This window comes from Cataglyphis hispanica, chromosome 9 (assembly GCF_021464435.1).
Source record: "Cataglyphis hispanica isolate Lineage 1 chromosome 9, ULB_Chis1_1.0, whole genome shotgun sequence".
Classification (NCBI taxonomy): domain Eukaryota; kingdom Metazoa; phylum Arthropoda; class Insecta; order Hymenoptera; family Formicidae; genus Cataglyphis; species Cataglyphis hispanica.
The window spans coordinates 1,917,292-1,989,380 of NC_065962.1; the positions used below are offsets into that span (position 1 = coordinate 1,917,292).

General features: G+C 35.3%; 8 protein-coding genes and 1 long non-coding RNA gene across 10 annotated transcripts; 4 read left to right on the forward strand and 5 right to left on the reverse strand.

The window, feature by feature from the left end:
- The first annotated feature begins 447 nt into the window (after positions 1-447).
- Positions 448-1,610, forward strand: LOC126852029 (ribosomal RNA processing protein 1 homolog). 2 transcript variants are annotated; one of them, XM_050596497.1, is made up of 3 exons: positions 448-699; positions 888-1,159; positions 1,256-1,610. In XM_050596497.1, exons 1-3 carry the CDS (start codon positions 673-675, stop codon positions 1,539-1,541), a joined length of 585 nt encoding a protein of 194 aa, XP_050452454.1. In that variant the 5' UTR covers positions 448-672; the 3' UTR covers positions 1,542-1,610. The 2 variants fall into 2 exon arrangements, with proteins under 2 accessions (XP_050452454.1, XP_050452455.1); XM_050596498.1 differs by lacking the exon at positions 448-699 and having other exon boundaries at positions 818-1,159.
- A 7,135-nt stretch (positions 1,611-8,745) lies between these two features.
- Positions 8,746-10,335, forward strand: LOC126852059 (14 kDa phosphohistidine phosphatase-like). The gene is made up of 3 exons (XM_050596542.1): positions 8,746-8,827; positions 9,029-9,199; positions 9,812-10,335. Exons 1-3 carry the CDS (start codon positions 8,791-8,793, stop codon positions 9,838-9,840), a joined length of 237 nt encoding a protein of 78 aa, XP_050452499.1. The 5' UTR covers positions 8,746-8,790; the 3' UTR covers positions 9,841-10,335.
- A 3,148-nt stretch (positions 10,336-13,483) lies between these two features.
- On the reverse strand, positions 13,484-42,508 carry LOC126851862 (phosrestin-2-like). Its single transcript, XM_050596202.1, has 6 exons — positions 42,473-42,508; positions 42,202-42,283; positions 24,517-24,717; positions 23,994-24,157; positions 16,145-16,426; positions 13,484-15,101 (listed from the first exon to the last, which is right to left on the reverse strand). Exons 1-6 carry the CDS (start codon positions 42,506-42,508, stop codon positions 14,814-14,816), a joined length of 1,053 nt encoding a protein of 350 aa, XP_050452159.1. The 3' UTR covers positions 13,484-14,813.
- Positions 42,509-45,184: 2,676 nt separating this feature from the next.
- Positions 45,185-46,169, reverse strand: LOC126852055 (uncharacterized). Its single transcript, XM_050596538.1, has 3 exons — positions 45,775-46,169; positions 45,452-45,697; positions 45,185-45,372 (listed from the first exon to the last, which is right to left on the reverse strand). The coding sequence occupies exons 1-3, from the start codon at positions 45,820-45,822 to the stop codon at positions 45,355-45,357; spliced, it is 312 nt and encodes a 103-aa protein (XP_050452495.1). The 5' UTR covers positions 45,823-46,169; the 3' UTR covers positions 45,185-45,354.
- Positions 46,170-48,494: 2,325 nt separating this feature from the next.
- Positions 48,495-49,885, forward strand: LOC126852072 (uncharacterized). Its single transcript, XR_007687774.1, has 2 exons — positions 48,495-49,497; positions 49,583-49,885. It is a non-coding gene; the product is annotated as an uncharacterized LOC126852072 (long non-coding RNA).
- A 3,629-nt stretch (positions 49,886-53,514) lies between these two features.
- On the reverse strand, positions 53,515-54,354 carry LOC126851863 (uncharacterized). The gene has a single exon (XM_050596203.1). It carries the CDS (start codon positions 54,352-54,354, stop codon positions 53,515-53,517), a length of 840 nt encoding a protein of 279 aa, XP_050452160.1.
- Positions 54,355-55,285: 931 nt separating this feature from the next.
- Positions 55,286-56,588, reverse strand: LOC126851864 (uncharacterized). The gene is made up of 2 exons (XM_050596204.1): positions 56,264-56,588; positions 55,286-56,217 (listed from the first exon to the last, which is right to left on the reverse strand). Exons 1-2 carry the CDS (start codon positions 56,586-56,588, stop codon positions 55,286-55,288), a joined length of 1,257 nt encoding a protein of 418 aa, XP_050452161.1.
- A 5,026-nt stretch (positions 56,589-61,614) lies between these two features.
- Positions 61,615-62,161, reverse strand: LOC126851865 (uncharacterized). Its single transcript, XM_050596205.1, has 2 exons — positions 61,912-62,161; positions 61,615-61,865 (listed from the first exon to the last, which is right to left on the reverse strand). The coding sequence occupies exons 1-2, from the start codon at positions 62,159-62,161 to the stop codon at positions 61,615-61,617; spliced, it is 501 nt and encodes a 166-aa protein (XP_050452162.1).
- Positions 62,162-62,946: 785 nt separating this feature from the next.
- On the forward strand, positions 62,947-68,798 carry LOC126851866 (uncharacterized). The gene is made up of 8 exons (XM_050596206.1): positions 62,947-63,229; positions 64,050-64,516; positions 64,630-64,647; positions 64,738-64,884; positions 65,031-65,119; positions 67,584-67,985; positions 68,169-68,369; positions 68,463-68,798. The coding sequence occupies exons 2-7, from the start codon at positions 64,050-64,052 to the stop codon at positions 68,366-68,368; spliced, it is 1,323 nt and encodes a 440-aa protein (XP_050452163.1). The 5' UTR covers positions 62,947-63,229; the 3' UTR covers position 68,369; positions 68,463-68,798.
- The last annotated feature ends 3,291 nt before the right edge of the window (positions 68,799-72,089 follow it).

Consider the following 72,089-nt stretch of genomic DNA (forward strand, 5'->3'; position numbering starts at 1 on the left):
AATAGATTATGGAATTTACGTACAAATAGATTTAAATAAAAATATTTTATATACATTTTGAAACTTAATATTATTTTATAATACTATGCTATATTGTAACCTTTACAGCTTTTACAAAAACAGACTTTATGAGCTTGTGGAAAGGTCTGTTTTATTGTATGTGGATGTCTGACAAAATGTTGATTCAAGAAGAGTTAGCTGAGTCACTTAGTAAACTTGTACATTGTTTCAATTCAAAATATAACATTTTTCTCTAATACAATGTTTCAAACTATACAATGATCGGAATGGAAAATTTGGAATATTTTAATTCAGTAATTTACAGTAATTATAGTATTTAAATTGAAAGCCATTAAAATTTATGAATTACATTTCTAATATTTTGCATATTTAAATATGGCAAAAAATAGTTAATAATGCTAAGAGTTTTAATCTAATCCATACAAGTTATTATGAACTTGTGTTCATTAGATCAAATTATTATAGAAATAAAATTTTTAGTAAAGAATTTTTTTGTTTATATACAATACATTTATACAATGTATATAAATAATTTTAACATGATTTTTATTTTAGAATGTTCCAAGAAATTTATCATTAAAAAGATATCTAGTAGTTTTTTAAGATATATTATATATTGTATATATATGGTGTGTGTGTATATGTATATATATGGTGTGCGTGCGTGCGTGCGCGTGCGTGCGTGCGTGCTCGTGCGTGCGTGCGTGTGTGCGTGCTCGCGTGCGTGCGTGCGTGCGTGCGTGCGTGCGTGCGTGCTCGCGTGCGTGCGTGCGATGCGTGCGTGCGTGCGGTGTGTGTGTGTGTGTGTGTATATATATATATATATATATATATATATATATATATATATATATATATGTAAATAGGCTGGTTTTCCTTGCACCCATGTGGATAGTATGCAAAAAATTGAGATAGAAGACACAGAAAAAAATGTTGATAATGAAAATAGTCAATTTTTGGAAAATGAAATACAACATAAAAGTGAAAAACCTTTAGACCCAAGAGCAGGTAAAGTGGATGTGGAACTACCACAAATACCTTTTAATGCTGCAAAAATTGTTAACATGCTTTCAACATATCATTTTCATCCATCATCAAAGGCAAAATCACGAAGACAACTTTCAAGACTTATTGAAGAGTATGTATATTGTGCTATTTTGTCTTAATAGTCTATCAAGTTTTTTTTATATGTACTCTAAATTATACTTGCATTGTGCAAAAATTACACTTTCAGATTTAAGGAATTATCAGAGGGAAGAATGCCCCTTGGAATAAAGAAAATTAAAAACTCAAATTTAGAGAGACGAGACTCAAGGAAAGAATCGAGAAAGGCTACATTACGCCTCATTCAATTTGAGAAAGAATTATTTTCTGACAATATTAATAAAAAACAAAAAAGGAAAAGAAATGGAGAAGCCGTTGCTAGTGATATATCTTCTTATGATAGCCTAAAAAATAAAAATCATTTAGAGTTCAATTACGCTGTAAATGATTTCGCTACATTTTCAATGGCTTTATAACTCTTATTTCTGATTAATAACTGTAAATGGAATTAATAAAAATTTTAATATGGTTGTAAAAATAAAAAATATTATTTTAATATTTTCTACACAAACACACACACACATTCTGCCAATTACTATATTATTTTCAAGTAATAAATTTTCCTTTTTTCTCTCTTTTTCTCTTTGTTCCTGCTTTTATCCTCGAGTTTTCTCTCTTTAAAAAAAGCTTTTTTTTTTTACTGTAATATTTAAAATTTTCTCATTTTTAATATTTAATATAATTCTATAATTAAGAAAACCAAAATTTAATAAAGTAAAATTTATATATTTAAAATTATTTAAAAAACAATTTTTTCATTGATAATCTCACTTTATATTTAATTTACCAGAAACTTTTTATTTATTTATTACTCTATATAATTGTTAAGTAATATTAAAATATATAACAGAGTTATATTAATTAAGAAAAAATTGTTTTTATAAATTGACCAAAGAATCTATTGTAAGAAAGAAAAAGCATCAAAATAATTTGTGTAATGGATATACCTTTAAAAAACTTTGCATCTGCTGTTACACATGGTCCAGTTTCCATATAACAGTTATAATATTGCTCCCGCAGTTTATCATTATTGAGGATATCATTTATATTGATGTAATCGTATTGATCGGAATAAAGCGGGGAGCACACACTTTTGCATAAGCGCATAACCATAAGTATAAGGAAATTGATTGGTTCATTTCGTTAGGCATATGTTTGTGGACCAATCAATTTCCTTATACTTATGGTTATGCGCTTATGCAAAAGTGTGTGCTCCCCGCTTAACAATGCAGTTTAATCGAATCATTTTCCTTTACGCTATCTCGAGAAAAAGATACTGAATGATCAAATCGAATGTTCATCTTATTTATACGTTTTGATGGAAATAAGAATTAATTATATGCCAGACAATGATAATGCATAAATAAGCCAATTAAATCATTTGCCAATTGAGTCATGCATGTTTAAAGTGTAAATATTAGAAAAAAAAACTTAATAGTCATCTAATCATTCTATATCCTTCAGAGTTCATTTATTGAAATACAAATGACAGACTACTTAAAGAAATAATGTAAAAAACAATTTCATAAGTCTACACTTGTAATTTATTCTTATTTTTGCATTACACAAATATGCATAATGTTTCCATATAAATGGTTAAAATTTTTTATAATCGGTTCTCGCATATAAGTAGAGACGATCAATCTTATAAATATCATATAAAACATCATATATATATAAAAAAAAAAATCTTATAAAAGATTAGAAATAAAATATTTTTTAAATTCAAGTTTAAATTGATATATACATGTGATAATATCTTATTTTTTCTATAATATTATGTAAGTTTTAATTCATGACTTCTTTTGTGAATAATAAAAATCTATAATGTCAAAAATGGATATTTACTTTCTTGGAAACGTGCGAATAGCATAATATCTTGAAAATTTTGACTTTGACTTATCTCTGTGTAATTATTTTTTTTTTAAATTCCTATATAATTTTTATTATATTTATTATAAATGCGTCAGATCACTGCACGCGCTTAGCGCCCATCATGTTTGCTTTCTTGTTATTAATATAATGTATTAATAATTAATATTAGTTAATATTAGTAATAATTAATATTAGTAATTAATATAATATAAATAAATAATATACATTATCGCATATAAATTTTATACAATTGTAAAGTTAAAAATTTATACATTGTGTGATTTCTATTAATTACAATATTATATAATATTACATAAGTAAACTTATCAATATTATAATTCACATCTATTGCTATTATCACAAATTCTTAAATTCTTCTTAAGGCAAATTTAGTATTTTTTGTAGAAATTAAATTAACATTCTTATTTTAAGTTTGAATCAATATATTTTCGTCAAAACTAAGTTATTATTAATCTTTCTCTAAGTTATATATTATTATCCTTCTCTAAAAAAAAAATGTTATTAACATATTCCCATTAAGCAAGAAACATTTGGTCAACATTTTAAAATGTTGATTTTATATAAATTTTCTAAACGTTATGATGTAATATTTTATAAATATATTTAAAATATTTTAATAAATGTATTAATAACTTTTGAAAAAATATTTTAATTTATGTTTTATAAATATTCTAAAAATATTATTTAATAACATCCCTCTCAAAATATTAATAAAATATTCTAGAAACATTAGTCAAAATGTTTCTTAAATGTTATTAATACATTTATTAGAATATTTTTAAAATATTATAATAAACATATTAATAACATTTTTAAAATATTTTAATTTATGCTTTATAAATATTTTTAAAATTTTATTTAATATTATCCCTCTTAAAATATTAATAAAATATTTTAGAAACATTAGCCAAAATGTTTGCGTATGCGTGATTTATTCTTTCGGAACACCCGTGTCAGCTTTCAGCGTGCCACATGAGATCGTGTAAGAACACGATCTAGCATAATAAATGAGTTACAGTTTTTGCGAGTTATAGTGCTGCACGAAAGAAGAGGAAAGTGTTTCTTTTAGTGTGTTATATTAATATCTTGAAGGTAAAATTAAGATATTTGTCGATATTTTAATTAAACCGAAGGACGAATTATAGATTAAGTTGTATTACTATTCTATATGCATTTTTAATAAAATCTGTGAAGCATTAAGTTGTCTTACTATTCTGTATGAATTTTTAATAAAAATACGCAAAACTTAACCTGATTTTATAATAGATTTTTTTTTAATTATATGAAAATAAAAAAATATTTTCTTGTACTTTATATGTGTATATATTTGTATTATTATTCCTTATTAAACAATAAAAATAATATTTAAAAATACAAAAATACAATTTATATTTAGACATTCTATTAATATTAAAAAATTGTTGAAAACATGTTATATATAATATTTATAAAATAATAAAAATCAATCAAATTAATGTTAGAATTAATATTAATGTTATTAATATATGTTATAATATTAATGATATTAATATTAAGTTATGTAGATGTTGATACTAATGTTATTTTATTATTGATTTAATTTTATGAGAAACATTATTAGAATCTTAAAACAACATTAATGCAATATTACTTGTAATGAAATAGAAAGTGTTATTTCAACATTACCAAAACCTCTAAATCAGTGTCAAAGTTTGTTCATAATGATGTTGCATACAACGTTAAAAACTACATAATGGATAACATCACTATGTTAGTGAATATTGTTTAATAATAATAATGTTTAATTTTAATAACGTTATTATATAACGTTGTAGTAATGATTTTTGCTTACTGGGTTATTATCTCTTTTCCGCGATGCTGATTGGTTCTCTGTTCTCTCGCTGTGCTTACTTTATGATTATTATAGCTATCATCGTGGAGATATAATTCATTTACATTTGAATCCAAAGTTATTATGTAAATAATTTATATGTATGTGTCATATAATAAATCCGCAATATGCAATGTACTTGATAACATCTGGGAAAATTTACGCTGGTTTCTTTTATTTATATATAGAGGATATTTTAATTAAATGTTGATTAGATTAAATTTATTTTATAATACGATTTTATAATAACATTAAAATTGAATCAATAAATTAAACAAAACACTTATAAAACTTTATTCAATCTGTACAAATTGTTCAAATCTAAAATTCAAACATTTCTATTTACAATAGTTCAAAAATCTGTATCTGGGCTTTTTTTTTAGTTTTGGGTAAAATATGTAAATATTATATAAAAATACTTTTCTATATTCTTAGACCATTAATTAGATTATATCAATATAATCATTTTTATTTGTTATTGGGTAATGCTCCGATATAAAAATTATTAAGTTAATTTTTTATCGGAAAAATGTGATATACTTGTTTTTACTTAGTTTTCTGCCCTTGATGTCTTAACTTATATTTTGAACAACATTTAAAGGTATAGAATATTGAGAAGCGATAATTATTGCAATATTTCATGGTGAGGCGATAAGATTTCAAGTCACGATCTCTTGATCAGAAGTATATACATTGGGTTACGTAAGTTATTATTAGATATATACGCTATAACATAAAATTGTTTATTAGTTTTTTATAGAAAGAGATAATTATTTTATGAATTATAGATCAGATAATATGAAAATATCAATTATTGTTAATACATATGTACTTATAATATTGCATTGTACATCATGCAATAATAAGATATCATTGATAATAAGCGAGTAAGATATAAACACTGTCATTTCAAGATATGAAACAAAACATAGCATATAATTTGTATTAATTGGTAAGTTAAAATAATTTCCTGGAAATATATAAAAAAATAATATTCTCATTTTTGAAAATTATATATTATTCTTATTATATTATCCTTATTAGCCTGATTTTTTTAAATCATCTTTATTTTTTATAGTCGCACAAAAATAAATACATTTATACTATAAATATTCTTTTATTTTTATACAAAATATTATATTACTATGTAAGTAGTTTTTTAAAGCAATATATATTTTAAAGGTTGGCAGAAATAACGAATCTGTATAGGATCTGTATATAATTTTAATATATTCTATGCAACTATATTTTTATTACAATTTAATATATACATGTATATAAAGAAAAAAAAAGAATGAAGTTTCCTGATCTGGTAGGCCCTGTTTAATTCAATGCGTAAAACTTACAACATTTTTATATACAATACTTTTGCTCTGACCAATAAACTCTTGCAACCCAACATTACGAAAGATCAGCCGGAGCTTCCTTTTCTTCAATTCGTGATGATGGTGAAGGAATAAAATATTGCTTAAGTTATGGCACTTTCTGCCACGAGTCCAGGGGCCTGAAAAGCTGCTGAAAAGAATCACTGAAAGACTCGATTAGCACCGTAGTTATAAAATTATATTTTATAACATCATGTTTGGTGCATAAAAAATTTTTGTTTAGTAAACTAAAATTTTTTTTCGTGTAACATAAATTATCCAAAAATATAAAAAAATTTATAATTTGTTTAATTTACAAAATGATTGAAAACAGAAAATTTTTAAATTTGTATTATATTATATAAGAATTATATCGTTAAAAATATTTTATGTTGATGTATCTCAAAGAATTACAAAATTTGTAAACTGGACATATTATACCTCTTACTTTGTTTTATGTTTTAAAAAATACTTAACAATATTAAGGATGCTCTGGATGTACAATAGTAGCAAAAAATTGACAAAATTAAAAAGAAAATATATTATTTCTTACGTTTAAACATTTTGAAAAATTAAAAAAATAAATTCGGGTTATGGAAAAAATTAAGTATCACAAAATAATATGGATTTTGACGTCTTCGTAAAAGAAAATAGTTATAATTAATATTTTTCCTAATTTATAGCAAAAACTTTTGATTGTGAATATTCTCTAAAATCAACTGCAAAAAACAATGAAAAAGTAATTTGCAGAAAGAGAAAAAGAGACAGATAATATTTCTTTACAATTTTTAGTAAATAACTTTTAAACGAATTAGTAGATCTAAATGAAGTTTTGCACAAATATTTATTAGAAATTATTATTATATGTAAAAATTTTTATTTTATTGGTAATATTTTTTTTGTCAAATTTATCAATAAATGCTACAGTAGGCGGATTTTCCATAAGAATCAATAGTAACTTTAAATTCAAATAACTTCCAAACCGTTAAGAGAATTTTTGCACAAATATTCAGAAGAATAATCTATGAAATTTTAATGCTTTTATTAGTATTTCGATATATATGTCACATACATTCTTAATAAATACGTGTAAGTTAAAATTGTTAAATGTTGAAATAAACATATGTTACATCTTAACAATTGTTAAATATTACATTGTAATGTGATATTTTTGTAATTTACTTACCCATTTTGAGATATTGAGATCCAATTCCAGAAAATATAAAGCAAATCGGTCTTTTTGTACATGCGACCCATTTTGATTATTGTGCTATCAGATATATTGAATCTAGCAATTATATTTCCTCTACAAGAATGATCTTTTATATTGTCACTATGAATATGATGTAGCAGAGAGATATATTCTACATCGACTGATATCTGTACCTACAGAAATATCGTTATTAATCATAAGTGTGTAAATTATCTTATATCTTAATAATAGACTATTCTTATAATTAATTTTCTTTAAATTAAAATTTTATCTTTTAATAAAAAAAGTTTTTGCTGAAGATTTCTATAAGAAGGTTTTATAATAAGGTTTTATAATAAAAATCTCACACAATTATTAAATAATATATAAATAATTAAATTTAATATTTATAAGTTTTGCATAATATTTTTTTTTGTTTATATAATAACACGCAGCCTCTTTTCTAATAAAAAGTGAAGTTATATCACATTTAATACCACGCATATCAAATTTGAATAAAATATACGTATTAAAATAAACATTTAAATAAACGTTTTCCAGAGTTTCGAAATTTTCATTTTCTTTGCACAACTTTGATAACCTGTATTTTGAGAACAAAGTAGTTTTATAAGATTTTTTCTTCTTAAAATAAGCCAAGGAATATCCCTTTCAAATTTGTTATACTTAAGAAACATACAAGCCTAAAGCAAATTAATATCGTTCAAAAACAAAAACTATTACTATTCGTCTTAAAGGAAAATTATACAAATTGAAATAAAATGTAAACACTAAAAAATTACTTAAATTAACAAATAAAAAATAATGCACATACAGGTACATTTTATTGCTTATTTTATTTCTGAATCTATTTTAATTTTTATATTATAATTTGCCTAACCCATCTTGACTCTTTCTTTTCTTTTTAAATTTGATTTGTATTGTATTATTTTTTTTTTTGAATGATATTAGTCAAGACCTGATAAATAACGTATTCTTTTATATCCTTAATTTTTAATCTCTTTCCTATAGAACATTCCTATATAAATTAAACAATTTTTTTTGACTTTGACTGCAAAATACGTTATTAGATAAAATATAAAAGCAATAAAAAAAATTATTATAAAATTACAAATAATATTTATTACACGTGAAACTGAGTTTTATTGGCGTAGTATGCGTATTGAAATAATATTTATTTTATTTGAATTACCGCCGGAAAATGGATGAATAAAAGGCCAAGATCTGATTGGCTGCAATGCAAAATATGCGCAAAAGCATATCTATTTTCATCATGCCTATCTAACCTAACACTGCTCCGAGTTTCGAACTCCGATAAATAGCAGATGAACGCCCGGCTCATTATTTTGAAAGAATTTAATAGTAATTACGATCAATAATACTATATAGTATACATTGAAATAGAAATATTTGATATATATATATTAATCTTTGTGTTTTAGTTTGTGGTTTTAGTTAGTTATCAAAAATATATTATAAATGCAATACGCAATATATAGATATAAATAGAAATAATGGATTTGTTAGGTTATAACTATATCTCTTTATTTATGTTTTTTACAGGTGTGATCAATATACAACGATTTATTACAATGTCCCATTTATTGGACAAAGTGTTAGATATTGATATTGATGGTCATGGAAGATTTAAATATATCTTAATCAACGTAGAAGATGATGTTAACAAAACTAGTAAACAAATCGTTAGAGGATATGCAAGAGCACAGTGGCATGGTAAGTTTGATAGACACAATTATATTTTTTTATATTAATATATTAAAATATATATGTGTATAATAAATTTATATACTAAAATAATTTAATATTATTGTAAAATATTATAAAAGCTATTTTGAAATCAAATTCAATTAACTTAATTGGCGATTAATTTATGAAATAATATATATTTTGTTAATATGATTTTAATAATATAAATAAAATTATTAAATTTTTGTTGTTTAATGCATTGGAAAAAATGAATGCAAAAAAAAAATAAATTATATATCATTAATTTGTATATGTAATTAGAAATTTTCATGAAGACAATTCTATACCTATATAGTAGAATTAATTGCCAATTAAGTAATTAGAATTTGTACAAGTGATTTTTATTATATATAAGTGACTTTTATCATATATTGGCAATAATATTTTTATAAATTGAAATAAATTGCATTTATAAAATTGTTATTTTTACATTTAGACAAGTTTATAATTTAATATTAAAATAACATTAATACTTACTAAAATCATTACATAAATTATTCGGCATAGATTTTTGTTACTAATAATTTACTATGTTTGCATAACTTTAAAAATATATATATAAAACATATTCCATTGCAGATAATATACAGCATGGACCAAAAGTCTAAAAAGCATATACCATGATGATTTTAGAACGGATAGAGGTAGATTCACTAAGGAAAGTGCACGCAATATATCAGTCAAGATTGGTTATAGATTTACTCAGAAGTTGCTAGCAAATTGGCATTAATATATCTGCATTAAGCTTATGATTTGCTGGCAAAGTCTGCTTACAGAATCTATAGATAGCAGATTGGCTGCAAAAATTAAGTAGGATCTGCTAATATAACTTGATATCAGATTGTCGGCAAACACTGAGCAAGATGTGCAACTTTTAATCATTTATATAAAATTGTGCATTTAAAGAGTCGACCTTAAGTAGTAAAATGACGTTATAATGAAACTTAGCCACAAAATGACCAATTAGATGTGCTAAGTTAGATCTGATGAGACCCTTTGGGAAATGACGTTGATATTCTCGGGATGTCATTTTTTGATGTTTATTTGATGGTAAAAATAAGATCACTTACAGTATTAATATATAATAACACATATTAATGTAATGATACACACTATATATATATATATATATATATATATATATATATATATATATATATGATTTTGAATATATATATATATATATTCCAAAAATCAGTACATCTGAATTTCCTGTATGGGAATCATATCAGAAATTAAATTAATAGAAATAGATATTACAATGTTATTAACACTATTATTTATAAAATTTATTACGCTCATAACAAAAACTTGAATACGAGTATAGATAATGAATAGTGGTAAATGAATTATACTGTTTCAAATAATAGTTAATTTTGTAATATTTCGTAATAAGCTGCACATTTTGCTCGGTTTCTGCCGACAATTTTATGTCAAGTCATGTTAGCAAATCCTGCTCAATTTTTGGCACAAATATCGATTTAATCGATAATAACAATTTTTGTACTAAATTTGTAATTTTTTTGCTGTCACGACAGCAAACAGCAAACAAAGTTGACAGCAAACACTTAGTATAATTTGCTTTCAATATACTTGGCTTTCTGGAAAAGGTTAAAATTTTGAGGGATTTTATGGGATCATAAAAGCTATCTTTTGACCACAGTTATGTTATCTTTAACTTATGAAATAAAGAGATGTGGATATTAAGTTTTTGATTCTCTTATCTAATGCAAATTACGAAAACACTTCAATATCAACAATTGTGCCTGTTTGCTGTATTGTCTAGCATAAATATGGCTTTGTATGAAAAAATATTCTTATTTATAAATTCGAAATGATTATGAATTTTCTGATGATGCCATAAAATTTTATTCCATGATCGAAATTATCTGCAGTATTTTTTTCCAAACAAAATTAATTTTGTATTGGTAAAATTTGATCTGACCACACAAATATATACATACAAGATTTGATATCCATTACGTTTTTGCCATAGATTCTAACAGGTAATGCAAAGAACAATAATGTTTATTCACATCACTATAACTTTGGATTGAAAAGCGAACTTTTTCAAAGGTCAATTTTTTCATCGTTAAAAATACTTTTAAATAAGTACCTACTTAATCTTTTATGCTATTTAAGATTTTCACGCCACTTTTACTTTTCTGTTCGATACAGATTGAGAGTTGGCATCATTTTGGTTAAAAGATAATTTTTATGATCTTATAAAATGTTCCAAAATTTTAACTCCCTCTATATGTTCTAAAGTTATCGAATGTGTTCTAATATTATCGAAGTTTATTTAGTCTTTCGGCTCATCCTGTATATGTGAGATTTATATTATATAATACATTTTTATATTATAATACTCACTACTTTTCATCAGTATATTTATGAATAATATTTATAATTAATATTTACAATTTTAAAGATACATAATTTATTTATCTTTATATATTTTATTGTAAATGAAGAAACAACAGAAATAATATTTTTAAAGATATTAATACGATTTTATTTTGAAAATAATTTTCTTGAAGGATTTTTAATTACAATAATTTTATTAGTTACAATAATTTATTATTTTTCATAAGATTGGTTAATACAATATTTTCTTGAAAAATAAGAAAATATAAAACTATATGGGACATTTCATCATCATTGAATGAAATATTAATGATAAAATATATTCAAAATTTATATATTAATAAATTGTGTATATATTTTTATAATTTTATAAGTTATAGACGCAATATAAATAGTCAAAGTTTTGATGTCTGGTTATAATTAAGTTAAATTTTAGTTAATAACAATATTAAAATAATTGTACATTATTATAAGAGTCAATTTAGCCAAAATCTAATTAATTTAATCGATGATTAATCTATCAATAACATGCATTTATTATTTTGATAGTTAAATTATAGTTAAAAAATACAAATTTTATTTAATTTGTCAAAACCATTTATATTATTGCCAAAACATTTAATGTTAATTAAGATTGCTAAACTAAAATAGCATTTTTTTACAATTCTTGCTTAAGATTTATGATTTGTCATTGTAACGATGTTAAAAGATGAATGGTGATAAGACCCCAAATCGGCTTCAAAATACCGCTTTTTTAAAAATATGAAATCGATTTTCTTTTATATCTTGATAAATAGAGAAGATGAGTTTTTAGAAATACAAGAATATTTTTTTTTATTCTAACGACCCATTAATTTAAAATTAAAATATATTTTGGACTTAGATCTGACAGTAAAAAATTTCGAAAAATCATATTTTTTAGCATTCTATTCCAATTTTTACATATATGACTATATAAGACACAACATATGTAAAATTGATATTAATACTGCAATGCGCGGGTAGTAAAAAATAAATTTAAAGAAAGTCTATCCCACACTTATAGTACAAAATACGGTCTATTTTATATTTTATGTGAAGAGTTTATTTATTTTTTTTATTGATGTATCAACAATATTCCATTAGTTTTATTTAAATAATTATTGAAAGACAGAAAATGTCTTGATCCAAATCATGCTTTTCTTACTGTAAATAAAAAAAAACTATTTTAACACAAATTATATATTTATTAATATTACTAATAATTATCAATTTATAACAAAAATAATTGAAGCTGATTGAAACTTTTATCGCCACTCACCCTTTGAATATGAAAATATATACTATTTTCCACATCAAAATAAATTTTTTTTGCATATTAATTTGTAAAATATATCATAAAATTTTTTTTTGTATAATTTTTTGATAAATAAACATATAATTTAATCGATATATGAATCTTATATATTTTTTCAATCAAAATTTTTTTTATAACAGTTAATCCAGATTACAAATAATTATTACTGCACAAAAGATTTATTGATACATTTGTGATTTAGTCTATAAAAATAATTATATGTAAATAATTATATGTAAAAGAAATGTAAAAGAAATTTATTTTGATGTATACAAGGAAAAAATTTATGATCTTTTCTGACATAATTGATGAAATAATATGGCTGCAATTAAGAGCAGGAGTTTTAAAAAAAGTCAAATATACAATTATTAAAAAAGATATTAAATTAAAAATTTTTATTTAATTGGATATATAATCTATATATTGATTATTATAATATAAAATGTATATTTATACTTATTTTTTGAAAAAATATAATTGATATTTTTAATTTGGTATTTTATATTTTATATAAATGATTTTATTTTATTTAGATAAGATCATACATTTTTTTTTATTTATGTAAGAGTGTATGCTTTGCTCATTTTTTTAGATTTCTGAAATAATGAACATAAAACCTGATTATAAAATTAAGATGGCAGTAAAAGATCTTTCATATAATAGATGTAGAAAGATATAGACACAAAAAATTTAAAACAATATACATTCACGAGATTTTACGTAATTAGCAATATACAGAGTGTCCCGAAACTTTTGACACACCCGAAGTGTGAAGGTAGATTGGGCCAAACTGAGTCGAAAAGTCCTGTACCATTTTTTTGAATAACGTTTAATAAAAGATATATTATTGAGTAAAGTCTGGCCAATCATCGCCGATCTTTAGACAAGCGCTGATGAGCCGCGCGCCTGATAGTGTGCGTCAGCTGTCACAGCGGCGCACCACTATCAGGCGCACAGCTCACTGACGTGTATCCGGCTAAAGATCGGCGCTGATGGGGACACCCAGTATATAATTTTAATAGATTATAAGAATATATTACGTATAATATATTACATGAATATTATTCAGTGGGGTATTTAAATATATAGAAATATATCTCTTGAGAGATCTTTCCTTCTTGTAGTAAAAATTTTGAAGTATTTTTGTCTCTCATTAGTACATATTTTCAATAAAATTTATGTTCTTACTTCAAATGTGATACTTATATTCTTACTTCTGTATGATACTCTAATAATTTGCAATTTCACACACTTAATTAAACAGCAATAACATTTATACTTAAATAGTCTTTCTTTTTTCGAGAACAATCAAATTTTATCACAATGTGCGTAATAATACGAAATCAACCAATACATGGAGTACAATTTTTTGTGCATACTCAACAGTTCAAAAAATATGATCATTTAATTGTAATCGCGCTTCTATAAAATTCTTTTCATGAAAAGTTCCAAGAAGCTTTTTACTGTTTTTAAAATTAATCTGATAACTTCTGAATCTGTATTTTTTGTCATCTTTAAAACATACAAAACTCACATTTATTTTGCAGCCATCAATTGTGAGAATTTACAAGATCTGCTACGCATTTGTTTTTCTATCTGTGCAATTTTTACAAGATATATTTTCCCCCGAAAAAATAGAAGGAATTACAATGATGATGTAAATAGACATAATCACTCATATGTTATCATCATTCATATGAGACTCTGAGATTTTGACTCGTTCGTTTACTAAGAGGCTCTTCTGAAGCAGCACCAAGCTCTCTGAATGGTAACGCTGAGTCTGCATGTCTTATGATTCGAATTTTTCGTGGTCTTCGTGTCGCTGCTTTTCTTAACAGATGACGGCTGCGACATCGCGTCGTCTCGTTGCGCCCGCTCTCAGATGTCATTTTCCTCACAGTGTTCTATCAGATCCACGTCAGTCATTCTCGACTCCTTCTCCTGCTCCTTAATAGCCTCTAGCTTATTTTCCTTATTCCTGTGATTATTGCTATCCTGTTTGCTTGATCTTTCCGTAATTTCGTTTATGCTCTTTTCAAATTGTTTTGACGCTTCTCGGATAGGAGATGGGAATCCTACGAGATCCGGATCTGTGTTACTATGCATGAGCGCGAACGGTAACTTCAAAGAAACTTCTCCGCCCATCGCCGAGATCAACAGTTTGACCTTAAAAGAAATATCAAGTTGGGATTTGTCGTGAAATTTTATTTTAATGTCACTTGACTTATAATATAATGTGATAGATTATAAAAAAATGAATTGACTTTTCTGAATTAAATGAATATAAAACAAAAGAAAATTAATTAATTTTTTAAATAAATTAAAGACCTGATACTGTTCTAATGTGAAAACTACAATTTAAATTCTCTGGAGTCAAGAACCAAATGCGATGTAAAGCATATTTTATTAGAAAATAAATTTTTCTTGAAACTAAATTTTACATAGGACACACACTTTTTTGGTATTAGCCAAATAACTTTATTTTGAAATTTATTTTTAATAGATTCCTCTCGTGAAACATAAATTAGAAAAATGCGCCATTGCGTCTTAATATTTTTCTAGTTTATATTTATTTAGGAAGTCATAGAGGATTTATTAAAAATGAATTTCTCAATACGATTACTTTAACCCCTTAACCTACAACTACGGGCATAGCCCGTAGTAGGTGATCGGGCCAATCGTAAATATTACGGGCATAGCCCGTAGTAGATGATCGGGCCAAACGTGAATATTACGGGCATAGCCCGTAATAGATGATCGGGCCAAACGCGAATATTACGGGCATAGCCCGTAGTAGATGACCCATAATATTGACGATTGGCCCGATCATCGTACGGAACAAGTCGTGCGAATGGCACGAAGGTTGCGCGAGCTTGTATACGTTTTCGGCCCGAAATGTTCGAGTCGAAGTCGTAGGTTAAGGGGTTAATCACTTATTGATATTGCGCCAAAACATTTTGTTTCTAATGCACATATTCATTCTTTATTTTTTAAGTTTTTATTTTATTTCAAGAGAAAGTAATTTTCCATGAAATTTACGCATTATTATAGCGTTTATCTTTTATTGGCGGGAAATTTAAATTGTGATACATTTTTATCACATGTTTTTTTTTGCAATAATTCAAATTATTGGACTTTTAATGTTAAAATAAATAGATTTGATGAGATTTTTATTACATTTCTTATTTTTTTATATTTGAAACAATTACCTTTACATAATAAGATACGTAAATCGCAAAGACATTTCTATCATCGGTTCCATTTCCAGGACAAATGACCGTTGATGCTAAAGTTGCTCCAGTTTTTGTGTAGCTATCTTCTAAGGCGATCCAATTTTTGGTTGAACCTTTAATAGGTTTGAGAGTGTAAGATTTTTTCAAAGTACTACCTGGACTCACAGGACAGCCTTCTTGCGAAGATACAAGGGCCACAACATTCTTGAATTTGCCATTGCTGAACATACAAACATCCACATGTTGTACGACAAATACCTGAAAAGAGACAGTTTGTTGTATAAGACAGATATATACACACACATACACACAATATACATATATATGTATGTATGTATGTACAGAGTGTCAATCTGTATCGAAGTCAATCAGCATCACTCATCGTGTGCAAATAGAACAGGTAAAACCAAGAAAAAAAGTTCTTTACCATTTTGTGATTTTCATAATAATTATTGAGAAATTAATTTAAAAAAAATCGACCAATTCGCATGAGTATAAGTGCGCAGTAAAAAGGGATAACTCACTGATGTGTGGTTGCTAAAATAAGGGTAATCCATCATTATAATATATTATTGTTCGTACGTTACCGTTGTCATTTGTAGAATGCTTTTTCCAAAATATCTGTATGCTTAGCGACCGCAAACTGTTAAGTTGGGCCATTTTTTCTTGTGTGCTTACGCGAATTGGTCGATTTTTTAAATTAATTTTTCAATAATTATTATGGAAATTGTAAAATAGTAAAGGACGGACTATTCTTTTTAATTTCATGTTCTATCTGCACGTCGACAAGTAGTGCGATTGACTCTGCACACTCTGTATATATATATATATATATATATATATATATATATATATATATATATATATATATAATAGCCCGCTTATTATTATTATTTTAAATTTATTAATTATTAAGAAAAACAAATATAAGAATGGCTCGTGTACTATACTACAAAAAGAAATTCAGTGATCTGGACCAACTAAACGAGCAAAAAGGAGTGTCAATTAAGAGAAATTCATAAGTAATGTTCTCTTTAATTGGATGTAAAGTAATTTAGATATAAATTTGTAAGTAATTCTCTTTAATTGGATGTAAAGTAATTTAGATATAAACGTATCGACTGTACTTCTTCTTCAATGTAAGAAAAAATGATAAGAAATGAATGCCTAACTAATAGAACATAAGGATATGTTATTATGGTATATAATATCAATATGCGAATCTTGTTAATTTAATGTCATGCAAATAAGAATACTAAAAATTAAAAGTTTTAGATCGAGAGTGAACAAGACTCATTTCTGAAATGACTCCTCTAAAAGAACAAAAACATGGAATCAATTCTAAGACGGACACCGAATTGCTGGATATTGCACATTTTGATATTCTCGATGAATTATCGAACACATAATATTACATATAATATTATAACGTTTTACATTGTTTTCAATATATATGTTATTTACTATTTATACTGATATTTAACATCTCACGGACACATTTTGACATTCGCGATCTAAACTCAACAACAAGATGCCTAAAGCAATATTTTAACACATCTATTTTGATACAGGTGTTTAGCTTAATGTTATATATTTTTATGTGCTATATTTAATTTCAATGCATTTGATTCAGTGAATTTAAGAAATGCGATGTTGTTGGAATTGACTCGAAATAAATATTTGTGGAGGAGAGAAGGAGGGTAAATATTTATTAATGTTTTAAGAAGGAAGTAATTTTTATACATTTTATTATAAATAAGATATTAAATTATAATATATTGTATAAAAAACGTTCAAGTTTATTACAAATTAATTTCAATCGTTATATACATACAATATTTATAAAATTTATATATATACACATATATATATATATATATATATATATATATATATATATATATCATATAAGTAACAACTCTTATTAAGATGATGAGATAAGGCAAGCTCATTGAGATGAAGTGTACCCAAGAGATATTAACGTTTTAACGAGCTTATTAAATTTATGGAAATAATCAACATGAAAACTGGATGACTAGCACGAATAAAACATTCTTGGAATAATTAATAGATGAGGCTATTCGATGAAAATAATAAAATTAAAAATTGTCTATCTTATTAATTCTTGACTAATGTAATTACTTAAAAAAATGATATTTACTTGGCAATCAAAAGACTCGGATTTGATTTCCGATTTCATCTGATTCAATGACTCCTTTGTTCCCATATTTTTCTCGCTTATGTTCTTTCAAGGAGATAAGGGGTGAGCGGGAATATAAATAAATCTGAAGTATAAAGATTAATTATATTGTTATGTATAATCTGTGTTTTATGCATAATCATCTAGTTTCAGAAAAACTAAAACTTTTTTCTGAAACTTTCGCACTTTTATCCGACGTGGCTTTTATTAGCTTGGAGAATTTAAATGGTATTTTTTAAGAACCTTAGCAATTTTTTGCTTAATACACAAATTTACATTTGAATTAATATTAGAAATATTAGAAAATTTGGATTAAAATAGTGTACTTAAAATTATTTTTATGAAAGGATTTAAAAAAAGAATGATAAAACAAAGCTATGTATATTAATTCTGTAAATAGTTTCGAATTTCAAATATTTTACTTGTAGTATTTTTTTAATGTGCTTCAATCAAAACTTGTAGTGAAATGTCTCACGATATGTATAAAATGATTTTAATTATAAAAAGTTTGATTTGTTCGAGATGTTTTGATGCGGATTATTTTTACCGTTTTTTTTTTGGGTTTTTACATTTTTCAAATAAATTTTAGACGAATGGGGAATCTCTACTCTCTGGAAAAACATGAGAAATCAGGAAATTTCAGGGATTTCTTGTACTTGAAAAAATCAGAGAATTCTCAATTTTATTGGGATTGAGGGAATTTTTTAAAAAATTACTTTTTTTATTTTATATAATTTTGCTTTTATATTGTAAGCAATAGACATTTGCCGATAAACCAAGTTGTGAAAATTACATGTTTAAAATATATTATAAATATATAATTGTCTCTGTTTATATATTTAATGTTTTAACAGAATATAGGATATGCAGTTTACATACTTCATACTATAATTTTTAATGACAAAAAAATAAAAATGCTACGTAAGTGAAAAATGTTTATTTCATGAAAGCTATTCAATTTTTTAGTACATTTGCAAATTTAGCATTTGAAACTTAAGTAGTTCTATTTTTCCTTTGTATGAGTGAAAAAGCATTAAAAAAAAGCATACAATGAAAAAAATTTATTTTAGAAAATTGCAGCAAAAAATCTTCAAAACTTTTTTTTATCTGGAATTGTCAACAAAAAGGAAAATCAAGGAATTTTTAGGGAATTTTTTTACAAAATTTGAATAGATACTCTGATTATATAATTTAGAAGCAGTAAAAAGATGGCGTTACGATTGTTTTATAATTTTTTTGAAACTTTTCTTACAATTAATAGCCAAGCAAATGCATAGAAAATCCAATCAAATGATCCTTTGTGGATCATTATCATTTATCCTTCTATGGACGATTAAGTTTGTTTTCCTATAGTTTTGTTACGAAACATTATCAATTTTACGAGCGCTTTTATTGCATTTTGGCAGCAGACACTGTATGTACGGAAAGTCGGGAAAAAAGTAAATAGAAAAATAAATGAACGTGAAACGTATATATTTAATAGAACAAGAGACCCAATAGACGCCACAAGTCATCAATATTGAAGTATTTAAATTTTTGAAGAACGTAAAAAAAAGCAATTGAGATTAAAATCTGAAGAGATACTCTTCGAAATATCGAATGCCATGCTAATCCCACAATAATCGTTAAATTGCGAGCATTACATTTTAAGCAGATCCTATAATCTTATCTCAAATATAACTACAATATTTATTTCAAATATAATTACAATTTATTACTTTGGAATGGAAAAAAATTAATTGTTTGAAAATGATGAGATCAGGTTGCTAATGAAGTCTTTTGCATGATTGAGAATGTATAAATGATTTATAAAAAAAGATATATATATACTACGTTATGTTTATTCATTATTACTTGAATTTCTAAGAAAACAAATATTGCACAAAAATAATTTTTGTCTTATATACATCAATATTGTTACACAACAATATTATTCTGATTTAAAAGAAATAGTTTTTTTCTGTAGATAAAAAAATATAAAACAATTTAACACATATTTTAAACAGCAAAAAAAAATTATTTTTTGCTGTCCTTGTAGTATTATACTTCTGCACTTGTGTATAATTAAATATTAACCAGATTACTCACTAATTTTATTATCTAATTTTTAAAAATTTATAGATTATAATATGTTTATTAAGAGACAGTATCTGATCGCGTTTAATCACGCGCAACAAGTAATAATAGTAAAATCGACCGATGTAGCTATACGTGAGCTGTTCAATTAACTGATATCTTAAAATTATCCGATCTTATTAAACAGACTATATTAAAACAGGCAGGTTGATCAAGTTTTTAATAGACTTAATCAATAACTTTTACATAATAAAATGTCTTTACATAAAATTTTTTTATTTTTATTATTTTGGTCTATGTATTCTATAAACGCAGATATTACGATGCAAAGTGTCAATATGGAGATATCCGTTTTAAGAAACATCGTTATAATCATTGTCATAGTCAATTATCTGGCACCATTTCTTCTTTTTAAATTTCTTCACTACTATTATAATTCCAATATAAAATAATAACGATTGCAAATGAGAGATACGAGGTATGTAATTATGTGAGTGAGGAGAAGAACGTTTAGAAGAGAAGAATATTAAAAAAAAATAAAGCGCGCGCGAATCTTAAATATTGAAAATGAAATACAAAAAAGACTGTTGTAAATGATTTTAAAATAAATCTATGCCACATTAACACAGACTTTGCAGAAGCAATCTGCTTACGAGGCACTCAGAATGCGAGAAGAGTCCTTGCTGCCTCCCTTTCCCTCAAAGTTATTCTTTGAAGCTCAACCTTCCTTCATGCAACTCCCTTGCTGCGAACTCCTTCACCCTTTTTTCCTCCTATCACTTACGAGTCTCTATCCTCTTTGCATTCAATTTCTCCCGCTCACCCGAATTTGAATTATTCCGAGATATCTTTTATCCTCAACATCCTTGAGGATTATTTTTCTCATTCTTTACAATAGCCCGTTTGCGCAAACGAAAATTCGAACTCATTGGATTTTTGATCTCGGAAGTCTCTTGGATTTTTCGATCACTTTATCGGGCTCTGTCAACCTCAAACATCTCAAAGCTGTTCTCAATCAGACTTCTCTGAAAACAATCAGTCCTTTGGTCCATTTCGAGTAGCCATCTCTATCCAGAATTGTTAGCAATTCTATCTTCCTTCCTCTCTAAATTGAGAGGAAATGAAGAACTCTCATAACACAATTTCCTCCTCGTCTAAGTTCACTCACATTATTCACGTAAGTTCATTTGCACGAAAACTGTTTCACAATTGAAGCCACGTACTCAATCTCAACATGACGCAAATTTATTTATACACTTTTTGTCACTTTATATTATTTGTATTTTCTAAATTTTTTTGAACATTATACATATATATGTGCGGACGTGTGTGTGTGTGTGTGTAATAAACGTCATATTTTCGATTATAAAAAAATTTATTTAATTAACCCTTTTACCGTTCTTCATAATATCGAAATTGATTCTTGTATTTGATATCAAATAATAAGAATTAGATTTCTTTATTTAAAAGCCGACCGAATGTTTGAAATAAAACAATGATCTTAGTCTTGATCTGTTTTCAGATTTGCCAGTTCACTTGATTTGAAACGCATTTAACGCTTTAAAAACATCTATTCGTCAGCAAATATAAGTTACGACATTCCTTTGACTATCTCTTTTGGTCTGGACATAACACATGCGTGAGATTGTTATAAGAGAAATTAAGTGACAATTTGTATTTTATATTTAAGTATGCATAAAACGATAAAATATAATTTTTTATATAATACTTTGTTACGTTCTGTAGACTCCACAATTCTTCTCTTTTGCTCAATGCTTATATGCTTATACCTAACCTAACCTCGACATTATAAAATCCGTAATTTTTAAGGAACAAAGAGAAATCTGACAGTCTAGTTACAATCATTTTAAAACATTAACTTCCACGAAAAAGAGAATATATCAGTTTTAATTAATAAATATTCGTAAATGCGTTAAGCTGGAGGACAACGGAATCATAAGAACATTGGTTTTTTGAAAATTAAAATTATTACGCATTTCAGTACAAAACTCAAGGAAGATAAAATGAATCCAGATGATGATCATCCGGTGAAAAGGCCATTAATATTCAGATTCTAAACTCTTAAGTCGACTGCGCTTGACAGGTACTTTTAGGGAAATTAAACTCTAAATAGAAACTGATATTTTCCGAGCAAAATTGTCACAGAGATCAAATAGTAATAAATTAGAGAAACAATTATGCCAGTCAATAGAAAATAAACGCCAACTTGATTCTACGTGCACTGACAGACTTTATACGATATCTGTGACAAAATTCAAGTGGGTAATAAAAACGTCAACCCGATTGTAAGTCTTGATTGATTAAAATCTACTTTTTAAAACAAAAATTCCTACCAATACCGAGATCTTCAAGAGACCTTTCATTCTCAAACACACCTCTTGCCATTAAATTTTGCTATGTATCCAATGGAAGAGAGTAATGAATAAAATTTATGGAAAAGTATGCTTCTGAAACAGTTTATAGAAAATGAACAGTCGAGATACAGACAACAGTCATAGTTGACTACTCATCATCATCATTACTGTACTTCTGAGTCTTCTGCGATCTGATTTAAAAATATTACCTCGGGAGGTTATATATTTTTTCTCGCGTAACGCAATTGTGTTATTAATCCAAAATTTGTCTTTTAATGAAAATGTTTTCAAAACATAATTATGCATTGCGAGTTTGACTTATTCCAAATCCGATTATTCTATATATAGGATGTCCCAAAATTAGACCAACAAACTTCAAATGATTATAAAGGACACCAAAACAAGCCAATTTTGTCAATAAATTCGTGTCCGTAAATGAGCCATTTTGGCACTAGAAAATCACAGACTAAGGAAACCTCACCAACCTGGAAATTCTGAACCTCACCAACCTGGATTTTCATGAAACTTTATTACACATATGTAAGAGGGAGGGGGTAGGTAAAACGATGAATTTAGAAATTTCCAGTTGCAGCCCAAAAACGATTCCAAGAGTTGAAATCACCTCTCATATAGCGCTTTTTGCTTTTCTCGATGTATCTAAAAAATTTTTCGAGATATCAAAAAATATTTTTATACAAAAGTTTTATGATAATTTTAATCATATTAATATAATTTTGAAAAAATGATTTTTTTTTAAATTTTTGCTTTTGTTAGCCTTTAATTCTCTAGTGCCAAATAGTTCACTTGCGGACACGAATTAATTGACAAAATTGATTTGTTTTTATGTTCTTTGTAAACCTAAAGTTTATCGGTATAATTTTGAGACACTCTATATTCTGTACATATATTCTATCATATGTTATATCAATTAAAGTTAAAAACTTATACATATGTTTGTCATCTTTTGAAAAAACTCCAAAACGTATATATATATGTCTGTTGCTCTCAAAGCGTTAAATAAACAAAATATAAATTTTTATATTTTATCTCACTAATCAAAAAAACTTAGAGCATATATACATTTTATCAAATCATTTAATTCTTGTTACTTAGAACAGTTCTATTTGGTTTAAATAAAAATAAATGTAACTACGTTAAAATGTGAATTTTCTACCTTTATTCTTCTTACGGATTTGCTGCTTTTGTTGTTGACATTGATGTGGACAGTGATTGAGTCTCCATGAGCATAAATCGCACGATCTAGTCTTGCTTCCAATCCAATGCGACCGTCACTTAATAAAAATGGCTTTTCCACCGCTGCATGCGGTCCTACATTTTCTGCACAAATAGAAGTAAAATTGCGGCTTATTCATTCTGATTCATTTTTCGCATTTATGACAGATGCAAATATATAGGTTTATCAATAAAAATTTATTGGATAATATCAGCAGATTTTTATCAAATTAATAATATATATTATTTGAAAAGTTTGCAGTCAAGCTCTGTTTTGTAAAATTCCAGATATAATACAGAGTGTTGCAATTAAATACAATATTACATTACATTAAAGACTTGTCACACAGATTTTATTAAGACAAATAAGAGACGAGATAAATAATACGTATAGATAATGAATAAACTAAAAATAAATGAATTTGAAATCTATATAATATCTATTTTATTAAATGCTAACAAACCGTCATCTTCGATGATTTCATTTTCTGCGAACTCCACTCTTGTTTTGCATCCTTGGGTTCTCGAACCGATCGATGGTACTTGAGACGGAGGCACACTGTATATAGTTGTTGAAGGTAATGGTGGTTTTGCGGTTCGCTGGATCACCCGAATGCCCATTTTGACTGTGGTTTTACGGTGCAATCTCTCATCTGCCCGCTCCGCTAAAATCCACCACATGAAATATTAACGATACGTGGGATGCAATAAGGGTGAAAGCCGGTGCTAAATGGAAGTCAAGCCACAAAATTTATCGTTACAAATAATTGAGCAAATCTTTCCGGAAAAATATCTCGCTCTCGAATCTATGTCACAAATGAAAATCTTTCTAAATTTATCAGCCATTTTCTTTTTTATGAAAACTGATGATCCTTTTTTATATAAATTAAGGATTATATAATTGATTAATAAGATAAAAATTGGCAAAAAGTGATCTCTGCTTACTTTTGACAGGAAAGACATTGAACAGACATGAACTAAAAAATGTGAAAAAGAGCTTTTAAAAACTAATGATAAGATAAGAGTTATTTAAGCTGGCTTTCTAATACTTTAATTTATGGTTTTCTAAAGCTTTTATGAAAAAATTATTGAAAAATGATTAATTTTTTTACCTCAATTTTTACGAGTATAACACAGAGATGAGCAGAACATTATTAAAAATTTAAATAGATTATTGATCTCATAAACGAGCCGTCAAATCACATAGGAAATGATGATATTTAAAAATAAACTGTGTTAGTTGATCGAGTGCAGCGAACAAATATTCCAATCGGCACAATTTTGAAAAACGTCATCATCACGAGTTACAGATCATTCGCGGACGTAATGCTGCTTTGTGGATCCTTGAGTATGGGGGCTCACCTCTCTAGTTATTTGCCATATCCACTGACTAGGGATAAAGATAATGAAGATAATGTATGAATAAATGCTAAATAAGTTGTGACACCACGTTAAATTAGCAAAATTAGCGAAATTAGTATTATAATTAGCGCATGAAGCCGTCTTCGTCTGTATCGGGGACCTGATTGGCCGGTGGAATGCGCTTGTGCGTCATCTTGATGGGTTAAAAGCTAACTTATTGTAGCATTAATTTTGTGATCATAGATAGTAAATACTGAGTAGCATAACAGCTCTTTGATGGCTGCTAGATGGAGGCATTGACCAAGCGGGCCATGCTATCGGTTATTCTTTAAAGCGGTACGCAAAATCTGTACTAACATTATCGAGCGAGACAGCTTATCGCTAAACATGTAGTTGTTTAGTGAAAAACTGTATAATGTGTCATACCTGATCAGACGTAAACTTAATGTAAGGATATTAATATACTATGGCAGGACAAAACTGTAAACTAAACGTACTAACACAGGGATTTTCGGAGCTTCCAGTGTTCGGCGGGGGAGGACCTCTGGTCCCTTGCCCCCCCCCTCCATCGTCATCCGGCGAAGGGCTATCGGACCGAGACGTTGTCTCAGCTAGTATGGTGTGTGAAAATTCCCTAGAAACCCGTAAGTTTAGCACAAAGCAGGATTTTGATCGGGTTGTTGAAACTTTATTAGCACTGTTCAAGGAAGCTTCCGAAGAGCTCGAATCCAGATTGCATTATGCAATCAACACAGCCATTGACTTTGTTGAGGATCTTCACGATAGAACGGTCAACATTGAGTTGATCCGGATATATACTGTACATAAAATCAATCTACAGGATATAATAATTCAGGATCTGCATCGGAAGATTGATCTTCTACAAGAGTTTTTCACCAGCATGGGGCCCCTTGATGACTGTGCCAATGATAAATTCGGGAACGTCACGGAGACTAGTCCCTATTTGGGGGATTCTAGTAATTTTTCCGAATCAACATGGATTATGCACCACAGTAACACGGATCCTCGGGAATATTTTCCGGATGAAACTCTGGACTTACCTGGGATGTTGATCACTCGGGTTAATGGATCGCTGGCACTGGCGTCACACACCACTATGACGAACTCTGCAAGCTCTAGGGTAACTAAGAACGGATTTTTGATTGGACCTTCGCATAATAGATGGGCGGGACGGGCTCATAGGCGTGGTGAAGCTAGCCGTCCTAGGGGAAGGATACCCCGAATAAGAAACCACTACATACACGAAATGGACTTGAACAAGGATTTGGAAAATATGTAACCATCGCAGGAGGATCGGAACTCCAGCAACAGGCGCGTAGGTCTTACAGTCCCTGGGACCCACCCGTCTTCATCGAGTATAGGGCTTACTCCCCTGTTGGCAGCGGGCGGGGAGGATAAATCTGCTATCGCTGACCTGGATTTGGGGGACCCACTGGAGTTGGAGTTTGCTGACTGTTCTGGACATTTGGAGGTGGACAGTTCGGCTATACCTGGACCGAGCAAAGTACCGACCTCGTCAATAATTCAGGAGGCTCCGAAGATTAAAAGAAAGGCAAGTGAATCTCCTGGTGTCAATTCATCCAGTGATGAAGATGAGCCGAGAGGTGCTGTCACTCGAAAACTGGCTTCGGTGTCTCCTAAGCAATTCAGACCTAGGAAAAAGAAACCACAGCTAGGGGCGGACAACAGCAGGATATCTTCGTCTGGAGGCTCCCAGGACAATATGTCCACTGACGGCTCTGGTCCTGAAACCAGCAGCAGTAAGAGAACTTATAAAACAAAGAGAATCAGTCTTATTTCCTCGGATGAAGAGGAAACGGACAAGGATTTTGCTTCTCAAGAATTGAGGATCATGGGTGCCATTAATGTTGGAGCCATGGGCTTAGATAACCTTGCTAGGGTTGAGAGCATGCGCGCCAAGTGTAAAAATATTCAGGGTAGCATTAGCGGCAAGTTGCGGAAGGAGATTGAAAAAGCTAAAGAAGTAATGAACACCCTTATTTATAAATCGGAGGCTATTGGTGATCCACCGTTCCTAAAATTGAAAAATAAGGAATTAACCTCACAAATCCAAAGCTTTAAGCTCAAGGAAGTTCTTAAGGAGAAAGAAATTGAAAAGCTGCAAAATTTAGTTGAGGATCTAAGGAAAGAGGTGGACGAGCTCAGAAGTAGATTAGATGACGCGGAAGAAGGAGAAAAAAGCGCCGTCAACGTTAAAAGAATTATTGAATGGAAATTGAGGAAACTAAAAAACAAGGAAGGTAACCAGGAGGTTTCCTGCGATACGGTGGACATTGGAACGGGCACGGACGACCTACCTGCGAACTTACCTGAGTGCATGGAACCTCGCGTAGTTGATTCGGCAACTGAACATTTTAAAAGACCTATAGACTGGACTGCGACCCACAAACCTAAAAATAAGAATAAAAATAAAAAAGGATTAGAAAACAAAATAATTAGTGAGATCAATATTAATCGGCAAATTAGTGAACTAATTAAGAAAAAAGCGGAAATTAGGAAAATTAGGGAATCGACTAGCGATCCAGCTTCTAGGCGTGACAGCGGAATTGAGATTACAGTTTCCTCCCTTCCTCAGCGAACTCCTAGAAACAGACCTCGAATAATTTCTGACATTAGAATTGTCCCTCCTAGGGTCCCTATAGCTAATGTAGAAAACCCTGGGAACAACGGTAATGACACTGATAACAAGGGCACAGATGGGCTCACGGATGAGGGGGGATGAAGTGAGGTGACATCCCGAAGGAAAACAGGCCAAGTTAAAAGGTAGATAGAAATGAGGCGGCAAACCGGGCTGGAGAAATTTAGCCGGAACAAAATAAATAAATTGTTAGATGGTAAATTCAGGAACTTACGCAGACCATCGAAAACTGCGGCGATACTTGTTACCAGTTAAAGAGAGGATCTTACCTACGCCAAAATGCTTAAGAAGGCCAGAGCAAATATATCACTAGATGAGTTACAAATAAAAGCCACTAAGATCAGGAGAGCAGCTAATGGCGGCATGCTCATAGAAGTCATTGGTCCTGATGGTCAAGATCGCGCTAAAGTACTAGAAACTAAACTTAAAGAAATACTCAAGGACCAAGCCAAAGTAAGACCAACGATTAAAGGAGAAATTCGTCTTATTGGTTTAGATGATTCGGTTACACCTGAAGAAGTTCTCTTTGTTGTCGCTTAGAATGGTGAGTGCAGCGAAGACGAAATCAGGACGGGTCCAATTCGGCAGATGAATAATATGCATATTATTTTTATCAAAAGAAAATTCTTATAACATTTCGTTTTTAACCAATTTATTAATTTTACAATTATATTGGAATGTACACATGAACACATTATTTTTTAGAGAAAACTTGTATCAATATAATTATATTTGTAATAATTATACTATACTTGTGTAACGATACGACCATCGTTACGCGGCCGTCCACCCGCCGGACGCCGCAAACCGACCGCCGTCCCACGCCCATCAGTCAAGGGACCATTTGAGCGAAGGCGCTACGCGCCCTATTATAGTTTAAAGCGGTGAGCGAAAACAAATATATGATAATTTGTTTACTGTTTATAAACGGGTCGGCACACCGTACCGGAGCTCGGCTCGCGCGCTCGGGAAACCGCTCCGACCGTTTCCGAAACTTCCCGAGCCGCGGTCGGGCTCAACCGAATTGTTGGAAAACAATTATCGCGCCGATGCGATACCGCCGACGCCGGGTATAAAAAGACGCTCCACCGGCTAAAAGAGAGAATCTCATCCGTGCTCTGAAGTCGGCAAGACGCTCAGAGCAATCCGCATACCTAGACGCTTACGAGCAAGATCGAGGTTGGGAGTACTCCGCCTCTGCTGGGCTTTCCCAGCATCTCGCCAAAAGTAAGCGCTCCTACCAAACTACCGATCGTCCGGCAACTACTCAAGCGGTGGGAAATTACCCGCCACCGACGGATATTCCCGTCTGCCGAACGCTCCTGATCCGCTGCAAACCCATCCTTGCAAATCCGGAACAAATATCGCGAAGTATTTCGCGCGCCGGCATAAAGCCGCCCGAGACTCGCCATTAATACGGCAACGAAATCCGCGCGCGTAGGGCCGTGAGACCGTCCTACGCCCCGAATTTGGCAATACGCGATTCGCCAAGACGTGAGGCTCCCGCCCCTCGCGTAGGCATTACCGCGCGCCATTACAATTACCCGGCCGATAGGTGCTACCACCCATCGACGCCGGGTATCGATAATCGCACACGACCGTTCGATTTCCCGCGTCCGATCGCGCCGCTCACGAGTGCCCTACCGCGTGCACTCGAGCGCATCACGCACCGAAATCGCACCACCGCCGTGCATCCGCCGTTCCGCCTGACCGACGGACACGCACTCGCGCGTCACTCCCGGTCATCCGTAATATACACACGTTACACATATTCGATACACATCCGACACACATTGTATACACTCACAACCATACGTCCTCTACGCGCACATTCATAGATAGATATATTACATACACACATACGACACACGCCGTATACACTCGCAGCCATACGTCATTTATACGCTCATTCATACGCGATACCGCGCACACGCATCCGACGCTCATTCCATACTTACGCACTTATATATATATACACACTCACTCACCCATTGTACATATTTTCATACATAAATAAACACATTTATTTATTGTACACCCGGCTACGATACTTGCTATACCCTTCCGAGCCTTGATCCCGGCCGAGTTATCCAGCACCAGCGCTCGGGAAAAACCGACCGTTACACTTGAATGTTTACATCTATGTATTGACTCACATAATGCATATACATGTATTGAAATTATTAGAAATATTAGAAAATTTTATATTTTGTTTATATGTATGTATATCGGTATAATTTGTATTGTACACTATCCATAAACAATGAAGAATTGTACCTTATCTGTATTCTTTTACATTTAACATGTCACAGCATCATAAGATTTTAAGTGCAAAAGAATATGGAATTCTTCATTGATCATATGAAATATATTGATATATAAATATATAAATATATTTATTCTAATATTTCTAATAAATCAATATTTTAACGTATGTATATGCATTATGTGAGACAGTACATATATGTATATGTAGTTATGTAGGTATGTATACATATATGTAGTTATTACAAACATGATTCTCATATTGATACAAGATTATTTCTCTGAAAAATAATAATGTTAACTGCAATGTAATTGTTAAGTTGATAAATTTGTTACAAACAAAATGTTATAAGATTTTTCTTTGTGATACACATAATATACATAATATATATATATATATATATATATATATATATATATATATATATAATATATAATATAATATGGCTCATTTGGGTATGATAAATCAAAGCACTGTCTTCACAGATGTATTTGTTAATTACATAGTAATACATATATTTACTCAATCTTCTAATATGTCAATAGTACGAAATCATTATTGTTTCAACAGACACTGCACATTGAGAGAATGAACGTTGATCATTCCATCCAAATCACAAGATTCTATTAGCGGAGACTATAATATTGAACTCTCGATTAAAAGATTCTTGTGCTTTGTAAGTAGATTCCCTCCAGACAGTCGACGCAAGCTGGATCTCTGATTTGCAAATTAATTCGGATCTATTACTTTTGCCTACTTAAAATGAAAATAAACATGATATAATGTTATATTAATATTAAATAGGCAGCGTGACATTAAGATCTTCATTCATACAGCAATCTTACCAATATAATTGTCATCATCAACTCAGTCTTTCTTTAGGTTGAATGAGCAGTCAGAAAATACAATACTTAAAAACATTATCTCATACTGTAATTGCACAATAGTCATGCGTATGTAGACCCAAAAATGCATTATTTATAGCATACAGATCCCATTGTAAAAAAAGAGATTGATTAATGACTTGAAAATTATTAGGCTTGTTACATATACATACTCTTATTATAAAATATGAAAATATAACAGAAATATTCACTTCTAATTATAATATATTTTATTATTATATACATCCGAGAACTTGTTCTCCATCTAAATACTCACGCTCTTTCATGTAAGCAGACTTACTTAAGGGGATAGAATACTTACTTAAGGGGATCCTTAAGAGATTGGTGAACTCCGATGGGTTAGCGCCCTCATCTAAACGTAACTAAATTTGCCGATAATACCGGCATTTGTAGTTCCGCTATTATCGATAGTATTAAATTAATTTAAACATGCATAATAGAAGATGCAATTTTTGCATTGTGTTCCATATATTCAAATGAGAATATTACAATATATTTTTACTGCTTTATTTATCGTCTAGCATATGTATCCAAACATATCTAAGCGTTTGATATTAAAATATATATGCGTGTCTTTATTGCATTGAACACAATTTGAATATTGCTTACATAATAACGTGTACTCTTTTATATATTTTTTAAGAGACATACCATTTGGACACTTGTGTCCACATTTTTATATATACATATTTATGTATACATATATATAATATATTATACACGTATATATATATATATATATATATATATATATATATATATATATATATATATATATATATATGTAAATGTTTATGTATTTGTAGTATAAATTTGCAAACATTTGCAATACATTTATCTCAATCGCGATAAAATAATGAATTTAAAATATTTTGAATATTGAATATTCGAATATCTTGAATATTGTAAATAAAGAGTAGACTCCTCTATCGCCTATTCTTGTGAGACACAACCATATATTCTTTTTGTCTCTGCAATAAAGATAATCTTTGCATTGAGATTTTTTCTTAATATTTTTTTTGCATATTATAATAAGCTTTATGAATACGATAATAAATATTTATCATCGTTAGTATATCGATATAACTGATATGATCGAGAGCTCAGTATTATAAACTTTTTCACCACATAAATGTGAATGTTTACATATTAGAAGGACATAAGTACACATATTTTGAGATTTTTCCAAAATATTTTCTCCAGCTCACGAATTGATCGCCTCTGGCATTTATTTTTTAACACACATACAAATTGCATCTTGTGTGAAATAACCAGCACACGAATTGATCGCCTCTGGCATATATTTTACACACATGCAAATTGCATCTTGTGTGAAATAACCAGCACACGAATTGATCGTCTCTGGCATTTATTGTTTAACCAAAGCGCACATGCAAAACGCATTTGATATGAAAAAACAACCAACTCACGAATTGATCGCCTCTGGCATATATTTTACACACATGCAAATTGCATCTTGTGTGAAATAACCAGCACACAAATTGAACGCATATATTTTTTAACCAAAGCGCTGCGACGACTTTTCCCTTCGCAGGCTCGGAGCGCGTCCGCCGTCGCGATCTCTTCGTCGCGCGGATGTTTCGTTGCGCCGGCGAACGGGAGTACGATTCGCCGGTCGGGAGATACGGGAAAAGGTCGATCGTCGTCAAAAACACAAGGAAATCGAGAAATGGTTACACGCCAGGAAGGAACGGGATGGAAGGTGTTCCGCGCGTGCCGTGACGAAGTTCTAATACTCGCGAGAATTGCAATTGGGCGCCAGATACGGTCTTGCACGTATCAATTTTCGTCGAATACGCGAGATAAGCGCGAAAAAGACGCGAAGAAAGAAGTCGATTTCGTCACGGGCGGACTAGCTCACCTAACGGTAGAGGGGCAGGGTGGATGTTGAACTTACGCGATATGGAAGCAAGGGGTGACACAGATAGAGCGACAAACATGTGAAAAAGAAATTAAATTCGTCCAGCGTAACAAAAAGAAACAACAGCTTTATTAATTTAGAAACGGTGCGTCCGAATGATAAACCGCGATAACTGTGTTAGGCCCGGTGTCGATAAATTCGCGGAAGCGAGACTGAGTGTTAGAAACGGCGTAGCGCCATAGAGAATAAGACGCCTTTAAATCCTAGTCGAACGGGCCTGGATCCGAGCGCATTTATACCAGGTTGATTATCGGACCCCTCCGAGATCGATAGTATTTCGCTCGCTATTCCGACATGCCGTACGAGTACCTCATGCATCCAGTGTCCTTAACATGCACCGCGGAGATATCGCTCGAAACGCTCCATACACTATTACGCATTAATCGCGAATTCACTCGATCGTTAATCCACTTCGAACGATGCATTCGACACACATAAACCGAATTATTTTCACGCGAAACACACTCACACTCAACGACATACAGGATCGCGAAACACACTCACACGGCACGACAGACTACTCACATCTACCGGACTTAAACGCTAGACGGGCGACAGATTTCGCGACTATCAGATTACGCCGTATTATCGAGCCGCGATCTCCAGAGAGACGACTTACGCTGACTCTAACGCACGGTGATAAATCGAATCCGCGAAACCAATGATCCAGACGCTTCGAGGCTCGCTTCGCTTGCCGACGTGGCCGTGTCACAATCGCAATTACGCTAATGCCAACGCGATAAACACCAATAATTTCGAGCCGAGCTCGAACGCACAAATAACGCGAAATCGCGGCCACGACGGCAGAACGAAGGATTCCGATCGCGATCGCGCGTGGCTACTTTATAGCGGGATAACCTCACCGGCAACGATGCTCTTCCCTCGGGAATCTGGGGGCTCGGCAGCTTCCTCCCGTTCGGCCTCTCGAGATCCAGCCGCAATCCTTCGCAACCTCTGTGCTCTCAGCCGGGATCCCTCCTCGCTCTCGCTCACGCTATTCGCACCCGCTCTCGAATTTTTCTCGCCACGATACGTCTATCGCTTTTTCACGCTCGCGCCAGTCTGACCCGGGAGCACCGCGATCTAGAATCGGTAACGCCGGGCCAGCCGGGGATGCGCAACCGGGGTGCGTGTTATCACGGCCAATCACGCGATAACACGCGAGGCAGCCGCTTGGCGGCACGCTCATGATCGTACCGGGGGCTCGCGCACCCCCGAGATCGCGATCAATATATTTTCCACGGGGCCCTTCGGAGAGGGCCTTGGCGAGTTCCGCCGGGATCTCGGAAACGAGGAACGCAACGGTGTCCCTCGCCGACCTCCTCTTTTTCCCGCCGTGTCTCGCGGCGGTGAAGCTCCTTCGGGATCCTTCGGGATACGTCTCCGCACGGTCCTGCGTCGAGGCGCGAGGATCCCCCTCGTCCTCTCGCGCTTCTCGCCACGCTGCTGAATTCGGTGGTTGATAATTCCTTTGCTGTTTTTCTTTCGTCCTCCCGAAGGTCCTCTTCCAAGTTGTTGTTATCTTTGTTTTTGCTGCGGCCGTGTTCGCTTCTCCGGTAAGGCTCCCGTGTCGTATCGAAATAAGGAAATAATATCATAATTAAAAAATGAAATAAATCCGACAAATAACGCCCCTCTGGAGATTTCGGTACGGCTCTAATGTTTTGAGACTGGCGCGGATGCGTTTTCCGCGCTCAGCGATCGGAGAGGGATCCGACGGACGTGCGCGGGACGGCAACGTCACAGCGCACATGCAAAACGTTAAATTTACATAATTTTCAATATGTTTGATATATACTGATAATGTACAATAATTAAGTAATACTATAAAATAATAACTTAGTAATTCTGTAATGTGTGAAACATCTCAAAACATTTGGGAATATGTAGAGGAACTAAACATGTTTTACATTGCCAAGTTGTTTCACTTCTTATATTATGTTTTGTGCACACATGACTGAAACAGTTAAAGAATCTAATAATATACTGCGCGGTAACAATATACTTTCGCCGAAGACAGTTTTTGACGTCTCGAAGACGTCAAGTCTACAATGGCACATAAAATGAATGACGTCTCTCAGACGTCATTGTATGACAAGGGATTAATTCCTTATTTTTATCCTAACATTCTTATCCTTATTTTATAATATTGTCACCAAAATTATATATCATTTTTCTCTTATTTGTTTATACGTTAGTCATGCTGCTTTCTCTCTCTCTCTCTCTCTGTCTCTCTCTTTGTTCTCCTTCTCTTTCTCTTTCTTTCTCTCTTTTTTTCTCTGCTTATTCTTTATTGTATTCATTGCCATTACTATATTCTTTTATTTGTTTTATTTTTATTGTTTGTATTCTTCTTTCCTACATGATAATAAATTAATTTATTCATCTTTATTTTATAGAGCATAAATGAAACATTGTATACTTGTAAATAAAAGTATTATATATGTGTGTGTTTTTGTAACATAAACATTTGTTGTATTTAACTGTAATAAAATAAAAAAAGAAAATAACTTGTATTGTATATTTCATTTATGTTGTATAAAATAAAAATACATAAATTTATTTATTTATTTATTTACGTGTAGAAAGATAGAAGAATAAATATTGAACTAATATAAAAATATAATAATAGGAATGAAAGAATAATAAATGAACAAAAGAAGAGAAAGAGAGAGAGAGAGAGAGAGAGAGAGAGAAGCGTAAGTGAATGTATAAGTGAATATGCGAGAAGCATAAAACGATACGTAGTACATAGTGAGCGAGCGATTAGAAAAAGACAGAGTGTATGATTGAAAAAAAGATAGAGAAACTGCAATAATGTTAGTGTATGCGTACTTTGCATACGTGCATTTGCTCTACACACATGAAAGAGACGAAGATAGTACGAATATGTCTGTCTTTGTCATGTAAGATTGCAGCTCTGTCTATCGCGACATCACGCAACTAATCTACTGAGCGGTTTTACTCTTGAGCCTCGATCTCGCACACACACATATGCACAAAAATTTTAGATTGCATTATCTTTTTTTTACAATGCTTCTAAACTCATTTCTCTAAGTTCACTGGTACTCTTTGATGAAATGCCAAGTCGGATTGTTACTGATTAGGCACGTGCAGATTACAAATTTTTTGTATTAAATAAATGTTGACGGCAGAAGCCGATAACTAAACTGTAATTTTGTAATTTTTTTCACTTTTTATATGAAATCATATCTACCCGAGTACGTTATTATATATACTTTAATTATGGAAAAGGGTTTATCGATATTTATAATAAACAAAAAGATTATGCACATTAACTTAATATTCGCGTTTTGATCGATAAAACAGACCTTATAGATCCCCTTAATGTCACTTCGTATAAAAAGCAAAAACTTACAAATATATATGTATACACATATATATGTTTGATACTAATACAAATACGATAATGAGATATTAAGATAGTGAAATGGGAGGTTAGGATATCTGACACATACGTGCATAAACATCATCAAAGTTAGCCCCCTCACTTTGACTATTATTAATTTTTTTTCCAATTCTTTGGTAGTTCATTAGTAGTGTTTGGTATCGCATTTAAAATATTTAGTAGTTTCCTGTTTTTTTAGAAAAACAAATAAATTTTTAATCTTTTTTTAGCCCCCTCACTTTGACTGTCATGGGTTTTTTTTACCAATCATTTGGTCGTTGATTGCTAATGTTTGGTACCGCATTCAAAATGTTTAGTAATTGCCCGTTTTCTTAAAAAAAATTGTTAACAAATTTTTAATCTTTTTTTAGCCTTCGAATTGCAAATCATTGACTATCCAATTAGAGCAAAGTATCCAAGTAGCTACTTCATTCCGATTGGATGATAGACAATTTGCAGTACATAATCCGAATCCAATACGGGGCTGCAAAGCGTAGTGTGGAAATAAGTTTAAGCTGCTTTGCTCTAATTGGTCACTTTGCACCAATGGAGAAGAGGCAAAAAGAGATTGAGAGATTGAGAGGCTAAAAAAAATCCATGACAGTCAAAGAGGAAAAAGCTAATAAAAGATTAAAAATTTGGTAATATTTTTATAAAAAAACAGGAAACTACTAAATGTTTTGAATGCGGTACCAAATACTACCAACAAAACGAAAAACTACTGAACGATTGGTAAAAAAAAAAATTCATAATAGTCAAAGTGGGAGGGCTTTGGTGAAGTGTGCAAGTAAGTAATGTCAGATACGAGATATCATTAAAGATCTTATGGGATTTAGTGTGACTGGAAAAAAAATTTGCTGTTATTTTAATCCATCCAGTTATTATCAAAAATGTATAAATTTTTTATGTAACTGCTTCAAGAACAACAAAATAAACATTTTATTGTAAAAGTAATGTTTTATTCACATATTGCAAAAATTTACTTACCTACAGTAGGCAAACTTTTCAAGTAATATACTAATTCCAAATTCTATAAGACCATGAGCCTTTAATGACATCTTGTCGGTATTTTTAATAATAAAATAATAACTGAATTAAAATAACTGTATGAATTAAATAATTTATCTAATTATTTTCGATGTAACCAAACGGCCGATAATGTCAACATTCTCCAGTTACCTCCGGGACCGCTGGGCCGATTTGATAGTCACAAAAATTTTTATTTTCCAGGACCACAGACGAGATACTATTAAAGACAATCAGCCCGGAGGTAATTGGAAAATATTTGTCAGTATCGGCCGTTTGACTACATCGGAAATAATTACATGAATTATTAATTTTGTAACGATGCATCTATCCATCGTTCCCGACACGTCGCCCGTCGGAAGTCTGCCGCCCGGCGAACATCAGCCGGGCAAGGGCAGAGGCGCTTAGCGCCCTATTTTTAAAGCTAGTGTTTATGACAAACACTGTTTGTCATAAACAATCGAGCGCCGAACGGCACAGAACGTTTCCGGCGAACGTCGAACGCCGAACGCTCAACGTCGGAGGCCCCACGTCGTTTCCCCCACCCCGAGGGGGATGTGAACGGCGCGGGTGTCGCGACCGCTCCGGAAGGGTATAAGAAGCCCTACCGACCACCAGATCGTACCAGACCGGCACCTGAAATCCGCTCGAGCAGTACGCTCCGAGATAATACCAGAAACCGATCCAAGCCGTCGAAAGACAGTGAACCGGAGGTTGAGTTCGCAGCCTCCGTCGAGTATTCTCGACTAACTGTTTTAGAGACGACTCCCGTCTTAACCTCCGTAAAGGACAGAGAGTGAACGAGTTCGCCGCTTTCCTCGAGTATTCTCGAGCCTGCACGATCCGAACACCTGACCATCCGAACTCCGCACAAAGACGCATCCCACGATCTTCAGCTGGGAACACGCGCCGCGTCACCGATACCGACGCATAAGAACGACTGCAGGCCTGACACCCTGCAGTCCGCGCCGAACACCCGGCCGCGCCTCACCTCGCGTAGCTCGCACGATATCGCTCAACGAGATATCGGAGCATTGACACGCATTGTTAACACGCGCCCGCCTTACCGCGCGTACCTCGCGCCTACGGGCACACATATCAACACGCGCCCGTCTCACCGCACGCGTCCCGCGCCACGAGCCGGGCCCTTTAACGAGACGCGCAAAAACACTCTCGGCCGGCGGCACAACAGTGCGTTACTATTATTATATCGATTCATAGAACGATTGTAAGCTGACCATTGCCTTCGAGTGGCAAATAAACGACGTATATACCAACTCACGTCCAAGTTGTGTTTCAACCCCTTCACGAATCCTGATCCCGATTGCGCAGTCCGCGCACTCGAAACCGCACGTGAAGCGGCCCGTTACAATTGGCGCCCGAACAGGGACCTGTCCGTGAAACACAATTTTTTTTTCTTTTCCCTCGAGGCGTGGTTAGCTCGGACCGCCCGTCCGCTATGAAAACGTGGCTATATACGCTCTCGAAAGAGAAGCTCGCCGCGATCGCCGCCGCATACGACCTCGACACGACCGGCACGCTCGACGAGATCCGTAGCCGGATGCGCACATACGTCGAGGCGCCGGAAGAATTCGAGGAAACCCGCGGTTCACACTCGACGCCGCGAATCGAGGTGCAGCCACCAAGCACCCCCACCGACAGCACGCCGGACAACCCGATCCTCAACCAACTGAGGAAATGGGGACGACCATTTGACGGCCGCGACCCCGTGAAATTCCTCGAGAGGACCGCCGACCTCCGAGAGGAATACGGATTCTCCGGCATGCAACTACTCAGGGGTTTGTCCGAACTGTTACGCGGCGACCCCTTGGCATGGGCCCGCAATAACCGGCGCGATTGGGAGACCTGGGCGGACTTCTGCCGCGCCTTCCGCCGCCGATACCTCCCGCCGCGCTACCAGGAGGAGTTGGAGCGACAGATCGCCGATAGGCGACAGCGCGAGGGCGAGAAATTCGCGCCATACGCCGACGCGATGATGACAATGATGCGCCGCGCCGGGGGGTTCACCCGCGAACAGAGGCTCACGCGCATATACGCAAACATGCGCCCCAAGTACAAGGGGTACGCGAAACGTCGCGATATACACGATCTCGGTGATCTGCTCGAGGAGGCCACCGAGTTTGAGGGCATCGAGCAGGAGGCCCGCGAACTTCGAAAAACGCCGAAAGGCGTCGCGACCTCACCCGCCGTGGCCGCCATGTACAGCTGGGAAGAATGCTGTTGGCGATGTAAGCAAAGGGGGCACACCCGGTTTGATTGCAAGCGCCCCCCTCGACGGTTCTGTTCACAATGCGGGAAGGACGGGGTCCTCACCAAGGACTGCCACCCGCCGCCGGGAAACGCCAACCGTGTCGGGAACACTACGGCCGACTCCCGGACGACCAGCACAGCGTAAAATACACGCCAAGGCCGCACCTGACCGTCACGGTCCACGGGCTCTCCATCCATGCACTTCTGGACTCCGGCTCCGAACTATCCTTCGTAAACGCCGAGACGGTCGAGAAGATGCAGCAGCGGGGGCTCGAGACCACCCTCACCGAAAGCCAGATTCAGATGGTCGACGGCACGCATGCCGCGACGCAAGGCCATATCCGAGCGCTCTTCTGCTTGCAAGGGCGCACGTACACGCACATGTTCACCATCCTGCCGTCCCTCCGAGAGGCTATGCTCATCGGAGTGGACTTGTGGAGCCGATTAGGGCTGAACATCGCCCCGCCACGACAATCACACCGCCAGCAACAGTATCTGACCTGCGGGATGACCGGCGGCCTAGCCACTCGCACCACCGAGGAGGACGAACGATTACGCGAATTCCTGGGAAGCGAACTACCCAAATTCCAGGCCGTCACCGGACCAACACCAGTGGCCGAACACCAGATCCGCCTGAAACGCCAAGTACCGATTAAACAACGATATCGGCCACGCAATCCCGCCATGCAGGCCATTATCGACGCCGAGGTGGAGGAGATGGAAAGAGCCGGAGTTATCGAACCATCTAGAAGTGCGTGGAGCTTACCCATCGTGGTCGTCCGGAAGAAGGACGGGAAGCATCGCTTCTGCATCCACTTCCGAAAGGTCAACGAAGTCACCGAGAAGGACGCTTACCCGTTACCACAAGTCACGGCCACGCTAGACAAACTAAGGGGGGCCCGATATCTCACCACCCTAGACCTCAAAAACGGTTATTGGCAGGTGCCACTCGCATCCGAGAGTCGGCCGATCACCGCGTTTACCGTACCGGGGAAGGGGTTAACGCAGTTCCGGGTTATGCCCTTTGGCTTGCACTCCGCGCCCGTCACCTTCCAACGCCTGCTCGATTCTGTCATCGGCCCCGCGCTCGAGCCGAACGTATTCGTATATCTCGACATCATCGTCATCAGTCGAACATTCGAGCAGCACCTTGAACTGCTCGCCGAAATTTTTCACCGCCTCCGCGCCGCCCGACTCCGCCTGAACCCAGAAAAATGCCGCTTCTGCGTAGACCGGCTCAAATATTTAGGGCACGTCGTCGATCGCACCGGAATCCACATGGATCCGGAGAAGGTCAGCGCGGTAGCCAGTTGGGCGGATCCGCGATCAATCAAACAGATACGACAATTTCTGGGTATGGCCTCCTGGTACCGGCGGTTTATCAAAGACTTTTCGACCCTCGCCGCACCCCTCACGCGTCTAACAAAAAAGAACGCTCGCTGGACATGGGAGGAAAACGAGGCGACAGCGTTCCGACGACTAAAAGACGCACTGACCACCGCACCCGTACTCGCATGCCCAGACTTCAACCGCCGTTTCTTCTTGCAGACCGACGCGAGTACCAGCGGCCTTGGAGCCGTCCTAACACAATACCACGAGGACGGGGAACGGATGATCGCCTACGCGAGTCGCACCCTGACCGGCGTCGAGAAGAACTATAGCGCGACGGAGCTCGAATGTCTCGCGGTCATATGGGGCATCCGTCGGATGCGTAATTACCTAAAGGGCTACGCCTTCACCGTTATTACCGACCATCAGTCACTCCGCTGGCTCCAAAGATTGGAGGCCCCGACCGGCCGCCTCGCCCGCTGGCTATTCGAGCTCCAACAGTTTGATTACGATATCAAATACCGCCGCGGCACTCTCAATCTTGTAGCCGATGCTCTCTCTCGGCAGCCAGAAGTAAGCGCGATTCGGACCGTCCGATGCCGCTGGTACACCCGGATCATGGAGGGAACGCGCCGCGAGCCCGCCGCCTATCCGGACTATCGGATTAGGGAGGGCGAGCTGTACCGCCACGTGTTGCACACCTTGAATTTTAAAGACAATTCCACTGAAGACCAGTGGAAGGTGTGCATCCCGCGCGAAAGAAGGACGGACATCCTGCGCCAGTTTCATGACGCACCCATCGCCGGACACGGGGGGGTCGCTAAAACGATCGCCCGAGTCGCCGAACGGTGCTACTGGCCCGCGATGTTCCGCGACATCGCCCGATACGTCCGACAGTGCCCGGGTTGCCTCGTCCACAAGCCGTTGCAACAAAAACCGGCCGGGACAATGCACGCGACAGACATAAGCCGCCCCTGGGAGCACGTCATAATCGACCTCGTCGACCCGCTGCCCCGATCCCGTCGCGGCCACACGTGGCTCCTAGTAATGCAGGACCGCTATTCGAAGTGAGCCGAGCTCGCGCCGCTCCGACAAGCCACCGCCAAGGCAGTAACCAACGAAATCACAAACCGGGTGATCTTGCGACACGGCCGCCCCGACATCATCATCACAGACAACGGAACGCAATTTAAGTCTGCACCCCTAGCCGCCCGTCTCCGCGCGTTTAACGTGGAACACCGTATCGCGCCCGTACACGCCCCGCATTGTAACCCGGTGAAACGCACGAACCGGACGATCAAGACGATCATCGCCCAATACGTCGACTGCGACCACCTGGAATGGGACGAAGCGCAATTATAACGGGCCGCTTCACGTGCGATTTCGCGTGCGCGGACAGCGCAATCAGGATTCGTGAAGGGGTTGAAACACAACTTGGACGTGAGTTGGTATGTACGTCGTTTATTTGCCACTCGAAGGCAATGGTCAGCTTACAATCGTTCTATGAATCGATATAATAATAGTAACGCACTGTTGTGCCGCCGGTCGAGACAGTGTTTTTGCGTGTCTCGTTAAAGGGCCCGGCTCGTGGCGCGGGACGCGTGCGGTGAGACGGGCGCGTGTTGTTGTCTGTGCCCGTAGGCGCGAGGTGCGCGCGGTAAGGCGGGCGCGTGTTGACAATTCGTGTCAATGCTCCGATCTCTCATTGAGCGATATCGTGCGAGTTACGCGAGGTAAGGCGCGTATCGTAAGAGGTCGGGTGTTCGGCGCGGACTGCAGGATGTCAGGCCTGCAGTCGTTCTTATGCGTCGGTATCGGTGACGCGGCGCGTGTTCCCAGCTGAAGATCGTGGGATGCGTCTTTGCGCGGAGTTCGGATGGTCAGGTGTTCGGATCGTGAAGGCTCGAGAATACTCGAGGAAAGCGGCGAACTCGTCCACTCTCTGTCCTTTACGGAGGTTAAGACGGGAGTCGTCTCTAGAACAGTTAGTCGAGAATACTCGACGGAGGCTGCAAACTCGTCAACTTCCGGTTCACTGTCTTTCGACGGCTTGGATCGATTTCTGGTATTATCTCGGAGCGTACTGCTCGAGCGGTTTTCAGGTGCCGGTCTGGTACGGTCTGGCGGTCGGTCGGGCTTTTTATACCCTTCCGGAGCGGTCGCGACACCCGCGCCGTTTACATCCCCCTCGGGGTGAGGGAGACGACGCGGGGCCTCCGGCGTTGAGCGTTCGGCGTTCGGCGGAAACGTTCGGTGCCGTTCGGCGCTCGGTTGTTTATGACAAACAGTGTTTGTCATAAACACTAGCTTTAAAAATAGGGCGCTAAGCGCCTCTGCCCTTGTCCGGCTGGTGTTCGCCGGGCGGCAGACTTCCGACGGGCGACGTGTCGGGAACGATGGGGGGATGCATCGTTACAAAGCTTTAATAGCCTTCTTGACGAATTATCTGAATCCATCTCACATCGCGTCAATAAAATTATTATCGGTGGGGATTTTAATTTCAAGGCTAGATTATGGGGTGCTGGCTCCATCGACAAAAAAGGACTTAACTTGACTAGATGGGCGGCGGAGCGGGATTTTAGAATTATGAATCAGGGAGACAGACCGACATGCGTTCGCCCTCAGGGCTCCTCTATTGTCGACTTAACCTGGACCTCACCGGATTTAATTAGATTTATGAGAAATTGGCGAGTTGAGGAGGAAGTTGAGTCCCTGTCAGATTACCTCTATATATCTTTTGAGCTGAGCACAAAAAGCTTTTCCTCATCCTGTAGTAGGCCCCTATTTACAATGTGGTGCTGTAGGAAGTTTGATGGGGACCTCTTCAGCGCAGCCTTAACTTGGAGAGGTTCTCGAGTCAACCGATTCTATGGCTCAATGGATCGATTCCGTACTGGCGGAGGCTTGCGACGTTGCCATGGATCGGATTGGGCCTAAAAACCGAAGAGGACTGTTTATTGGTGGAAAGATTCGGCAGCGATTATCCGACAAGACTGTTTTAAAGCCTGACGTCGTTGGCAAATAGCAAAGAAGAGGAAAAAATCGCAAATAGAAATTGATAAATTTGAGAAAACGTATAAGCTGAAACGAAAGGAACTTTGCAGGGAAATCAACCGGCTCAAGTCAACTGCCTGGCAGGAACTCATCGACTCCATCGATGATGACCCCTGGGAACTTCCGTACAGAATAGTGCTCAGGAAACTAAAAGCTTCATCACTGAGTCTGTCGGAAAAGCTCGAGGAGGATCTTCTTGATGGATTACTGAACTCATTAGAAAGATGCATCCCACGATCTTCAGCTGGGAATACGCGCCGCGTCACCGATACCGACGCATAAGAACGACTGCAGGCCTGACACCCTGCAGTCCGCGCCGAACACCCGGCCGCTTACGATACGCGCCTCACCTCGCGTAGCTCGCACGATATCGCTCAACAAGATATCGGAGCATTGACACGCATTGTTAACACGCGCCCGCCTTACCGCGCGCACCTCGCGCCTACGGGCACACATATCAAAACGCGCCCGTCTCACCGCACGTGTCCCGCGCCACGAGCCGGGCCCTTTAACGAAACGCGCAAAAACACTGTCTCGGCCGGCGGCACAACAGTGCGTTACTATTATTGTATCGATTCGTAGAACGATTGTAAGCTAACCATTGCCTTGAGTGGCAAATAAACGACATACATACCAACTCACGTCCGTTGCGTTTCAACCCCTTCACGAATCCTAATCCCGATTGCGCTGTCCGCGCACACGAAAATGCACGTGAAGCGGCCCGTTACAGCTTCTCAGATCTAGACTGGGAGGAGCATAAATTGATATTAATAAATACGGACCATAATTTAACGCGATAAAACGAGAGCAAACACAAGCAAACTCGCAGTTAGCTCTAGCGCGTGTTGGATCAACAAATATCGCCGCTTTGTCTTTGCTGACAAACCAATTTTCGATGGTTGCAATGTAATTAAGTTCTGAAATTAACAGGATACCAGCCTCAGTTTTCTTACCATAATGGAGCAACAAGTCTAGAGAAGGTTTGCTCATATTGACATTCGCCTGCAGAAATCTAGTTGTCATCAATTATCATGCTTTTTCCGGCTTCCGGGTCCGGTTTATTCGCAGCAACTCTTCTAAAATTAGTTCTAATTATATTCAACTTTTGATCTGCTTTACACATAAATGATCCAAGCCGATGGTCAGGATTTTTACCTTCTGAATCACACACCTTACAAAGGGAGGAAGATTGCAGTTATTTGCTAGGTGACCTTTCCTTCCACATTTAAAGCATAGACCGCTAAAATCCTCTTTAGATGAACAGGCGAGTCTAACGTGCCCGTATATCCAACATTTGAAACATTGGACGGGTATATTGTCGAGAAGCTCAACTCTAGCCAACGTCCAACCAATCTTAATTTTCTTTAAATTGGCGACTTTCAATGCAGCATTCAAGGGGCACTGAACCCAAATTGTATACAAACCGTTATTCATCTGCCGAATTGGCCCCGTCCTGATTTCGTCTTCGCTGCACTCACCATTCTAAGCGACAACAAAGAGAACTTCTTCAGGTGTAACCGAATCATCTAAACCAATAAGACGAATTTCTCCTTTAATCGTTGGTCTTACTACCTTGGCTTGGTCCTTGAGTATTTCCTTAAGTTTAGTTTCTAGTACTTTAGCGCGATCTTGACCATCAGGACCAATGACTTCTATGAGCATGCCGACATTAACCGCTCTCCTGATCTTAGTGGCTTTTATTTGTAACTCATCTAGTGATATATTTGCTCTGGCTTTCTTAAACATTTCGGCGTAGGTAAGACCCTCTCTTTAACTGGTAACAAGTATCGCCGCAGTTTTCGATGGTCTGCGTAAGTTCCTGAATTTACCATCTAACAATTTATTTATTTTGTTCCGGCTAAATTTCTCCAGCCCGGTTTGCCGCCTCATTTCTATCTACCTTTTAACTTGGCCTGTTTTCCTTTGGGATGTTACCTCACTCCATCCCTCATCCGTGAGCCCATCTGTGCCTCTCCTATCAGTGTCCTTACCGTTGTTTCCAAGGTTTTCTACATTAGCTATAGGGACCCTAGGAGGGACAATTCTAATGTCAGAAATTATTCGAGGTCTGTTTCTAGGAGTTCGCTGAGGAAGGGAGGAAACTGTAATCTCAATTCCGCTGTCACGCCTAGAAGCTGGATCGCTAGTCGATTCCCTAATTTTCCTAATTTCCGCTTTTTTCTTAATTAGTTCACTAATTTGCCGATTAATATTGATCTCACTAATTATTTTGTTTTCTAATCCTTTTTTATTTTTATTCTTATTTTTAGTTTGTGGGTCGCAGTCCAGTCTATAGGTCTTTTAAAATGTTCAGTTGCCGAATCAACTACGCGAGGTTCCATGCACTCAGGTAAGTTCGCAGGTAGGTCGTCCGTGCCCGTTCCAATGTCCACCGTATCGCAGGAAACCTCCTGGTTACCTTCCTTGTTTTTTAGTTTCCTCAATTTCCATTCAATAATTCTTTTAACGTTGACGGCGCTTTTTTCTCCTTCTTCCGCGTCATCTAATCTACTTCTGAGCTCGTCCACCTCTTTCCTTAGATCCTCAACTAAATTTTGCAGCTTTTCAATTTCTTTCTCCTTAAGAACTTCCTTGAGCTTAAAGCTTTGGATTTGTGAGGTTAATTCCTTATTTTTCAATTTTAGGAACGGTGGATCACCAATAGCCTCCGATTTATAAATAAGGGTGTTCATTACTTCTTTAGCTTTTTCAATCTCCTTCCGCAACTTGCCGCTAATGCTACCCTGAATATTTTTACTCTTAGCGCGCATGCTCTCAACCCTAGCAAGGTTATCCAAGCCCATGGCTCCAACATTAATGGCACCCATGATCCTCAATTCTTGAGAAGCAAAATCCTTGTCCGTTTCCTCTTCATCCGAGGAAATAAGACTGATTCTCTTTGTTTTATAAGTTCTCTTACTGCTGCTGGTTTCAGGACCAGAGCCGTCAGTGGACATATTGTCCTGGAAACCTCCAGACGAAGATATCCTGCTGTTGTCCGCCCCTAGCTGTGGTTTCTTTTTCCTAGGCCTGAGTGGCTTAGGAGACACCGAAGCCAGTTTTCGAGTGACAGCACCTCTCGGCTCATCTTCATCACTGGATGAATTGACACCAGGAGATTCACTTGCCTTTCTTTTAATCTTCGGAGCCTCCTGAATTATTGACGAGGTCGGTACTTTGCTCGGTCCAGGTATAGCCGAACTGTCCACCTCCAAATGTCCAGAACAGTCAGCAAACTCCAACTCCAGGGGGTCCCCCAAATCCAGGTCAGCGATAGCAGATTTATCCTTCCCGCCCGCTGCCAACAGGGGAGTAAGCCCTACGCTCGATGAAGACGGGTGGGTCCCAGGGACTGTAAGACCTACGCGCCTGTCGCTGGGGTTCCGATCCCCCTGCGACGGTAACATATTTTCCAAATCCTTGTTCAAGTCCATTTCGTGTATGTAGTGGTTTCTTATTCGGGGTATCCTTTCCCTAGGACGGCTAGCTTCACCACGCCTATGAGCCCGTCCCGCCCATCTATTATGCGAAGGTCCAATCAAAAATCCGTTCTTAGTTACCCTAGAGCTTGCAGAGTTCGTCATAGTGGTGTGTGACGCCAGTGCCAGCGATCCATTAACCCGAGTGATCAACATCCCAGGTAAGTCCAGAGTTTCATCCGGAAAATATTCCCGAGGATCCGTGTTACTGTGGTGCATAATCCATGTTGATTCAGAAAAACTACTAGAATCCCCCAAATAGGGACTAGTCTCCGTAACGTTCCCAAATTTGTCATTGGCACCGTCATCAAGGGGCCCCATGCTGATGAAAAACTCTTGTAGAAGATCAATCTTCCGATGCAGATCCTGAATTATTATATCCTGTAGATTGATTTTATGTGCAGTATATATCCGGATCAACTCAATGTTGACCGTTCTATCGTGAAGATCCTCAACAAAGTCAATGGCTGTGTTGATTGCATAATGCAATCTGGATTCGAGCTCTTCGGAAGCTTCCTTGAACAGTGCTAATAAAGTTTCAACAACCCGATCAAAATCCTGCTTTGTGCTAAACTTACGGGTTTCTAGGGAATTTTCACACACCATACTAGCTGAGACAACGTCTCGGTCCGATAGCCCTTCGCCGGATGACGATGGAGGGGGGGCAAAGGACCAGAGGTCCTTCCCCGCCGAACACTGGAAGCTCCGAAAATCCCTGTGTTAGTACGTTTAGTTTACAGTTTTGTCCTGCCATAGTATATTAATATCCTTACATTAAGTTTACGTCTGATCAGGTATGACACATTATACAGTTTTTCACTAAACAACTACATGTTTAGCGATAAGCTGTCTCGCTCGATAATGTTAGTACAGATTTTGCGTACCGCTTTAAAGAATAACCGATAGCATGGCCCGCTTGGTCAATGCCTCCATCTAGCAGCCATCAAAGAGCTGTTATGCTACTCAGTATTTACTATCTATGATCACAAAATTAATGCTACAATAAGTTAGCTTTTAACCCATCAAGATGACGCACAAGCGCATTCCACCGGCCAATCAGGTCCCCGATACAGACGAAGACGGCTTCATGCGCTAATTATAATACTAATTTCGCTAATTTTGCTAATTTAACGTGGTGTCACAACTTATTTAGCATTTATTCATACATTATCTTCATTATCTTTATCCCTAGTCAGTGGATATGGCAAATAACTAGAGAGGTGAGCCCCCATACTCAAGGATCCACAAAGCAGCATTACGTCCGCGAAGGGAACCGACAAGCGCATCATGGTGGCCAATCACTAAACACCCTGTGCCATATCACGACACCCATCGGGGGAACATTCCCGCTGTCATGATTTGACAGATATCCACTGACTCCAAATTCTCGATTCCACGCTTTAATATCGAATATTTCCGCGATCCTAGACTTAGGTGATGTTCTCATTCTTGAATGGCAAACATAACGCAAAGTTTACCATTCTCATGCTCAACTAATTCTCTCGGCCAATCAAGTCAGCCGGGGGAAACAACCGCCATCTTGGTCAACCAGCCAATCAGCTGCCCGACACATGGAGAGCCTCCATTCACATGAATACTTCGCCCGGTGTCTTCACCTCCGACCTCGCATAACCGCAAAGTAAACGTCAACAGACTCACGTACCTGGCAGCTGTCAGCAACTCTCCGAATCTCGTATTCACCACCAGTTCCAGAGTATATTTGTAAAGGATAAATAAATAAATGTACACCAAATATTCTCTTTATTTACAATTTCATTGTTCAGAATAATATTCTTATTCCTAATAGGAGTGCTGTGCCCCTTCACCTTTAACGCAGAACTTTCCAGCAGGGAACCACACATATAGGATCCAGACAGCGCAATAGACAGTCAACGCCATCAATACCCCATAGGACAAATTCGGGCACACTACATCTCCAGACTATCCATCCTACTGCTCCAAATAACCATGCGAGCATGGCCCCGCTGCGCAGGGAACAATACCAGAGCACACACCCATACATGGAATCAACAGCATACATACATAATATAATATCCTTATTATGTAATTTATCACCACATTCTTATTAAATATATCAATGATAATTATGCTTTGTCTCGTTTATTAAATTTATACTCTATCTTCATTTATAAAGTTGCCCATTAGAGTAAAATAAAATAAAATAATAATTATTTAATCAATCACTTATTAAACACACTCGATTCATTAAAGACAAATTCTATAACTACAATCCAGGATTCATGATCTAATTTAGCTGCAGTTATTGATTCTTAGGATCAGCAGCATATAAGCATAATGTCCTTGTTAAATGATTTACAACCAACATCCTTACATAAATATATCAATGATGATAATACTTTGTCTCATTTGTTAAACTTCCACATTAGAGTATAAGATAGAATAATAAAGTTAAAGTTATAGCGTAGTTATTTCACTAATATTATTTGCATTTCAAATCCCATCAAAAGAAATTATACTCTATCTTCATTTATAATTACCCATTAAAGTAAATAGATTAAATAAAATAATCAAACTGTGAACATAACACATGGATCTATGATCCAATTTAGCTGCGGTAATTAATTATTGAGATCAGCAGCATAATATTTTTATTATATAGTTTATTATCAACATCCATACTTAAATATAACAATGATAATTACACTCTGTTCCCCCATACTAAAACCCTTACACCAGGATACAGCAGAAGAATAAAGTCAAAGTTACTACGTAATCAATTCGCTAATATTTACATTTCCAATAGAAATCCTATTCTACAGAGACATCCATTAAAGCAAAACGAATAAAAAGTTTGCAATTAAATTAATCACTCATTGATACACTTAGTTCGTTAAACGAATTCCACAACACAAAAACACAGAAATGCATCCATCACACAGTCATCCTTCATCCCCGACTCATCCAGATCCGCATTCCCCGAACATGTATGCTCCGAAGGAAATACTCCTCCCGCCACAGTTCCTCATCCAGATACCCACTCGACCTATGACACACATAAATTATTGAGACAACTACCATAACAAAACATAACACAACGTAACATAATGTCTGTGATCCAGTTAGCTGTATCTGTTAATATTATTAATGATCCTCCATATATTGAGCAAATTGCTTTTCCTGTAATTTAACCACAATCTCAGATGTATACGCTATCTCAGTTAATAGCAGCTTTCACATTAAAAGATTATTCATTTAAGCAATAATTTTAAACCGTTTTAAATTAGATTAACTGTCAGTTAACTTATTGAAGTTGGAGATTACAGTTAAAATTTTAAAATTTAAAATTTGATAATTTAGTTAATTTCACAAACATAGATATCTTACATCAAAATTCAGTTTGAAATTCAAATTTACACTCATTACAAATGCGAACCACAATCTCATAAGTTGCGGTTCATTCCCACATTTATATGTATTATACATGGCCCAGATAAAAGCCAGACTTCACTCAAAAAATTCAGGAACAGGAATAAGGCAATACGGGCTATACTGCCACAGACATTCCTCATCCCTGCTCCAAACCAATAGCCCATGTCCAAAAGCATATTCACCATGGGGGACAAGCCCCGTTACCACAATTCCTTGTTCTGGGCATCCCGTCCACCTGCGATACATATAAATTATTAATATTTGTGTTTCCAATTAATATGATCTTAAATTATATTTCCTAATTTAAATACAGTCTTAGGTGCTCTCTCCTGTTCCACTTCGAAACCCACTCATAAGATGATTAGTTTATCCGTCAACAATCGCCAGTGTGGGAAATACAACAGAGAAAGCACGTAGAACAAACAGATCAATAGCACAGCCGAAATGAAGCATTCCTCAGCATTGCTCCCTTCTCACAGCTGGCTAAACCAGCTGGGTAAAACATGGACCCAGTTTTTGTTCTCACAACGATAGGGCTACTTGCGCAACACCGCATGCTGGAGCCCAGGTCACAACTGCAATATCAAAGCTACTTAGGCCCATCTCATGACCAACACCGCCAGGGACGCTCCCAGCCCTCGCAACACCCTACTGACAATGCAATATGCCAAATTATGCCCGACAAACAGCAGCCAAATCCACTGCATCTCACACATCTCACGGTAACCAAGATCCGTGCCATCCGTCAATCATAACCTCGAGACCTCCTGTATACATTAGCACTTGGCACCTACTGTACACCATCTATAACAGTTATGATTAATAAACAATCCAAATAAAGAGCAACAAGGAGAATCAACACCTGGGGCACAGCATCAGGTAAGTTAGAGCACCCGTACATCTTGCACTCCAGCCCGATGCAGCGGGTGCACACTGGCACCAGTCCATATATCACTAAACTTTTGGCTAGCATTCATGCTTGACGCAAAAGGCCAAGTGAATAATATACAATTATTGTGGCCACACAATGCTTAGTATTGAAATAATTACACCAAATAATAAACAGGCCATATCATTAAATTTATAAATCACATAATCGGAATATAATAGGCTACATACCTCATAAACCCAGCCTCACGTTCGGCCAGTCATTAAGCTCTCCAACTCATTAATTAGTATAAGCCCTTTTCGATTCAGTTCAATTGACGACTCCAAGTCAGTTATTCCTCCCGAATTCTTCCATAACAGATGCCCATACTTACGATACATCGACATCCTGTGACGTCATCGTACATACGGCCATTTATCCTTCACAACTCATTGCGCATAATTAACAGATGATAAATCATCAGCACCGCGTTTTTCATAGAACAAGTTTATCACACTATACACAACAATAAATAATAAAATCAATAAAAAACAATACATAGAATCGGGCCCGACAGTATTTCGAAAAACCAAGTCCACCGATAAAAGTCACGTCATTAATGCCTATTCACGGCCGCCATTATCACTTCGGAGTATGCTCCGATATTTAAACCTTTGATAACTAATTAATTAATTAACCGATAAATTCAATTAATATGCTAACGGTCCGCGGTCACTTCCGGAGCAAATTGTACTTTGTTTGAAGTCTCTACGACCATTATTAACAGAGTTGCTCCGAAAATTCGCAGTTATTTGTCAGTGGACTTAGTTTTTGAACGACCCGTAACCCGATAACCTAAAACCCACCCCTCTAGCAGAGTGTTCTGCTTGGGTGCCTGTAATGCGTAAGGGGCGGGAATTGTTTTCCACAGTACAACCGCCCCTCCGCAAAAGGCATGCGCTGAGCTAGCGCCCTCCTTCTAACATATCTTCTCCTTCAAAAACTCTTCCAGAAGGAAGAACTCTTATCGAGATCACATGTGGTGTGACTACTTAAAATAACCCCTTATTTATAGTGGCTTTTACGACTAATAATAATATTTACATATGACGCTTAATAGCTATAAGAAATAAAACAATGAATGATGAATTATATCTAATCATATGTACACGAACTTAAGGCAAGTAATACCGACCTTGGCCAGCCTTTACTTTCTCCTCTACATTCATATCGTATCCTAAAGATATATACATTTACTTCCTATATATATATATATACTCATACATACACACACGCACACACACACTTACATACTTACATACGCATACATACATACACATATATATATACATTAACTTACTTAGTTATAAGTTATACTACTATTATTTATTTATTTAATAATAACAATTAGTATCTCTATTTAGACTGAGGTAATTTTATTATACCCCAGTCTACTAATGTCAGGAGTCCTCGGAACCTGACCCATCAAGAAGAGTGTTGTTTACTCTCCTGGCCTCCTCTTCCTGTCTAGCTCTCTCGACAACTTCTTTTCGAAGCATAACCACGTTCGCAAATTCAGCGAAAGCCTCCCATTTCTCCTTGGAACAGAGAACCAGCTGGATTATTTTCTCCAAGGTGAGCGTGTCAACATTCACTTCTAGGCTCTCGCAAAGTTTATTTCTGTTCTCTTCCCATGCCGTACAGTCTCTCAGTGTGTGTTCGGGAGAATCTTCGACATTTTGTACGTTGCAATGCTCGCAGTAGGGCATCAAGGCCTTGCCAATCCTGTAGAGATAAGTTCCAAAGCAGCCGTGACCGGTGAGCAACTGGGTAGTTCTTAACAAGGAGCTTCCGTGCTTCCTGCTTATCCACTCCTGGAAGTGGGGAAGAATCGCTTCTCTAGTTCGTGCGCCAGCCAGGTTGGGGTTTTCGCAGTACACTTCCCATTGGCGGCGGAGGAGCAAGTCCTCGTCCATTTTAATCTCCAACTCGGCCTTTTTAGACCATCTGTTGCTGTTTCTGAGATCTTTCGTTCGATCGTATACTCTCCGTCTGGTATTAGCTAGAAGATATGTCGGGGGGATTCTAGCGAGAAGGAGGGCTGCATCTAACGAGATCGTGCGGTATCCCGCAATAACGCGGATGGCCAAAGTACGCAAAACTCTATTAATTGTTATTTGAGAACTCCTAGAAGCAACGAAAGCCTCGTTCCACACAGGGGCACCATATAAGAAAATGGAAAGAACAACCTGAGCATACAGTCTTCTCTTGTTTTCATTAGGCCCTCTTAGATTGGGCATTAGTCTGCCTAACGCCCTATTTGGCTATTTTATCCTCCACATACTCAAAGTGGGGGCGAAAATTAAACCGACCGTCTAACATGATCCTCAGATATTTCAGCGTGGGCTTCGCTTCAATATCTTCTCTGTCCACCTGCAATCTAACTATGCGAGGAGGCCTGTTTTTCCCATAGAAAACTATGGCCTCCGTTTTCTCCACTGAGACCTCTAATCCTAGTCTACGTATACGGTTAAGCACACGCGCCACCTGAATATTGCTCCGAGCGATAGCCGTGCTTATCGTGTCCGCCGAGGACATAACGAATGTGTCGTCGGCATAACATACGATATGGCTTCCCTTCTCTGTGCCTTCTTGGAGCACACTATCGTAAGTAAAGTTTCAAAGCAAGGGACCCAGGACAGATCCCTGGAGAACCCCTGCTGTAACTTGACATGTGAAGGGTTTTTCTTCGTTGCTTATCTTATATTCTATGGACCTATTACACAAATAGTTATCTATAACTCTCAACAAGTAATCAGGGAACCTCTTGTCAATTAGAGCTTGTCGAATCGTGCTCCACGGCACTGAGTTGAAGGCATTACAGATGTCGATGCTTACTCCAACGGTAAAACCACCTTCCGACATCGCTGCTCCTGCTACTGTTTTAACGTATTCGATTGCATCATACGTGCTCTTGCCGTCTCGAAAGCCGAATGCCATGGAGAAAGATCCGCACAAGGGTTCTCAGCCATGTGTTGCTTCATTCTATCGACGATTATCCTCTCTAATGCTTTCCCTGTTTCGTTGAGGAGACATATAGGCCTGACTTTAGGTAATGCATTCAGTTCTGCTTTATAGCCTACTTTTGGGATGAGTACTAAAATCGCTCTTTTCCAGCTGGTAGGGAAGATGCTTTTTTCAGACAAGCTGTAAGACAAATGTTCATCTTGTCTAAGAATTCGGAAGGGACTTTTTCCAAGCTTTTGCAGGGACCCCATCGGGACCCGGAGATGTGTTACCAGATATTTCTCTTTTCTTGAACACCTTGAATACCTCTCCAGGTGTTACCGACCAATCTTCGTTCCAGTCCTCATCTGACCAGTCTTCCCATAGCGTTGAGGGGTCATGCGTTTCGCCCGACGGGAATAACTTAGCGATCAACTGTCTTCTAGAGTCTTTATCCAGATTTTCAAGGATGTTGCAGGACGAGCTCTTAAGCTTGTTAAGAACAAGTCTATAGGGGAGGCCCCACGGGTCGGATTCCACTGCATCGAGCAGCTCTTTCCACGCAATAGTTTTGGCCTTGCTGATTTCTGCCCTAAGCTTCTTTCGTGTTGTCCTGTATCTCTGTCTTAATAGTTCCTCCTCCTGTGGGCTCGGGTTGCAAGTTCGTCTGAGTCTTTTCCATGCGCGGTATGCCGCATTGGTGTCAGCTCTGACTTCCGCGATAGTATCGTTCCACCAATAAACACTTTTCTTGCCCTGAGGCGGAAGCGCTTTAGGGGCAGAGTTGTCACATGCCATTTTCATTTCAGCATCCAGTGTGTCGGCGATCTTGTCCACATCTGGCTCTACATCAATGTTCGAAAGGTTGCTCGTACAGCTCCATAGGAGGGAGTCTTGGAATTTTCCCCAATCAGCCTTCTTCCAATTCCATCTCCGGATTTTCTTCCTCATCCAATTATTCTCGACATGCCTGATAGTATCGAACCTGACCACTATATAAACATGGTCCGATAGAGTGGACAGGTCCAGTATTTGCCACGAGTTGATATATCTTGCAAGACCAGGGCTGGCCCATGTGAGGTCAATAATTGAGCAGCCCTGGGCTCGGATGCAAGTGGGATCCTTCCCGGTGTTAAGCAGTCTTAGGTCACTAGTTGCTGCCCATTCATCGATTGTTGTGCCCTCTCGTCAGAAAAGGGGAACCCCATGATTTGGATTTTGAGTTAAAATCTCCACATATTAAGATTTTATTCCTTGAGTGGGCAAGAGCGTCGTTGAGTTCGTCCACAAATTCCAGGAATTCTCCTCTAGGAATGTTGGGTGAAACATAGCACGACACCAGGTCGATCTCTCCCATCCTAACTGCTACCACATTGTTGCCTTGAAACGCCAGAACTGGCGAGGCACCGGTGAACCTAGTGTCATGGAAGACCATTGCGAGTCCATTCCTGCTGCGAAACCAATTTGCTCGATTTGCTATGAATGGTGGTTCAGAGATTGCAGCTACTCCTATATTAAGTTCCCTCATATTTTGTTGGAGCAGATCAAATGCTCGAGGGCTTCGATTAAGATTAATCTGGATTAGGCTATTCATGGTCTGTGTCCATATGCTCAGCCCTCCGTGCCGATTGCGTCTGTATCTCTGCGGCGTGGCTTTTACTTTTGCCTTTACCTATTCCAGAAGGATACTCCTCAGCCTTACAGGCGGCAGTTCCCATCCTGTGGTCACATTGCAGTCCAAGTTCTTTACAGATGGGGCAGGAAGGAGACGAGTCGCACACGCGAGCCGAATGTCCCGTGGAACCGCAGTTGTAACAGGCAAAGGATCTGTCCACGGACGATTTGCAGTTATTGCGTAGGTGTCCTACTTCCCAGCACTTGTAGCAGCGGATGGGCCTGGCCTTGAGAAGAACAATACGAGCCACTGTCCATCCAATCTTAACTTTTTCATTCTTGGACGCCTTAACCGCTGAGGCCAGTGGGCATTGTATCCACACTGTACATAGGTTATTTTTAGCTTTCTAATTTCTCCCATTTTAATATCCTTCGGAGGACATCCACCAATCTCCGCGATTGTCTCGGCGATCTCCGAGGGAGTGACAGAGTCGTCGAAGCCGGAGAGGCGTATGTCTCCTCTGATTACTGGTCTCGAGACCCTGGCGTGATCTTTTAGAAGATCTGCTAGTTTGTCTTTAAGCTTTTCAGCCTTTTCCGCGTTTTGGGCTCCAGGTATGTTGACTAGTGCGTCACCGTTAGCCGCATATCTTATTTTGGTTTTCTCAATACCGAATTCCGAGAGTTGTACGTTCTCTCTGACCTTGCGCATAACCTCCGAATAGGTTAGATTCTGGTCGAGAACCTTGATAACGACTGCAACTGTCCGGGGAGGCTTGCGTGTTATTTTCTCCTTAGTAGCCTTATTAGCGGGCTGCGGGACTGCTTCTAGAGGCTTTTCCTTTTCTTTCAATATAGACAATTTAGTCATCTGCCTTCTAGCCTTATTCTTACTCTTTTTGCTTTGCGCCTGTATCCATTCCGGCGAGCCAACTACAGGTGATTCACCAACTACGTTTGAGGGAGAGCCAGCTGTATGTCGCTAACAATTTTAGGTTTAGATTTAGGTTTCGACATAGCCATGTTGGCGCTAGTACTGGGTTGTACCCTATCCTGCATGTTACAGGGTCCTGACATACTCGAGGCTCTCGCTGCCGCCTTACTCTGTCTAACATTTCTCATTTGTGACCGAAGGTTACGTATCTGGTTAGCCAACTCAGCTTCAGTCTCACTCGGGTCGTTATCCCTTAAATTGTTGGCTGGGGCTGGAATTGGTGTCGATACTCCACCAAGTGGAGGTCTCATGACTGCGTCATTTAGCAGTTTAGGGTCCTCATCAAATATTAAAGGAGAACAAGCTTTGTTCATAGTGACTTTTATATTGCCATCATTAGAGGAGCTGACTTTTTCTTGCAGATATTCCACTATCCGTTTGAGATCGGATAAGTCTCTACGTAGCCTCTCAGTTTCTTTTTTGGAGGCCTTAAGCTCGGCAGTCAATTCGGCGTTTCGTCGGCGGAGGAACGCAGGATCTCCTATGTCCTCCACCTTCTCAGCCATAACTCTTATAACCTCCTTGAGAGCATTGACCCTTTTCTTCATTTGGCTCTGGAGGCTGCCCTGTAAATTTCTACTTCCAACACGGATAATTTCCAAGTCATCCAACCACTCGAGCGCTGATGCTCCCAACTGACTGGCAGGAACAATAGGCAGCTCATCTAAGTTGGTGGGGACCTCTCTAAGTTGTGACTCGATTGTGGGGCCACTACGTTTAATTTTAGTTTTCTTCTTTCTGGTGGAGCTCTTCGCGGGGGCTTCGGATTCTGAAGCTGTAACGTTACCCGATGTTTCTCCACCATCTTTAACTATTGGAACATTCACCGGATCTAGCTGAATCTCCATGTTATTATCCGTCTTAATTAGTTTCACAGCAGGTTTCTTGAGCCTCCGCGGACTGAGCCTTACACGGGAAGAATCAACGGATTCCTCGACTTCTTCAACAATTTCCTCGTCTTGTTTCCTTTTACCGGGAAGTATATAATTGCTTGACGCCGAAGTGGATGCTACCGATTGCAGATCTTCTTGAGATCCCATTTTGATTTGCAAGAATTGTGACGGAAAGATCTCAGGTTGCTCCGGGGAGCAGAACAACTTGGCGGGCTGCCGAAGGAGTTCAGTTGGACATTGAGTATGGGGATATGATGCCCATCTTTCGTTCCACTTGCCGCATTGCAAGTCTGGTTGGCAGCTTGGGACTCTAAGTACGGTCCCGTTTGCTGTCCCTTGTCAGGCTCATCTTTGCGTGTATCGGGTGTAGGATACGGCATTGTTTTATTTACAGACGTTGATGCAGGAATTTCCTGGGCCGACGAAGTCAGGGGGACCGACACACTCCTGGACCCCTCCGAGTCCCAGTCCCTTACGATCTTCTCTACATCAATCTTATTTCTTTCCTTCTTTTCATCCAGCTCCTTCATTAGCTCCTCCATCCTTTCTTCCATCATGCCTTCTCTCTCTTGCACGTCTTCCTTCTTTTTTGCTCCTTCATCATCCTGATTCTTGCGCATTAATTTGAATTTTGGTTTTGTTTTGTTTTCAGTTTCTTCCATTTTGTTCCCACGAGTGTGGTCGGAAATCCTGTCCATCCAGGCAGAGCCGCCATACCTGAACAAGCCTAAATATCCTGGGGTTTCGGCAGGTTCCCCAGGGGCACCGTTCGAGACTGAGCATTTTAACCTCGCCCCAGCCATGCAGCCATCACCACGGTTGCGCACAGCTTAACTTGCGAGGAGTGCATTTGATTCGAGGGGCACTACCCTCTAGGCATACTTTATGGCGCCTCCCCACACCAGGCCTTACCGGCATGATTAAATCTGCCGGCATCGCCCTGGGGGATCATAAGCAGCCTCTCCGTATGCCAGGGAGTTACCCACCCCAAAACCCCGGAAAAACCCACCCAACCCTTAAACGGCCTTGATAACGGGGTTGGCTCCCCGGCCGTTGACAGACCAAGTCTGCCTCACGGGACGGCCTCCGGTTTGTTAACGGGGTGAACTCCCCGGCCCCCGTGGTGGCGCGAACACCACCACTATCGGCAAGGACGTGCCGGGTTTGTAGTCAGGGTTGTCCTTCCCCTAGACCAGTGGTAGATCACAACTACCTCCGGGCTGGTCACTCCGGATTTTTTAACGAGGTTTGATCTCCTCGAGTGCATCTATTTCAAAGGGCACTACCTTCTAGGTATGCATTAGCCAGCTGTTACTCCCTGGACTACCCCGGCATAGTTAAACCTATAACCTAACCTAACCTAATCTAACCTAACCTAACCTAACTTAACCTAACCTAACGCTCGTTGATCTGTTATTAGTGAACCATATGTTTTTTTTTTTTGAACGTCTTGGAACTTTGTCCTCTGATGAAATTCTCTGATAGCAAGATGACTTGGCGATAATACATGGCTTTGGTCGGTTTATTTGAAGCATAAATGTAAGTTTATTAGCATAATAATGTATGTATAGTTCATATAATATTTTATATTAGTTACGATCAATTGACTTTTCTCTAATATAAGTATTAAAATCAATAATATAATCTATAATCAACTTTTTTCATTTAAATCTTTGAAAATATTTGTAATATTTGTAACATTTTAAGTGCATTTTACTTTAGGATATAATGTATATCTACAATATTAAATAATAATCATAATTGAACAAGATATCCTATAAATTATATTATTATTAGTTAGAAGCGGTAATTCTTTATTTTATTTTAGTTTTTGTTTTATTATATTATCTCTTATCTATTTGTTTATTATTATCTACTATCTATTTGTCTTTTCTCCACGAATTTACATTGGCACCAACTTTGCCAAGATGAAAGTGTGACATAATCTTCTCTTTTATAAACATTTACTTAAACTTGACAACGAAGAAGAAAATAAAATGTGTTCATAATGATAATAAATAAATGTTAATAATCTTAATTTTGATAAAGACATATTAAAACAAAACACACTTGAGTTCGAAAATATTGAAAAATACTTCTTATTGCTTCTCATTATGAGAGCAGCGACAACACATCGATATCGAATTTTAAAGAGGCATTCTATAACATTTTGCAAGAACTTCGTCCAGATGAATACGAAAAATCTCATTACTCAGAATGGAACATTTATATATTTGAAGAGCTGAAGATAACATACTAATATCATAAAAATCCTCAACTTGTGAAAATCTTTTAACTGCTAAACGATAGGAATTATTGTTCACGATAATATTGAAAATGATACAAATAGATCCATCATGTAAAATGCAACAGTTGTCACGTGTGTCTATACTTAGTCATATTCCATTAAATTGAATTTTGCGATATTCATGACAATTATCATTATTACACAATGAGATTACGTGAATATATGAATCTACATTATGATGATTGTTTGTTCCGTGAATGTCTATCTTTGTCATTCTATTATAGATTTGCTGAAGAGGTAAATCTGGCTTCCGACAATATTTCCTGAAGATTAACATATTGCTTTCATATAGAAAGGCAGAAAATGAATCTAAAGTACCAAAACGTCTCACATCATCAGTAAGATAAAGAAGACCATGTACATTATAAGAATTAAAAGGCCATATAAATTTGGATTTCGAAGAACAAATTTTTGCAATGCAAGTTCTGCAAAATTTAAATATCGCCTCGATAATGAGTTAGATATCAAAATTTTTATTGCAACATGCAAGAAGAGAAAATATTTATAAAATCGGTCGTCCAGTATACCAAACATTACAATTGGTCCTGTATAAAGCAAAAACTAACTAAATTCTGTTGCTTTAAATTTAGAAACCATATTGAGCGATCTAGGACGTCTCGCAAATTCTGATGGACAATATTTTTTAAGAACATTTAGTCTAAAACAGAGATAGATTTTCCAGATAATTTTGAAAGACGTGAGTATTTTGCATGTACCCACACACATAAAAGTTTTTTTGTTATGCTCAAGCATGCAAGATGCATGTACTCAAAAGGAATTTGGAAATCAGACCTATTGGTAACATTGATAATGGACTATTCCCTTTATGATGATCTTCGTCCAAACATCTACTATATTCCTCATCGGTTCTAAGAGAATGATTTTTACCATTGAAGACATAACGACCTTTGGAACGTATACCTAAAACTTTACACTTGGAACAGGGATAACAGGATACATGATGATTTAAAATAAATGCTCGAGCTGGTGCATCAGCTACAAAACATTTCAATCGTATCTTTATTGCCATAAAAATTAATACCTCCTTTAGACATGATTTTCTGGATATTTGCAATAAATTTTTGAAGAAAAATATTTGGATCAAATGGTTTTTGTGCACCTTTATAAATTCCTACTATTATTGGCCTTGTATGTTGCACATTTACAATTTTACATTGAATAGGCCAGATCTGAATCCTGCCTGATTTATCTAAACCGCATCCATCTATGTTAAAGTCTAATTCCAATTGATTAACATTAGACGTACTAAACAAATTTTTAATTATCTCCATTTCGAGATCAAAATGGACATATTTTCCTGGTTTTACATCAAATGTAATGACACGTGCACGTGGTGTATCTAAAAGAATTCTAACATCTTTCGGTAAATTGTTAAAACAAGAATGTGTATGAAAAAGATTCAATATACTATTGCCTTGCGTATGAGTTAATATTTAGCACGTAAATTTTTCTTAAACTCTTTCATAATTTTATCCCGTTGTTGTTTGCACAAACTAAATAATGATTTTCGTGAGATAGAACGTTTACAATTATAAAATTCCATTTTACTTTCCTTGATAATGTTCTGTTGTAAATAAAGAAGTCACGTTTCCTTATTTTTGTTAGAATTTTTCGTTTATCCACTGCACTCACATTAACGTACAATACACAATGGTTCAACTCAGAATAATAATGACTGACTGTGACCCGCGCAGTGTTAAGTTAGACTGTCCACTTTTTGCACATGCGTTGAATGAAGTATCAATGAAGTAGTTACTTGAAAGAAATGAGATCCTATACGACCTCCGTTTAATAATTCTTAAAGTTTATTTAAAATAATATTTTGGTAATACAATTACAAACGTAAATAAAAAAAAATTATATTCAAATTAATTAATTAATTTATTTACATTAGCCTTTTAATTTGTTTTAACGAAATTCTGCCAAAATTGAAATGCCCATCATATATATACGTGATTATATATAAACGTCATCGTTATGTTACGCACGGACAATCAATCTTGAGCAACAGAAATTTTTAGCGCAAAAATAAAGTTTTTCGATAGGCTGAAACATATCAAAGCTTGTGATTGGTCATGTTTACCAAAGGTAGTTTGTACGAATTGCAGGCTACGTTACTTCAACGAGGACCCGGTTCACATGCACACAATCAGAGAACTCCGTACATGTACTGCGCAGAGCGCTCTGCCGGAACCTCATTTTCACATCATATACCGCAACCATCGTTATTCTGAGTTTAATCGTCGCAAAAGCAAGTAGCAGTGAACTTATAGCAGTGGATAGACGAAAAATTTTTTCAAGGGAAATTAAGCAAACATTATTTGCAATAGGATATCAAGGCAAGTAAATATCAAATTCGAACTTTATCCTGCAAAACTCATTGTATAGTTTATTTGAAGTCTTGTGTCCACGATGTTAGAAATCGATCTAAGATCTTGGCCCGAAAAACGTGTAGTCAATAAGTTGCAGCTTTTATATAAAAACTGCAAATTGAATGGCTATGCATTTCTCGGTCTGCAAATTTGAACCGTGTTCTAACATCGTGGACACAGAAGACTTAAAAGACGATGAAGTAAGATAACATATTTAATACTTTGTTACAATATCTTATCAGTCAAAATAAAAGTAGATGTAAATATAAATTTGTGGGGAAGAAATAAACAGATAGAGATAATGTAGCAGAAATTGAATTTATACGAGAAATAAAAGATCTAATTTTCTAAGACATCTAATACTCTGCGCACAAATAGAAAATATTAAAAAAAAGAATAAATATGTAATATTGGAAAATATAATATTTATTTCTTTCCCTAATATTTTCTTTTAATATTTAATATTTATTTCTATTTTTAGTTTTTTTTATGCGCAGGACCTTATTCCTATTCCTAAAATTTTCTCTATTATATGGAGAGCTATATTAAAATATAATATAAATATCGCAGTGTATATATTATGTTCTATAATAAAATGCATTAAAAATATTACAGATAATACAAATATTTTAAAATATTAGAATGAAAAAAATTGATTAAAGATTATATTTTTAAAGATTGAGTTTTAATACTTATATCAGAGAAAAGTCAAGCGATAGTGTAACTAAAATAAAATATATGAACTATACATACATTATTATGCTAATAAACATATGTTTTGCTTCAGATGAACCGACCAAAGCGTGCTATCGCCAAGCCATCTCGTTATCAGACGACTTCATCAGAAGATGAAGCTCCAAGACATCCAAGAAAGGCATGTGGTCCGACAGATGCGGACATCAACGAGGATATTAATGACTTACGAGGGATTTTAGAAGATAATCCTACAAATAACACACAAGAAAATGATAATACCTTTTTCAGAGTCACAAACTTATTCACAATTTTCAGAAATCCCTATAAACGCATCAACACACACATACAATCATCAACCAACATACACAACACTTCCCACCACTTCACACACTCAATATTTATACTAATAGTTATTAATTTTTTAAATTCATCTATTCCTACACATAAAGATAGAGTTTATAATAATATAACATATAATAATAATATAATATTGCTGAAACTCAGTTTCAGCAAAATGCGGAACAATCAAACTATGGGTCTATACGTTATCCAGATGAAGTGTTAACAAAAAAATGAGAATATATTTGTCATATATATTTATCATAGGAATATCATTAAATGTTAGTTAACTCATGTTCGCAGATCCATTAATTTGATCCAAAAATGCGTAGATGGTGTGGAGAATTAAAGTAAGTATATATGATATATATTTTGTAACAGTCCATAGATAATATATTAAATGTGCATTTTGCAATACTAATTTTGCATTTTATTTACAGGAGGATGAATACTTTACTTGAAAAAGTTTTGAAGTGCGTAAAGAATCATCGAAGTGTACCACGCAAGCCTGCAGTCCTCCCCATATCCTCATTGAGAGACATGGATGACTTCGAAAACATTGACGAAGTTATCATTACACCGATGTTGTAAGTGAAAAAGAAACTTAATAAACATAAGCGAACAATTACATAACATTAATTCCACACGGAACAACAAATTCTAATAGATGTTCAGTAGACATCCATCATAGAGATTCAAAACCTCTATTAGACGTCTATGTAATCTCTTATAGACATCTACTAGACATCCACAGTTCCGCATTTCTTCCTTCCATTCGATATCTATTAGACGTATTTATAGATGTCACATGGACGTTACATGGTATAATCATACATATTTCATGAAATTTTACTGAATAAATCCCTCACAACAAATCAACATTTCAATAAGAAGTTAGAATCACTTTAAATTGTAAGATGGTAACATTCCACGGAGAAACCTCTGCCATTATCCTCCCAGCAATATGAAAATTTTCATCATCTAAACTTATTCTATTATCATCCAAGAGATCTAGCGCATAACGTTGTATTAATATTCATATAATATGTCACAAATCTCCTAATATTATTTTTATTAAAGAACCCTTACAAAAAATATTGACAAAATTCGAAACACTATTGATTTTCAATCAATTAAGTTTTTTCACTAATGATTGAATAGTTCGAATTTTCTTTTCTTCAGTATATAGCTTTTCTTAAATATACATAAAGCTAAATAAAACTCTTTAAATCTCTTTAATAATGTATTTTTGGAAAAAAAAATATATATATATAGATGTACAATTATATATATATATATATATATATATATATATATATATATAGATGTACAATATATATATATATATATATATATATATATATATATATAATTGTACATCTTAAATAGAGAATAAAGAATAATTTTAATTTTATCAGATTTATCTCCCCAATTTTTAAGAAACGATCAGTCCAATATCTGAATTTCTTCTGGTAGGAATGTATCAAAAATTAGACTGATAGAAATAGTTACATTTTTAATTTTCTGCCAATTGCTCTTTGCAAGCTTTATATAATTTCATGACTGAATCCCAAATGCGAGATAGATGCATCGCGTATCACATAGCGGTAAACAAATGAACTAGTGATTGAATACTACATATTTTTTTGTAAAGTTTTTGAAATGTTACGCGTAGTAAGATTTCTCATGAAATATTAAATAAATGATATTTTTGAATCTATAAAAACATGCATCAATTATTAATATTAAACGATTTTTCATAGTTTTGTAATATTTTCAGCATACGCGAAAAGTGAAATGATTGCGCATAAGTTCGCTGAAATATTAAAATAAGATTCCATTAATTTTCCAACAATATTATAAAGATTTTATTGTAAAATAAGTGGTAAATATTAGTAATGTGATCATTAAAATGTGTAAGTTTGTAATCTCCCTATAATTTTATTGCAATGTTCAATGTTGTGAGGGACACATTCCTCAGATATAAATGTTCAAAAAAGTTAAAATCATCCGTAAAATCATCTACTTAAAAAAAATATATACAATAGATCTTATCAAAAAGATCTTTTCAAAAATACGCTAATAAAGAGCTCGTTTTGGATTTTTTGTGAGATGCCACATATATTAAAAAAAAAATTGAATTATTCAATTATTGGTGAAAGAACGATTGAAAATGGTGATTAATCGATTTTTGTCAATACAATATTTTTTTGTAAGAGTTTCTTAATAAAAATAATATTAGGAGTTTAGTGGCATGTTATATGAATATTAATATAACATTACGTGCAAGATTTCTATTAAGAATATATTAATGAAATAAGTTTGGACGAATATTTTCATGTCGTTGGGAGATTAATGATTTATTAATCTCCGTGGAATGTTATCATCTTATGTACAATTTAAAGTGATTGCATCAATCTTATAACTAATTACATAGATTTATTATAGATGTTTTTTCTACAAAAATTAAAAACTAAACTATCATTTATAAATTCGTTAAATTAATACTATTTTCTCTTCTTTGGGTGCGTACTAATTGTATCAAGAAATCTATTTTTGAAAATCAAAAATATATTAGTTGTTTTTAATATAATTATTTAGGCAATTGAATATATTTTATTTATCTATTTTTGTGCGTAAAAAAACAACTATAAAATATATTTTTAATTTTATAAAATATAAATCAATTATATAATTCAGAAAACTGCAATTTTAATCTATAAATTAAGAATTTTTTTAGTTGAATTTTCTTTGTTAAGTTGATGATATATATTATATGGATTTTGTAGTATATTTTGATATCAAAGAAATCTTTTATCTTAGTATAAAAATTTTGCTGATTATTAAAGTTTAGTAAAATTTTTTAATAAATTTGAATTGTCTATAAATTAATATATATATATATATATATATATATATATATATATATATATAATATTATTAAATTTTAAATATTTTCTCAAAACATTAGATGAGAATTTTAAATAACACTTAAATAAAAATTAAATTTTATTTTATTAGAAATATATGTGTTTAAATCTATCATACATCTATAACAAATGTCTAATGGATATCTATGATGGATTTATAGACATCTACCGTGGAAATAATATGAATTTCTATTAGAAATCTATACAATATCCACTGTGGAAATAGATGCCGCATAGAGCTATGGAGGCTATATGGACGTTCATGTTCCGTGTGGGATGTTATAATTCAAACATTCACACATGTGTTGTACGTATTTTGTTAAGTAGGAAATTATAACATTAATGTTATGTTATTATTTGCAGGTGTTTACTGACAAGATATAATTGCTACTTTAACATTTCTTCCTTTTTACTCTTTCCCCTCCCCTTCTGTCTCTCATTTTTATTTCTATGTTTCTTTGCTGTCTGTTCTCACATACATACATGCTCACTACACGCACGCACGCACGCACGCACACGCGTATTTTGCCACTTATTCAATAAACTTTTTATATATATGTTAACATTATTTTATCTGTATTTACTTTCTTTCTTTAGGAATTATTTTCATTATATAGGCGGTTTCAATTTAAAAAAAACAATCAATCTTTGTTTAAAGGAAGCTGTAAAGGATTCGTTAACATTATCATTTACATGGTGGGGCCGCGAAGGAGGACAAAAACAGTTATATAATGCAAGTGTAATAATAGCTCTTTATGGTAAAATCTTTTTCTTTTATTTATACCACTATTACTATTCTCATGTATTATTTTAATTAAAAAAAAAATATATATAAACACATATATATATATATAAACACACACACATATATATATATATATATATATATATATATATATATATATATATATATAAACATATACTGTTACGTTTTTTTTCAGAGGTTATGTGCAATAATCAACACTTTCCGAAGCCGACTAGGTCGGAATTCCAGGTCTATGCAAAGGAAGTTCTGCGGGGAGCAAAAGAAAGAGCCAGGAGCAAGCTACGTGGTCCACGTGCGCACGTGCGAAACCTCGGAATCATGATTTCTGGAGTGATGATCGAGAGCCAGAAGAAAATGATTAATAATGATAATTAATGTACGATAAGAAAATGATAATTATACACATGCTCATGCAAATATACAAACATACGCGTACATAATAATAATAAGTATTTGTATATAATGACAGCTTCAACTAGAGGAAAACATCCATCAGTAGAATTGCAACGGAGGATGACGGAAGACAACGGAGGACAACGAAGGATGACAAAGAACAACCAAGTACGACGGAGAACGACGAAGAATAAAGGACGGCGTCCGAGGACGATGGAAAACAGACGATGGAGAATGACGGAAATAAAAAATTAAATAAAAGGATATTACTTTTTTTTGTTTTGGTTTATATTTGTTAATTTTGTTTTTTTTTGTCTGTTTGGATCTATCGGAGAAGATTCAAGAAGATGCTAAGTGGACTTTTTACTTTGGTGGCCGGAAGACTTCTTTTTATTTTAATGAAAAAAAATTATTTTATATATTATACGTACATATTTTTTTATATATTATAAATTATTTATATATTATAACATTTATTTATTTAGAGTTTGTTATTAAAAATTATTTACAAGTTATTATTTATATAAGAATTATATTTTAAAATTGTATTTTATATTTATGTATTTAAAGAAATGTTATCTATAATGAAAAACATTGATTTTTATTAATAATTATTTAAAATCGTTTTTTTAAATAAAAATATTTAGATGTGACGTCACGATTTAAATACTTCCAAACAGCAGAGTCTGTTGTATTTCTGCTGCCAATCTGCCGGCAGGTTATGTCAGCAGACTCTGCTCGATTTCTACCGTCAATCTGCCGTCAAATTATGTTAGCAGATTCTGTTCGAATTTTTCCGCCAATTTGTCAACCGATTATATTAGCAGATTCTGCCGGTAAAACATTAGCTCAATGCAAACGCAGTTGATGTCAGTCTGTTAACAGATTTTGATTAAATCTGCTATCAGTTTGCCGACATACTGCTAACATTTTACTTACGGGGTACATATGTTGAAGTATGTAATTATTAAAAATATTAGAATAGATTTATATATATATATTTATATATCAATATATTTTATATGTTGAACAATGAAGAATTGTACCACTTTTTTGCACTTAAAAACTTACGATGCCATGATATATGTGAAATTTTAAGTGTGAAAGAATACGGTACAATTTTTCATTGTTTACGAATAACATACCATACGAAATATATCTATATACAAATATATAAATATATTTATTTTAATAATTTTATATTTCAATATATGTATATGCATGATGTGAAACTGTACATACATATAAACTTTCAAGTATAATTAGTGTGTAATATAATTATCATATTGATAAAAAACTATTTCTCTAAAATATGTGTTCATACATACACTCCAATATTATAAAGTTGATAAATTGGATAAGAATAAAATATTATAAGATTTCTCTTTTGTAATACAGATATATATTACAATATTCTATTATCTGGATATTATATGCCAAAGCATTGTCTTCGTTGATGCATTCACTAACTGATTAGTGATACAAATGTTTATTCAATCTTCTAACATATTAAACAGAATAGAATCATTATTGTTTTAACTGTCATTGCAATATAAACATAAAAGAGCATGGATACTTAACAGAAAGTATGTATATGTAACATAAGTTTATAATGCAAGAGTATGTATATGTAACATAAGTTTAATAATTTTCAAGTCATTAATCTTTTTTATTTACAGTGGGATTTTCACGTTAAAAGTAATTTTAGGTTTATGCATGCTGAGATAACTTTAGTGCAACTATAGTAAAAGTCACTGTTTTTAAATATTTTGTTGTCTGACTACTCATTCAACCTAAGGTTGAGGAAGACTGTACTGCCATGATGGCAATTAAACTGGTAAGATTGCTGTACGAAAGATATCTTATTGTCAGGTTGCTTATTTAATATTATATAATGTTTATTTTTATTTTAAGCCGGCAAAAATAATAAATCCGCACTAATTTGCAAATCAAGGATCCAGCTTGTGCTAAATGTCTGTAGGAAATTCATTTACATAGCACAAGCATCTTTAAGCGAGAGTTGAGTATTATAGTCTCTGCTAATAAAATCTTGTAATGGAATGATCAACGCTCATTTGCTAATTTGCAGTATCTATTGAAGCAATAATGACTTTGTATTGTAGATGTGTTATAAGATTGAGTAAACATTTGTATAGCTATTTAGTTAGTGAATACATCAGAGAAGAGTTCTTTAGCATACCAAAATATAACATGTTGTATATTATCTATATTATAAAAGAAAAATCTTATAATATTTTGTTCTTAACCGATTTATCATCTTTACGTTTACATTGAAATGTATATTAGTGAGGAAAAATACAGAAATGATTATTATTTTTGTATATTGTATTACAAATTATAAAAACAATATTCCTGATACGATTTTATATTAAAAATCATTTTAAATTTATTATAAAATGCTATAATATTAAACAGTAGTCTGCAGCATTTTTAAATGACAGATGGTTATCTGTCACTTAATCTGTTCTGTATCGTGTGGGAGAAAATCTTCTTACATCATGGAAGGAGTCATATTGCTTCTTATATCTTAGGTAAATTTTCAATTAGTCAAATAAAATGATTATTAAGGATGATGTGTATACATCATCCATATATGTAATACTATTACTATTGTGGCGTTGAGAACATTACGATGCAGACGTATATCAATCTCTCGCTTCCACAATTCGAATACTTGAAACAATGCGCATTTTGTTGAGCCAATAGTATTACATATATGGCCTTTACATATGCCAGCGCATGCGCATTGCGCAAAATACACGAATTGTGGGAGCAAGAGGTTGATATACGTCTGCACCGTAATATTTTCGCCAACATTGACGAGCAATATAGTAATATTACATATATGGTGTGTACAAACAAATCGTGCGCAAACTTGGCCTGACATTAACGTTAACCGCGTGCTTTAGCGTCAAAATATTTTTACTTTACATTTATCACTTATTTCATGTAATTGCTAATGATAAAAATGTTATTCAAAAAGCATTACGTTGTGATCTAAGGTATTGAAATTACATTTTATTTGTAACCATAATATATGTGCGATTATTAAGGCGTGTCAGCAAAAATAATCATCAATTTTTTTCTTCGCTATATCTTATAAAATATTATAAAATAATCAATACTTACTAAAACAATTATTTTATATATTGAAAAAGATCTTTCTTTTTTACAATATCTATTTCTTTCAAACAATTAATAATATATTTTTATGATAATAATATAATTTAATAAATTTAATATAAAATACATCATCAAAGTAGGTATGCTATTATTAAGAATGCATGAGTATTTATCTTTGCATATATATGTTAGAATTTTCCATTTTGTTCATTGCAAACATATATCCATTATGTATAAAAGTTATGTTGTATGTACGATAGTGTTTGTGCTATGGTCCTGATAAAATACGTTACATCAAAAGAATTATTAAAATACGATGTTACGGATCGTATATTAGAAGGAAATGTGGTCTCGATAAAATACGATAAAATACGATACATTCACATTGCTTTTATCTGGATTGTCCTGATAAAATACGGAACACGAAAAGTATTACAAAGACCGTCCAGCTAAGAGCCAATGGTCCCGCTAAAATACGTTTTAATCAAAAAATGGTCCAGCTAAACTACGCAACATAAACATATATATATATACTTTAAATATCTTTGCATGCATATAA

Excerpts from the sequence above, each read along its gene's own strand:
- LOC126851866 (XM_050596206.1), top strand. The coding sequence starts at position 64,050 with ATGAACCGACCAAAGCGTGCTATCGCCAAGCCATCTCGTTATCAGACG. Across the intron at positions 65,120-67,583 it reads TGTCACATGGACGTTACATG|TTTGCAGGTGTTTACTGACA; the intron begins GTATAATCATAC and ends GTTATGTTATTA. Across the intron at positions 67,986-68,168 it reads TGTAATAATAGCTCTTTATG|AGGTTATGTGCAATAATCAA; the intron begins GTAAAATCTTTT and ends GTTTTTTTTCAG.
- LOC126852055 (XM_050596538.1), bottom strand. The coding sequence starts at position 45,822 with ATGATTCGGTTACACCTGAAGAAGTTCTCTTTGTTGTCGCTTAGAATG. Across the intron at positions 45,698-45,774 it reads CTTTGTTGTCGCTTAGAATG|TGCCCCTTGAATGCTGCATT; the intron begins GTGAGTGCAGCG and ends ATTTGGGTTCAG.
- LOC126852029 (XM_050596497.1), top strand. The coding sequence starts at position 673 with ATGGTGTGCGTGCGTGCGTGCGCGTGC. Across the intron at positions 700-887 it reads GCGTGCGTGCGTGCGCGTGC|GCTGGTTTTCCTTGCACCCA; the intron begins GTGCGTGCGTGC and ends ATATGTAAATAG. Across the intron at positions 1,160-1,255 it reads CTTTCAAGACTTATTGAAGA|ATTTAAGGAATTATCAGAGG; the intron begins GTATGTATATTG and ends TTACACTTTCAG.
- LOC126851865 (XM_050596205.1), bottom strand. The coding sequence starts at position 62,161 with ATGGAGATAATTAAAAATTTGTTTAGTACGTCTAATGTTAATCAATTG. Across the intron at positions 61,866-61,911 it reads GAAAATCATGTCTAAAGGAG|CTGATGCACCAGCTCGAGCA; the intron begins GTATTAATTTTT and ends AATGTTTTGTAG.
- LOC126852059 (XM_050596542.1), top strand. The coding sequence starts at position 8,791 with ATGAACGCCCGGCTCATTATTTTGAAAGAATTTAATA. Across the intron at positions 8,828-9,028 it reads TATTTTGAAAGAATTTAATA|GTGTGATCAATATACAACGA; the intron begins GTAATTACGATC and ends TGTTTTTTACAG. Across the intron at positions 9,200-9,811 it reads TGCAAGAGCACAGTGGCATG|ATAATATACAGCATGGACCA; the intron begins GTAAGTTTGATA and ends ATTCCATTGCAG.
- LOC126851863 (XM_050596203.1), bottom strand. The coding sequence starts at position 54,354 with ATGCCCAATCTAAGAGGGCCTAATGAAAACAAGAGAAGACTGTATGCT.
- LOC126851864 (XM_050596204.1), bottom strand. The coding sequence starts at position 56,588 with ATGAGGGAACTTAATATAGGAGTAGCTGCAATCTCTGAACCACCATTC. Across the intron at positions 56,218-56,263 it reads CTCAAAATCCAAATCATGGG|CAACTAGTGACCTAAGACTG; the intron begins GTTCCCCTTTTC and ends ATGAATGGGCAG.
- LOC126851862 (XM_050596202.1), bottom strand. The coding sequence starts at position 42,508 with ATGCGGGGCGTGTACGGGCGCGATACGGTGTTCCAC. Across the intron at positions 42,284-42,472 it reads GGCGCGATACGGTGTTCCAC|GAGCCACGTGTGGCCGCGAC; the intron begins GTTAAACGCGCG and ends CTGCATTACTAG. Across the intron at positions 15,102-16,144 it reads ACGTATCTTATTATGTAAAG|GTCAAACTGTTGATCTCGGC; the intron begins GTAATTGTTTCA and ends ATTTCTTTTAAG.